Raw genomic sequence first — 69056 nt, forward strand, 5'->3', positions numbered from 1 at the left:
TGGGATCTGAGCCACGTCTGTGACCTTACACCACAGCTCACAGCAACACCAGATCCTTAACCCACTGAGCAAGGCCAGGGAGAGAACCTGCGTCCTCATGGATACTAGTTGGGTTCATTTCCACTGAGCCACAGTGGGAACTCCCCAAGGCCAGTTTTAAAATAGCTAATTACTCGATGAGCTGGTGAAGTTACTTTTCTTCACGCGGCTGTGATATCACACCTCACGCGCACTCTGAGGTCTGGGAAGCAGGCTCTGCGCAGCCCCTCTGTTGCCCCCCAGCTCCCTAAGCTCTGCTCCCGGCCCCACCAACGCCCGGGACCCCCGCCCATTCACACACCCTCTCCTGCCCGACAGGCATCTAGCCTCCTCCCCTGACAAGTATTACATGTTCCTCCAGGTGCGTCACCCATGTCGCCTCCTCCAGGAAGCCTGCTGAGCCTGCTCCACCACACCCAGCTCCATTATCTCCCACCATAGCCCCTGGCAGGACGTGTGATGCCACCACAGCTCCCCCTGGACCCCCATGTCCCCTGCAGCCCAGGGCTGGCCTGTCCCACTCACCCCAAGAACTCAGACCTGGCTCATGTCCTCAAGCAAGGGGTCCCCGTGGGGAGACCTGGTCAGGCGGCACCCAGGGACAAGATCCTGATGACCAAAGAGGCCCATGTGGAGGTCTGGGGCCCCCTTTAGACAGCGAACCCCAGCAGCGAGCTCACCACAGGCCACCGTGTGCTCAGGCAGTTGACTCGGCTGCCTCCAGGGCCACATCTGTCCCGTTTCGGGCACCGCCTCCCAAAGGCAAGGCCTCAGGGGCTGGTGTTGGGGTGAAGGGGGGCAGGGACAGGAGGCAGCTGTCCCCATGGCGACGGCGGCCCCTCCTGCTCCGGGGGTGTCACCAGGACTGGGGCCCAGGGCAGGGGGCTCACGGTTGCAAAGGCTCTTTTCCAGGAAACACACCCCAGTGTCAACGGCTGAGCCTCCGGGGGCTCAGATCTTAGCTTACATTCATGTTCGTCCCTTTGGAGACACGAATTTTCTTGGCCACCTTCAGTCTTGGGGAAGGGACCTGTCGGGGCCCTGCTTTGGCCGCTCTGGGCCCTTGTGGACTCGCCCCCCCCGCCCCCCCCCCCCGCCCAGTCTTGCCTCAGCTCCTGTCCCAGGACGCGACGTCGGGTCCTTCAGCTGCTGAGCCACAACGGGAACTCCAAAACGTCAAGCTTTTAAACAAAGGCAGGCTCCGGGCCTGGCCCAGGGCGCCAGGACCCTGGCTGGTGCTGCCCCGGATCCCACAGGACCCAGCAGGTGTGCGGACTGGAAGTTCAGGGGCTCCGAGCCTGCGGCGGGATCGCTGCCAGGAACAGACGTGGCTGCCTGGGCTTCCTGCGGAGGGAAAACAATATCCCAGCGAGGAAATCCCGGCTCCCAGGGAATTTCCCAGGCTGCGGGGGGGTGACTCCCGCCCCACGACGGGCGCGGGGCCAGGGCCTCCCGGGAGCCTCAGACCCTCTGCCCGGGGACTGTGGCTCCAGGGCCCCCGGAGACCGAGCTTCCCACACAGAGGGGAGGCTGAGAGCCTGACCGCTGAACCCAGAAGTGTGTTCTCACCCGCCGCCTGTGAGTAATTAGTTATGGAGCCTGACCCCCGGGAGGAAGAGAACAAAGACCACTTGCATCTGATTTCGCTTGAGGAAAAGTTCCACCGGCCCCCGATGCTGCGGAGGGAGGATGCCCCGGGGAGAAAAGCGAAAGCTGCTTCCAGATTTCTCCGCCTGGGAAAGTCCCTTCCGACGGCAGCGGCTGTGACTTCACGGGAGGGGAGGGTTGTTCCAGGTGTGGGCCTGACGGGAAGTAGATGTTCCCATCCAACCGGGACGTCTGAGGAGTGTTTCATAGAGGCACAATTTGCAAGAGGGTAGCCAGGCCTTCGGAAGCAAGGCAGGGGTGGGCGGTGTCCTGGGGGTGGCCCAGGAGAGGCTGTGTCCGCCCCCGGACCCGAGGGAGGGGAGGAGCAGGGACTGACCTTGTAGCCACCGGGGCAGGAAAGCCTGGGGAGGACAGGGCGCGGGCACACACACGCGCGCGCGTGCGCGCGCACACACACACACACACACACACACACGGCTGGGTGCCTGCTTAAAAGCTAGATTCCACACACAGACACACAGATACGCAGAGGTACACACACAGACACACCCACACACAGACACACACACACGGAGAGGAGTGATCTAAGTAGCAATCTAAACCCACAAACCTTCGCTCCCCTCAGCTTCGGGGGCTCAGGGAACCAGGAGGTACTCAGCGGTGGTTCTGACTCAGGGTTTATTCACCGCGAGGCTGCAGCCAGTTGAGCCAAGGCTGCCTCATCCGGAGGTGTGACCGGGGCTGCAGGTTCTGTTTTCTAGAACGTCTGTGTACGTGGCGGTGGGCAGGAGGTCCCTGTCCCCCACCGGTGGACCTCTCTGCAGGGCTGCCTGAGTGTCCTCACGCCGTAGCCGCTGGCTTCCCCAAGAGTGAGTGACCCAAGAGAGGACGACGGAAGCCACTGTGTCGTGTGTGACCTTGTCCTGGATGTCACTGACCCTCTCAGTCCCAGCGCCGGAGGGGATTCCAAAAGGGCATGAAGGTCTCCCGGCGTGGCTCAGTGGGTTAAGAACCCGACTAGCACCCATGAGGTTGCGGGTTCGATCCCTGGCCTCGCTCCGTGGGTTAAGGATCTGGCGTTGTCATGAGCTGTGGTGTAGGTTGCAGACGCGTCTCAGATCCCACGTTGCTGGGGCTGTGGTGTAGGCGGCGGCTACAGTTCCGATTGGACCCCTAGCCTGGGAACCTCCATATGCCGCAGGTGCAGCCCTAAAAAAAAAGAAAAAAACTGGGGGGGGAGGCATGAGGCCCAGGAGATGAGGACGGCTGGGTACCAGCTTAGAAGCTAGATTCCAGTTTGAACGAGACCGTTACCGGAGCTCGGGATCCAGTGGCCGAGGTTGAAAATGGCAGAGGTACTGAGTACCCCTGGTGGCCCCCAAACCTCCCTGCAGAGCTTAACGCATGAGAGTGCGACAGGGGGGCGTCCAGCAGGGTTGGGGGGCCCTGGGGGAGCCAGCCTGGAGGATGCGGGGCCAAGGGGAAGGGCGCCTCCAGCACCCCCAGCCCGCGCCCTGGGAGCTGAGCTCCCCGAGGGGGACAAGATGGCAAGCGGCCTGCGAGAGGGCGGCTGCCGGGGGACACGCAGCCTGCCCCCGGCGACCTGGAGTGACTGGGTATGAGTGGCGTCCGCTCAAGGCCCAGGAGGGCCCGTGAGGTGTGGCTCGCGCTGCCACCGGCCAACGCAAACCAACTCCGTGTTCAGACGGAGGCGAGCCTCGGGGCTTGAGCATGTCCGGAGGGAGCTCGCGGGGAGCGCTGGCCTTTCTGCTTTTCTGCAGCGACCTGTGACCCTGGCAGAGGTGTAAGACTACAGTGAGTGTGAAGCTGTCGTCTGCACTTGGCAAATAAAGAGGGAAGCCGGGAGGAGGGAGTTGGCGAGGGGACAAGGGCCACGTGCTGGGAGACGTGTGTGAGCCCCAGGTGGGAGCTCGGGGGGTCGGGGGCATCGGTAAGGCAGGATGTCCCCTCTTGTCCCTCAGGGAGCGGGGGCCTTGGACGTAGCTGGCCCCAGCTGATGGGGGAGCCCCAGGAAACACACAGCCTGCTGGAAGCCAGCTCCCGCCGGCCTCACTGCCCACTCCTGGAGCAGGCCGTTCTGCTACCCGCGGGGCAGACCTTCTCATTTACATTCTCACAAAGATCTAACCCCCTCTGTCCAGATTCTGGGACATGGCCATTTGAGACACCAACACAGCTCTCTTTTCTCTGCGGCTGACCCCAGGCAGTAGAAAGACACATACCCTGTCAGCCCGCCACAAGGGTTGGTTCTGGGATGCTCCATGGCCCAAGCCATGTCATAAGAACCCCCTCTGGGAGTTCCCGCTATGGCCCAGCAGGTTAAGAATCCAGCTAGTATCCATGACGTTGCGGGTTCAGCCCCTGGTCTTGCTCGGTGGGTTAAGGATCTGTGTTGCCGTGAGCTGTGGTGGAGGTTGAAGACTCGGCTTGGATCCCACGTTGCTTTGGCTATGGTGCAGGCCGGCAGCTATAGCTCTGATTCGACACCTAGCCTGAGGACTTCCATGTGCCATGAGTGCAGCCCTAAAACAAACAAACAGAAAAAGAACCCCCTCTGAGACTTATCTATAGAGTGGCTGGAATGTCAGTTTCTTCCGACTGGGCTGCTAATGTAAGATTGCCAAAGGCCACCTCCCGCCCCACCGTGGGGAGAGAATTGACTCCCAGAATGAAGTCAATCAAAGACAAGCAGAATCAAGACATGTAGAGAGAGGCAAAGCCTTGAGACCATCATTTGGGTTCCTGGATCCAGCCATGCCTGAAGCTGCTCCTGGGTTATGTGTTTAATGTAAGCTAATAAATTTCATTTTTTTTTTTTTTTTACTTACATTCATTTGAAGTGAGATTCTGGACCAAGAGAGTTCTACCTACAACAGAGAGACCAGGAATGCCAGGTTGACATACTGGGCACTCAAGGTAGGTGTGTGCAGAGGTACTGTGGATACAAGGGCAAAGGGAGGGCTAGTCTTGAAGGACACATGCAGCTACCCAGGCAAAGGCTGCAGAGCATCCCAGTGAGGGACCCCCATGGACATCAGAGAGGATGGAGGCAGGGGCTACACACAGTTGGAGATGGCCGTGAAGGGCCGGGTCCGGGCAGGGAGCAGCAGGGGAGGAGGCCAGGTGCCGCAAAGCCATGAGCTGGGGATTCCCTGGGTGGCAAAACCTGGATCCGCGAGGTTATTAAGCACACTCCCAGCAACCAAACAAAATCTGCAAATAGATTCTTGGCCTGTAACTTCTTGCAGCAGGGCGATTGAATGCCTGGACCACAGCACCTCTTCCTAAAATCCCTGTGTCCCTCCCATCCGATCCTGCCCAGCAAAAACGACACCGTCACGTCCTCCCCTCCCAAACCTTCCATTTAGCCACAAAGGACCTCTCCTCCCTCCCCTTCTGCCTCCCTGTCTCCCCGCCACCGCCCCCCGCACACTGCCTTGAATCAGGGGACCTATCAAAGCTCTTAGCCAGCACCCTCGCCTCCAGCCTGGGCTCCCCGACCCCAGGCCCCCGGGCTTCCCAGGTGCTCCCACGCAGGTGCACAGGCCCCAGCTGGGAAGGGCTGGCACCTGCAGCAGCGCTGGCGCCTTGACCGTCTTTGTCCTTTCCCACACGGGCGCCTGGTTTTCACCCCACGCTGGGCCCCACATCGTGTGGCTGCAGAGCCCCCACCCCTGCATCTCAACCCCGACCTCGCCTGGGCCTGGGGGACACCCCAAGGCACGGAGAGGGGGCTCCAGGCCTGAGCCACCCCCCTGCCCTGGTTCGGGGGCTGGTTCACACTCAGGGACACGTAGTGACAAGGGAAGGCCCAGCCTCAGAGCCCCGGGCAGGCTGGGAGGGGCTCTCGGAGGCACAGAGCCAGTCCAGGAGCTTGTCACAGCCCCTGAAAGCCATGCTGGTCCTCATTCAGGCTGGGTGTGGTGGTCGAATGGGCCCTGCCTGGACAAGCTAATCAGACGTCCTCAGCCCAAGGTCACAAGCCGAGTGCAGTCAGAGCAAGGAGGGAAGCCTCTCAGGGGCTCAAGGACCTGCAGGAGTCACCTGAACCCCTGCCCAGGGGGGAGGCACCTCCCTGGCAGCCCATCCATCCATACTGGGTCACGCCTCGGGAGAGACGGCGGGGAGCCACTCTGAGTTAGACAGAGGCTTCTGCCCCGCGTCAGAGCCCAGCTTGGACCTGGAAACCCAGAAGCTGCCAGACCTCCCGGGCAGGGCGGGGCCCTTGCTGCCCTGGGGCCAAGGCGGGGGCAGGGGGGCACCTCCGCCAGGCAGAGCTTCAGGGGGCCACAGCCTCACCTGCCAGCAGGACCTCGTCTGAAGGAATTCAGCGTCATGTGTGCTGGGGTCTCTGCCTTTGGCGCTGAGGTTTTTCCCAAAATAAGCAAAGAAAAGGTCGCCTTAGTTTCTCCGTGTCAACGTCAAGGATGAAGTGCCACCTGAAGGGGACCCTCATTGATGCAATAACTTCGAGGAGTGTGTGCAGAAAGCCAGTTCACCCCCAGGAAGCCTGGGACTCAGCTCTGCCCTGAGGCCAAGGCCGGCCCCACAGGGCAGGGAGACCCCCCCTCCCCACCACCGCCTGAAATCCCGCCCGCTGGTCCATCGGCAGGAGCCCCCGGCTGGCCGAGCAGGCTCTGCACCCCCGCATCATCAGCCGAGCATCCCCCCCCCCACAAGGACCTTCTTTGAGGCAGGTCTTTGTGATAATATTTGACAATAAACTAAGGCTCCGGGGAGCCCAGTTTACACTAAAGGTCCATTTCCCTCTGCCTGGCTGCACAGGACTCCACAGGGAAGGAGAACCCACATGGCGTGTTCCGGAGCTGAGGCGGTCGGGCCTCAGCATCACCTCCTCCAGGCTTCCTCGAGTCACGCGTGACACAGACCCGCAGCTCCACCCCCAGCCCCTCCAGGACGCTTTGCATTGTTGCAACCTTGCAGTGTGTTCCCCGTGACAACAGAGGTCGCGGACACAGGGACACATGCCCGCATGCAGCACACACACAGGCACACCCTCGCACACTTGCACAGGCGGGCAGCGTGGTGCACACGGCGCCCTCCTGTGTCATGGGGACGCCTGTTCTCAGCAGGCCCCACCTGGCCAGCAGCCGGCACGGGGGCCGTCAGCAGCTGGAGCTGTCCAGAGCCCCCGGAGCCCCAGAACCACAGTGTCCTGATGATGGGCACGCTGTTGGGGGCGGAGCAGGTGCTCTGCCGAGGGGGCACCCCTGGCGCAGCAGCAGAGGCCCCCGGGCCAGCCTCCAGGTCCAGCGGAAACGGGGCTCCTGAGCACAGCCCCCCCCCCCGTGCCCTTTTCCAGTGGCAGCCTGCTCTCCTGCTCGGCAGGGCGGGTGCTGCTCCCCTGGTGTCCTTCTCAGGGACAGGGGCCTCTCCCCCAAGGTCACCTCTCCCTGAGGTCACCTCTCCCACTGTGGTCACCTCAAGCCGCGTGCTCACTTCTCCTGTGGCGACTTTTACCCCTGTGGTCACCTCTCTCCATGGTTGCTTCTCCCTCTCAGGTCACCTCGCCCCTGATGTCACCTCTGCCTGAGGTCACCTCTCCCCTTGTGGCCTCTTCTCCCTCTGTGGTCACTTCCCCCCATGGCCACCTCTCCCTGTGGTCTCCTCTCCCCGTGGTCATTCTCCCCCTGCTCACCTTGGCCCCCGTGGCCCCTGCCCCACCGCAGTCATGCAGACCAACACGAGACACCCTCTCCTGGCAGGAGCTATCCCCCCAGCCCCCAGGGTCAGGAACACAGTCCCTGGGCTCCCGGGCACCTGACCGCGAGTCACACCGGCCAACACCAGCTGATTTGCTGGGTTTCGTCTGAGTCACTGAAGCATTCAAACCTCAGCTTCCTCCTCCGTGGCACCAGGACAAAACATTTGCTTTCAAGCCCGTCATAGTGACCAAGTCAGACTAAGTCGGAACGCGGGATTCTGTGCCCGCCTGTGCCCAGGTCTGCGCCCGTGTGTGCAAAGGCGTGCAAACGCAATCACAGAGCAGCCCACCACCCCGTCCTGTCCCTGACCTGCTCAGAAAAGGCCATTGAGAGTGAGCATCACACCCAGAGGAAGTAGGAATCGGGGGCCACCGGACGGGGTGAGGTTTGGGGGCAGAGCCCCAGGCCCTCTTCTGCTTTCTGCAGCTGAGCCCTGGGTCAGCTTCCTCCTCTGGGCGCTGGAAACACGAGTGGGCGTGAGGTCGAGTGATCGTGTGTGACAGCTGGGACATCATTGGCCCTGGTGCCGCCCTGCACGGGGGTCCTGCCCCTGCTCACCCCCAGGGCTGTGGTGCCTGCTGGCCAGACCCAGCACTGGTGGAGATGCAGGCGCTGTGCCCAAGGATCCCAGCTGGCAGTGGCTCGGCTGCAGCACCTCCCTGCTGGCTCCCGGCGGTCCTTCTCTGGGGCATCTCCAGTGGTGCCTGGCCCGTGGGCCCTGGCCGTGTCCCCGCCACCTCCTGAGCTCGGGGACAGCTCAGAAGGAGGTTTTCCTTACAGAGGGACAGCCGTGCCCCCTAAGAGCAGACAGGGCCCCTGAGGCACCTGGGCCATGATGCTGTCACACCCCTGTCAGCTCTGCCAGGGTCCCACCCCATGTGAACTGCGGGGCAGAGCTGGGGGTAGCCCAGCCCCTAGGCCTTCGTTGGCTGCTCTGGAGGAGCCCGTCCCTAAGCGGGGCCGGGAAGCCACGAGCAGTAGAGACGGGGGACCAGGGTACTGCTCCAAGACGCCCTGATGTGTTTCTACTCGTGTCTCGGGTTCTGGCAGCAAGCGGGCAGGGGGCCCAGTGCTCTTCCCAGGAGCCCTTGAGCTTCTAGAACCAAGACCAGCCCAGTGCCTGCTGCCCCCAAGGTGACTTTCTGCCCTCCGCTTGCCATGCCCCCCCGGGGAGGGAGGGCACTTCCCTCTGAGTTTTCATTTCCCTTTTTCCCAAGGAGGGCAGACCACCTGCCCAGCCCAGGACAGGCCCTCTGAGGGTGGCTGCAGCAGCTCCAGGCCCCGGGTTCAGGGCTCAGCACGGGCCTGGCACCCAAGGGCAGCAGTTGGTTTTGGGGACTTGTGCCATCCTTCCTAAATATAAGCAGGGAGGGTACTGCCTGGCCCAGAGGACAGGACTCAGATTGGCCCTCGCTGGCCCTCACCTGCCCTGGGTCTGCCCTGCTGGCAACTCCCTTGCGCCCTGAGCCCTGGGCCCTAGGAAAGGCTGCCCCAAGATCTCCCCAGGCCAGGGGAGGCCCCCTGAGCCATTTCCCAAATAAAGCCCAGGCCTCCCAGGCAGCCAGCCATGTTCACCCAGCAGCGGCACGGGGATGGGACGTGTCGTTCAGTCCAGGAGGAAGGTGTGTCCTGTGCACCCTGCTGGAGGCCAGGCTTTGGGCACATAGCCCGGGCACATCCCCACCCCCTGCCCCCCGCAAAGCCCATGCTGTGCCTGGCTGGGTCCTCACTCCTGGCTGAGACTAGGGCTGAAAGAGGCCGGTACTGCCAGGAGGAGGGGAGGCGGGCGGGGTGGGGGCAGCGGCTCTGCCTCCTGCTTTGCCCTCCGCCTTTGTCCACCCGGAAGGCCGGCGTGTCCCCCCAGGGGCCCCCGCTCGCGGCACAGTGTGCGTGTCGGGCAGAAACACGCATGTGCGGTGGGAGGGGGTCATTTCACCAGAGAGATGCTCCCCGGCCACGTGGGTCACGGAGCGCAGGGAGGGCGGGGCAGGCACCCCGGGAGGGCACCAGGAGACCCCGACACCCACGCTGGGGGTCTAGCGTCCTCCGGAGATGCCGGGCTTTGCCTGCGCTGGCCTCCGTATCCTCTCCCTGTGGCTGCTGAATCGAACGCCACAGCCAGGGGGTTAAGACGACACGATAGATTCTCTCACGGTCTGGAGGCTGGGGCTCGAGATCTAAAGGTCATGGGCCCGAGCCCTGCAGGTGCTGCTCCCACGCCCGCCACTGCCAAGGCCTGGCAAGGAGAGCCGTGACCCCACCACCCCTTGGCACTGGCCTCGGACATCAGCTCCACCTGGACCCCTGCCCAGCCCCACTCCGACCACGCACGGCTGGCCTGACGTCACCAGGTCCCGGGGAGGGTGGGGGGCTGTCTCCTGCAGGAGTGGCAATGCTGAGTGCACGCGGGGTCCTTTCTCTCTGCGAGACCCGCTTCGCACTCCATTCACAGGGGGCAGCCCCCGTGATGCATGCCTCCCCCTGACCCTCCTCCCCCACTCTTGCTCCAACCCTGCACCTGCGAACCACACACGCCTCTTGGCCCCCTCCCCACCCCCGAAGCTCCAAGCTCGGGCAGGGCGGCTGTGGTGGGCAGTGGCCAGAACCCCCTGCACCACTGCGGCAGGGCCAGGGAGCTGCAGGCACTTTGAATTCCCAGTAGCCAACGGCACGCTGTGCCCGTGAGAGGCACTAATCAGCGCCTGACTCAGACAGGCAAAGCCTATTGGGCTGTCAAGCCTATTTCAGGAAAATTAATTATACCCCACATGGAGAGGGAACTCGCCCATGAAATGTCTTAAATGCACCGGCCTGGAATGCCACAGCAGGGCCTGCCTGCAGCTCCCTGGCTGGGACAGGGGTGGGCGGAGCTGCCGTACCCCCAGGTGTTGCGGAGGCTCCCACACGGTGGGCAGCAGGGCTCTAGACCCTTCCACCTGGGGCCTTAGTCCCGCCATCCTTCACTGATGAGGGAACCCTGGCTGGTCCATGTCCGCCAGGGGTGGGGGTGGGGGTGGGGGGAGGGGCTCCGAGCCCCCGAGCCCCAGGGTGTCTCTTTGGATAGCATCTCACCCCATCCCCTTCGTTTCCCTACCTGTTTTTTGGGGTCTTCCGATTGTCCGATGGGAGGAGATGGGCAGCTGTTGTGTCCAGGGACCAGGCTGGGAGCCAGGCTCCGCTAACCAGAGCTGAACCACCAGTACCAAGTCTCTAGGCCCCACCGTCCTCGCCAGCAGAGTCCATAGACCAGCAGCCACCTGCAAAGGTCAGGGACAAGCTTCACAGTGATAATAAACACCCGCGGTGATAAATATGTCGCCTGGCGTCCCTGCACGGCATTGCCCATGCCGGCTCTCCCCCGTGCCTCAGACGCTGGGGACACGGGATGCTGTTGACCACGTGACAGCAGCAGAAGGGGGTGGGTTACAACCCAGCTGCATGGAGCCTGGCCGGGGAGTTGCCGCCTCCACCTATCACGGGCCCGCAGCCACAGGTCCAGTGCTGCAGGTGGAACCATGCTTGGAGCTCCCGGAAAAGCCCACCCCCTGGTCCCGCTAAGCCTTCATCTCTGAATCCAGCAGTGAAGGCTCGTGTCAGCATGGGGCCTCCGAACCTTTGTCACTATTGTTGATGCTATCATAAAAAGAAACCTTACGCAAAGACTCCAAAACACGGTAAAAGTGGCCGTGGGTCCACAGAACGACCAGCAGGAAGTGGACAGAGGGCACGTGTGCCACACCTCCTCCCACGTGGAGACAAAATGACACAATGAAACACAGTCAATGTGGAAGAAGACGGATGAAGAGGTCATGACGAGGAGCCAGGAAGGAAGAAACAAGCCCAAATGAAGGGGTGGCAGAGAGACACACTGGGCCACTGGTGACCGTAAACGCTCAGGGGCCCAAACACGCCAGCCGGAAGCAGCGACACTGGGCTGAATCGACATCCAGGACCCAGCTCCGTGCTGTCCACGGGAAGTCCACTTCAAAGACTGGCTGAAAGCGCAAAAACGGTGACAGATGTCTCATGCCACCACCGACCCAAACTACTAGAATGGCAGCATTGAAGCAGACCTCAGACCAAGGAAGATGAACGAGAAAATGAGGGACAGCTCATGGTGATGAAAGGGTCAATTCATCAGGACGTATCAATCCTAAAAGTGCCTCCACTCGGTGAGAGCGGCTCAGGGTCCATCGCTGAGAAATTCAGAGAACCGAAGAAAGAAGCAAATCCACACGCACAATCCATGCGAGCTCAGTGCTCCTCTGTTACTGCGGACAGAAAAGAAGACAGAAACTTGGCAGAATGGGGAAGACTTTGGCAGCATCATCGCCCACCTTGACCCAAGCAACGTTCATGGTGCATGCCAGCCAACAGAGCGGGACGCATGCTCTTCTCAAGGACGCGCAGCATATTCACTGAGATAAACCATGTGCTTGTCCGCCAAACAAGTCTCAGTGAAAAGGAAGGCGTTGCTGCAGAGCCTCCCGACCATAAAACATACCGAGAGCATGTGCAGAGAAACAAAGCCAGCTCGGCTGAAGGGGACAAATGCCCCGAAAGATCTAAACCTCCAAAGCTCGTGCGAAGATGAAGTGGAAAACCCGAACAGCTCTAAACTTATAAATGAAATTGAACCTGTAATTGAAAACCTTCCCACAAAGCAACCCCAGCCCCAAAATGCCTTGACCGATGAACTCCAGCCAACATTCAAGGAAGAAATAACACCAGTGCCACACAAATAAATAGATTGGATACAATTTCTAAAAATTGACAAGCTGACTCTAAAATTTATGGGGGGAGTTCCCACTGTGGCTCAGCAGCTCATGGACCCAACTAGTGTCCATGAGGATGAGGGTTTGATCCCTGGCCTTGCTCAGTGGGTTAAGGATCCAGTGTTGCCATGAGCCATAGCGTAGGTTGCCAGCACAGCTCGGATCCTACACTGCTGTGGCTGTGGCATAGGCTGGCAGCTACAGCTCCAAATCAGCGCCTAGCCTGGGAAATTCCATATGCCGTAGGTGTGGCGCTTAAAGGCAAAAAAAGAAAAAAAGAAAAAAAAATCTGCGGAAATGCAAAGGACCTAGAAAAGCAAAATTAGTGTAGACAAAGAAGGGGAAAAAAAATGAGACAACATTTCTCACTTTTATCAAGACTTAAGCTTTAATAATAGAAATAATTAAAGCAACAAGGTATGGCCGTTGGATAGATAGGTGGATCCACAGAACAGAGTCTAGAAATAGGTCCTTACATTGTAACAAATGTATCCAGTTAATTCAATGGAGCAAAGGAGAGTCTTTTCAATAAATGGCGTTGGAATAATTGACTACCCATAGAGAAAGAATATACCTCTCTGCTGTCCCGCACCACGGGGGAGTCATCCCAAAGTGGACCACAGATGTCAAAAGAGAAGCTGAAAGTATAAACCTCCAGAAGGAAACAAGGGCATCTTCTCAACACGGGTCCGCGGAGATTTCTTGGTTGACCATAAAAGATGAAGCGGTAAATTGGACTTCATAAAAATTAAAACCTTCAACTCCACTGTTCGAATGAGCGGCAAGTCACAGGTGGGGGAAGTTGTGTGGGTGCGTGTGTGTGTGTGTGAGCATGTGTCTATATCTATACACACATACGCCAAAGAAACTTTGATGCAGAGTATATAAAGACCTCTTACAGCTGCATAAGAATTCCGCCAACCCAATTAAAAATTGGCAGAGTCTTAAATAAACAGAATAGCTAACAAGCACATAAAAAGATGTTCAATATCACGCATCATCAGGGAAATGCAAAATAAATCAGAATAACGGACCTATTAGAATGGCTGAAATTTTAAGGATTGACACTACCAAGGGACGCGGAGCATTCAGGACGCTCCCACAGTGTAGGGGGGAGGGTATATGGTGCGGCCACTGGGGGTGGCAGTTTGGCAGCTCCTGACAAAGTTACTAGCTGCCAGACCATCCACCAGACATCCTGCCACCTGTCACCCCAAGGAAACAGAACCTGTCCATACAAAGACTCACGCAAACACCGAGGGCAGCATCATGTGAATAGCCCCAAACTGAGAGCCAGCAAGTGGCTGTGGACTGGGGAGTGGATAAGCATCTTCCGCCCCACCTGGGCCAGGGAACCCAACCTGGCACTGAGGGGCTGGTACCCACAGCACCCGGACAGGTGTGCCCGGAATCCTGCCGAGCAAAAGCCGCCAAATAGAGGACACCCTCTGGGACCCACTTGTGGGAACGTCTAGAAAATGCCAACTAGCCCACGGAGGCAGAGCAGCTGCCTGCAGCTAGGAGCACGGGAGGACCCACCCAGGGGCTCAGGATGCGGCAGGTGACAGAAGCATGCGTGCGGATTTTGGTGGGCACATAGGCTGTGCCTTGTCCAAGCTCACTGCACTGCATGACAGGTGCGTCTGATGGTGCGTCAATGACAGCTGCTTGGTTCTGGGGGCACCTTGTTTCTGGGGGTTCGTGTCCCCTGAGCTCCTTGCTGTTTTCAAACCTCAATCCAGGGGGACCCGGGCTGGTCACGTGACCCCTTGCTGCTGGAAGTGGACACAGTGATGAAGGAGGAAAGATAAGGTCCCCTCGGATGGAACCAAAGCCCCCCAAACCTGCTGGAGAAGGGTGGCTGGCCCGGGGCCCGTGAGCTTCACGCCAGCACACGGCTCCCCAGAGACGCGGAGACACGGGGGCAGAGCTCTGTCACCTGGGCCTCATGAGTGATGTTTCTATTTTTTATAGAAATCGCCTTCAAATAAGTGAAATGATGGCAATTAAAGAAGAATGAATCAGACCGAGACCCAGGCGTTCCCTGAGCAGAGGGATTGAACCTGTTCACTCTTTTCCCCCCCCTCCCCCTCTCCCTCCCCCCTCCTCGCTCTCCTCGGCCCCCCACCCCCACCCCAGCGCCTTTAGCCCCTGCCCAGATTCCAGGCCCTTCTGGTTTCCGTCCCTCCTCTCGCCACGGACAGACAGCCGCCCTCGGACCCAGGCCTGGAAACCGGCAGGTGGGCCCTTAAAGAAATCCCCACCCTGGATACCCTCTTCAGGGCCCCCTCCCAAGGTCAAAGGTCATGCCACAGGGCCTGTGCTCATCTGAAACTTCCTGCCATTGCTCCGGAAGGAAAACTAATGGGCCGCCTCTTCCTTCCACCCAAGCCAGCCGGTTCCTCTTAGGCCAGATTCAGTTCCTGCCTCGGAGGGAGAGGGACTCTCGCCTCCAGCCAGGACTGCCCTCGCTCTCATCCCTGCTGCCCGGCCGTCCACGCCCCAGCCCCGGCAGGGTCTGGGCCCACTCTGAGCGACCCCACTTCTGGACACCCAGAAAGCCTCCCCCTTAGAGCAGGGCGGTCTCTGGCGCACATGTCCCGTGGCCCAGCTGTGAAGGCGCCACCAGCTCCGTGCGGCAGAGGCTCACTGCCGGCACACAGGTGCCTTTAAGGGAGGCCTCCTCTCTCTGCAGAGGCAGCATTTTCAACACCAGCACGGAGATGGGGCTGAGCCTGAGCCACCCGGTCCACCCGCCCTTCCTCTCTGATGGACACATGCCTGCGGGCTGTGGCGACCCTACTGGGACCCCGCAGGGCACGCTGCATTCCCGGGCCCCCCCAGGGTGCCAAGCGCTGTGCAGAGGGGCTGCCAAGGTGGTTAGTGTTCACGTCCCTCTGATAAGGAGACAGCATCTGAAGGCCACTGGCCTTCTGTTTGTCTTGGGAAAAGGAAGGGTTTCAGGAGCAGATCCAGAAGCCCAGGACAGAGTTCTAATGCCCTGTGGGGTCTCTCCAAGGCCCCCTGAGTGGGACTGCAATCTCCAACCTGGGAATTCTAGAAAGTGCCATTTGATAACAACAACAACGGCAATAGTAATAATAATAATGAGGGCACATCACACCGCCGGTTGAGAGCTGGGGCTCACTCCACGGAGGGCTCGCTCAGGACCACCGCCGTGGGATGAGACACGTGGTGCCCGCAAGAAGCTGAACGTCTGGCTGGGGAGCCAAGATACACACATGCCAGGACGCCAACATGACACACACACAAAAGCCAAACGTATCGAAAGGTGTAGACACAGGGTTCTTGCTGGTTCACAAGACTCTCCACCCCAAAGTCAACTGGATTCTGGATTTCTCTTTAGTCTTCTGGATGGTAAAGCCGCAAAGCCTGAGTTTGGCAGCCAAGCCAGCTCCATCCCAGGTGAAGGAGTCAGAGGTGCCAGGGGTGCAGTGCCAGCTCCGTGGGCCACGCCTGAGGGAGGCCTGAGCAGGGGTCCCCTTGGGGTTGCCAATCTCCCCTGGAGGCACGTCTGACCCGCCCTCCTGTCAGAAGCCAGCCTCGCTGAGAACCACAGCTCCTGATTTAAGCTCCTCTGCTCAGCAGTGAGCCCCCGAACCTGCCTAGATGCCCCAGAAAATAAGGAGCTGTTTGCGGACCTCCTTCCCACGGCCACGAACCCCCTCGCCTCTCAGCCCTGGGGGCGGTCGGAAGGGCTTGGCATTTAAGCGGCACACACTGGTATTCCCAGAATGTGTGGAAACACCCTGAGTCGGTCTCTACAGCCGCCCCCTCATGGCGCTCATCTCTTGTCCCTGGAGGAAGCTGTGGTCCACCTCTCAGCATCACCTCCTGAAAGCATCTTTTTTTCTTTTCAGTTTGGATAAATACACATAAAATGTACCATCTTAGCCATGTTTGAGTGTACATGTCAGTGGCGTTGGGTACACTCACATTGTGCAAACTTCATCACTACCCGTCTCTAGAACTTTCCATCTTCTCCAAACTGAAACGCTGCCCCGACTCACACTCATCCTCCCTCCCCTCCCCCAGCCCCTGGTGCCCGCATTCCTGCTTTCTGTCTCTAGGGATCCGACTCCTCCAGGGACCTCATGTTGGTGGACCCACAGTATTTGTCCTTCTGTGACTGGCTGGCATCACTGGGCATAAGGTCCTCCAGGTCCATCCATGTCACAGCAGGTGTCAGAATGCCCTTCCTTTTTAAGGCTGAATAATACTCCATCACATGGCTGGACCATATTTTGTTTATCCGTCATCCACTGACGGACACGGTGGCTTCGACTCTTTGTTGTCAATATGCTGCTATGAATGTGGGGGTGTGCAATCATCTGTCTGAGGCCCTGCTTTCAGTTCCTTGGGGTCTCCACCCAGAAGTGGCACTGCTAGAGCACATGGTAGTTGTTCCACTTTCTGAGGAACTGAAATAGCGGTTTCCCACAAGGAACCTTCAAGTGTTCCGATCCCTGAATCCTTGCGAACACTTTTTTTTTTTTTTAATTTTTATTATGGTGGGTTTAGAATGTTCTGTCGATTTCTGCTGTGCAACCAAGTTTTACATTTATGCACACTCTCTTTTTCACATCACGTCCCATCACAAACGATGAGCTCTAATTCCCTGTGCTCTACAGCAGGATCTCATGGCTTATCCCTCCGACACTCACTTCTTTGGCTAATGACCATTCTAACGGGTGTGAAGAGGCTCGAGGATTTATTGCAGGGGGTCTAGTGCTTAGGAGTCAGCACTTTCATTGCTATGGCCTGGGTTCAAACCCTAGTCTGGGAACTGAGACCTCACCCCACGGCCAAAAAAAAAAATGTTTTTACAAAAAATATTTGCCAGGCCTCAAAATGAAGAGAATGCTTTGTTGTGTTAGCAGTCACCTCTGCCCTACTGCTAGAAGGTGGTGAGGACAGCTTTAAATGACCGGGAAGGGAGTTCCCTGGTGGCTCAGCGGGTTGGGAATCTGGCAGTCAATGCTGTGGCACAGGGTTAAACCCGGATGCCAGAACTTCTGCATGCTGCAGGGTGGCCAAAAGTGGTAATAATTTTTTTTTGAAGACCATAAACTAGTTTGCCCATGAGATTCTTCCAAAACCTTGATTTATAGGTGGATTTGGAGAACATTGCAGGGGAAAGAGTGACAGCTGAGTGGTGCCTGGGGAGGTGAGGCCAGCTGAAAACAAAGATGGGCTAAGACATCCAGTGGTGCCTGCCTTCCCTGGGGGAGGTCTGGGCGCCCGCGGGCCCCCTGCCCCAGCCAGGACCACCGAGCACCCCACTGCTCCTACCAGCTGAGGGCTTGTGCCTGTGGCTCGGCTGACCCCAGGAGCAGGTGTCATCCCACTCTCTCCTCTAAGACCTGCACCTCATGGAACCTGGGAGAAACAGCTCGGAAGGCAGGCGCTCCCACAGCAAAACACCCAGGGAAGAAGTCAAGGGTTTTCCCCCAGAAGTTTTATTTAAATATTAAATTAAAAAACATACGTCCACTAATCATTTGGCATACGTTTCTCATGTTAACATACGAAATAAAATAATTTCAGTTATGGTAAAAAAAAAAAAAAAAGGCAACCCAAACTATGTACATCTCAGATGGTGCGGTGCCTGGGGACAGGCCCCCGCGCTCAGTCTGCGGAACGGCGCTGCCCAGAAATCTATGGCACACGCGTGGCACACACCGGACGACACGGAACGCGACTGACGGTGACAGAGAAAACCGCGTGAGAGTAAAGTGCTTGTCACGGTTCTGAGGCCTTTGATCGATGGCGTTAGGACAGACGCGTCAAGGAGGGAGGCGGCCTCGAGGGGTCCACAGTGCCTCCGTCAAGGTGAAGGCTGAGGTCGGCGCCCCCGGGGCTCTGGGGCTCTCCCAGCCCACATCTTCCCTGCGAGTCTTGGGAGGCCTTGGGGACTTCTTGGTGGCCAGGCGCCAGGCTTGTCCTCTGTCCCAATCCTGGAAACAGCCATACAGCAGCAGCAGCAGAGCCAGGCAAACACGGCGTGGGGCAGCCTCCAGGCCCCTGGGGGCATGACAGTCTTTGGCTTCTACAGATGCCACCTTCCCGGGTCGGCGCCACCGGGGCCTAACACTGTGGGTGGCGAGAGCTGACGTCCGCTGAAGGCACCTGGTTGGTAGAGGGGCGGCGTGGACCGGCCACAGCGGCGGCAGCAGCCGTCCCTCGGTTCCACGGAGCCACCACCTGAGCTCACCTGCCAGGTGAGCTCACCTGTCTCCAGCTGCCCGGCCCCGTCTCCACGCGGACCTGGTGCCGGCACTTTGTCACGTTCCCAGAGAGGGAAATTCAAACCAGGAACACAACAGTGTAGCAAAAAATATAAAAAATAAGTAGTGTATGTTCGTCTATCTATATATACATGTACAGTGTTGGCTTTAAAAAGGAACAAAGCTTGAACAGCACTGACCTGACCTCTCATTTCATCTTCCTAAAACGAGAGCCCACCGAGCGCGGGGCCTGGACGAGGTGGGCCGGCGCCTCCCCCCACCCCCGCCCAGAACCGCCCCCTATATTGCACATAACCCCACCCAAGTCAGCTGTTCTTTCTGGACCCTGATAATGAAATGCATAAAAACTTAATTAGCAGCGGAAATTAGAGGTACAGGAGAAGAAACTTCCCCGGCTCCCACGAGGGTGCCCCGGGGCTGCGGGTAACAGGGGAGCTGCCGCCCCGCCCCGCCCCGCCCAGGCGCCTCTGGGACCCCTCCAAAGCATCCCCCGGAAAACCAAGCAGTTTATAGAACGTCTTCTCTAAAATAAGAAAAACTACTCTCTGGGCTCTGATCTCAGGGCAGAGATTCCAAGACCTTGGAGAGTATCTTCCCGTGAGCTGGATGGAGAGCTTTTCAAAAACTCGACATGTAAAGCAGAAAGTTCACAGTTTTCAAGTGAAGCGTAAATGTTTCAGGAAGTGGAGAACTGTTAACCAAAAAACCCCCACTCAACACACACACACACACACACACACGCGCGCGCGCGCACACACACCCCCCCACCGGGGACGCGCCCACTGGCTCCCATGGAGCGTGGCTCCCACCTTGGTTTCCTGGAGGCAAGCCCCGCGCCCCTCCCTGGGACCCCGACCGCGACCGGGGCGCTCACCCCACTGCCCCCCAACCCGTCCCGTCCACCCCCCAACGTCACGCCCCTGGATTATTATTTTTCTTCAGCAAAAGTTTCTAGTCCCTCCTTGGAGTCGCAGGTGCTCAGTGCAAGGTCAGAGTAAAACAAAAATAAACTAAAAAGCCAAAACACCAAACGTATTGCTTGTTTCGCTTCTGGAACGTTATTGGCTTTGAGTCCGGAGACGTCTTCACATACGCTGAAGTTATTGCTTGGAGAAGTCGGCTGCCCGGCTGGTCCCTCACTGCACCAGGACGAAGGTGCCCAGTGTTCCTGACGTCAGGTCCTCCATCTCACAGTCCCCCTGGGGCAGCCCCGTGGGCGCAAAGCTCGGGGGCAGCATGGTGAAGCAGGGCTGGGGGGCGGCCGCAGCGGGCACAGGGGCCGGGGGGCCGCTGATGCGCAGGTGGGTGTCCAGCAGCTGGGCGGCCGATGCCACCGGGGAGACCCCGGCCTGGAGCAGGTGGGGTGGCAGCAGCGGGCAGGTCCCCAGCCCCAGCTCCTTCTGCAGTCCGGACACGAGGAGGGCGCCGTCGCAGGGGCCGAGGACCAGGGGGCCCTGGGGTGGCGGCGGTGGCGCGTGCTGGCAGCTGGGTGGGGCCGCCGTGTGGTGCTGTAACTGGAGCAACCTGGCCGGACGGAGGAACAGGGAGAGCAGGTCAGCGCTGGCTGCCGCGCCCCTCCCGCGCCAGGCTCACACACTATCGGGTTTCCGCCCCGCGGGGGACGCCCGCTGGGCTGCTCGGAAGGCATGAGGCTGGGTGTGACGAAGCCCCTGAGCAATTCCTGACGTCTCCATCCCGGTCCCGACCCCGTCCCGCTGGCGGAGCCACTCAGAGCTGCCGACCAGACGTGACATTTCCACTGGAGGTCCCCTCCGTCCCCCTGCGGGCTGACGCGCCCCACCTGCGCCACCACCTCCGGCAGGAGCGCACAGAGCTCCCCCGAGGCTGGCTACATGGAGGGGGGGCGCTCAGGGGGCAGAGGCAGCCCCGCCCTGGCACCCTGCGCCCGTACCTCTGCTGGTGCAGCACCTCCTTCAGGAGACTCCTGCCCTCCCCGCCGCTGGCCACGCCGCCCGGCGGGCCTGTGCTCTGCGCAGGCAGCGGGAAGGCACTCGGGCCGCCCCGCGCCGTCCGGCCAGAGGAGGGCTGGCACACCTGGCGAGCCAGCCCCTTGATCTTGTTCAGCCCCAGAAACCCCTTGGCCCTCGTGTTCTTCCTCAGCTGCTGCCGAAAGGCTTTCAGGCCTGGGGAGAGGCAAACGGAGATGAATCCGGACCCGTCCCCACCCACGACCAACGGCCTGTCGCTGCTTCCAGACAGTGGGGGTGGCGTCGCGGGGCCGAGGGGCGTGAAGGTGGCAGGACGAGGGGCCCGCGTGCCCTCCCACAGGGTCAAGGGTGCGCTGTGGTCACTCCATCCATGGCCTCCCAAGAGCGCCCGTCCCAGCGGGGGCAGCATCCTCGGTCTAGGTTGGAGGAGCAGCTCCAACCCACACACCGGGCAGTGGGACCCTTCAGAAAAGGGCCCGACGGGGGCCTCAGGACCGAGGGGGTGGGGGCAGCACAGCCTGGGAGGGAGCGGGAGAGCCCGGGCACATAGGTGCGGGCTGTCTGCGTAGCGGCTGCCCCCCGAAGCCGCCCCTCCTCCAGGTCGGGAGCTGCTGCCTGGCAGCCGAGCGGCTTGTGGGCTTTTAGGACCAGCCACCCGAGGCCGTGAGGGTCTGTCCCAGAAGCCAGGACATCAAAATCTGGGCAACACCTCCAGCTACCCAGGAAGCACTGCTGCTCCACCAGGACCAGCTGGGGCCGGGGGACACCACCTGCCACTAAGGACAGAGCCATGGCCCAGGGCACACACAGCCTCTCCCGGGGCAGGTGGAAGCGGGCGTGAAAGAAGTTACCTTGAGTGAGCGAGGTGTCTGACGCCCTCCGGCCCTCCTGGAAGCTGACGGGGAGCAGGGCGGCACCTCCCAGGGCCCCCTGCGCCTGCAGCACAGGGGTGGCGGACTGGGCCCCCAGGAGCGGCGAGGCCAGTCTGAACGGGGAGCAGACGCCCAGCAGGCCCTGAGCAGCCAAGTGTCCACTGAGCCCAGCTGGGCCGTCGCCGGCAGAGGTCAGACAGCTGTCGGAGCTGGTGCCTTCAGAAGGACTGGCCACGGATGGGGAGACGACAATACCTATGGGACCGGCAGGCACTGGTGAGGCCTTTGCGCCCCCGAGGCCAGACACGCCCCCAGTGCCTGACACTGGCACTGCAAGCCCCAGTACCCAGGACTCTGGGGCTTCCAGCCTGCTGTGGCATCTCCCGGGCCCTCAGATGGCCCTTGACCCAGTGAGTGGCCCTCCCAGCCCTACCCTCAACTCCGGGGATGAAAGCCTGTGATGGCCACCGGGTCACCACAGTCCGGGGGCCTGAGGGCCAGCACCTCGCGGGGCGGCTACGGCTGACTGCTGGGGCTTAGATCCGGGACACAGAGGGGCCTGGGCTGAGGACATGCCCTCCCCGTTCCTGAGAGCCACTAGATCCCAGGCTGTCCCTGCTACTCAAGAGCCACCAAAGAGCCAGAGCATGAGCCCTGACTGTGGTCCACGTGGGCTCGGGCATTCTACAAATGCCAATGCCAGAGAACTGTCATCAGGAGAGGCTGCCCATCACAGCGGGACCACAAGCCCACCACTGGGCCACGTTCCTGTGCCACAGGGACACTTACATGGGGGGGCGCACGGGGAGAAGCAGGTGGAGACCTCGGCCAGCGTGTGCCTCCGGCCCGTGCTGCCGGGCGGGGGCTTCTGCACGTCCTGCTCCTCCTCCAGGCCCGGGCCCGGCCTGGCCTCCTCACTGATGGCCGTGTCCAGCAGGCTGCTGGGGGAGACGGAGCGGTGCCGGAATGCGCCGCTGCAGCTAGCGTCCACGGGGAAGAGCAAGGGCTGCAGGGCACAGACACAGACAGAGCGGTGACCCTGTGCTCCACGAGGCCCGGCGCAGGAAATGTCCCCACCCCAGGGAACCAGGAGAGCCCCCGCCCCCGGACACGGCCCAGCGAGGCACTCACACACCTGCAAGGAGCTGTGGAGGTCACAGTCCACTTCGGGCGACAGGAGAGACGGTCCCAAGGTCTGGGCCTGTGTGCACAGCAGGGACGAGCGGAAAGCAGCACCGGGCAGGCCTTCCTGGGGCACCTGGGGGCCGGCAGACGGGGACGGGGGCCATGAGGGCAGTGGCTCAGGGGACAGCGGCAGGCAGCGTGGAAGGACAGAGGAGCTGGCCTCCCTCTGACTACAGGCCTCAGCCACTAGCCACCAGGCCCAGGACCCGTGCGGCACCCCGTCCAAGGCCTCGCTATGTGGGGGGACCAGGAGGAGCCGAGAGGCAGCACCAGATAAGGAACAAGAGGCCACTGGGCAGAACCGCCACCTCCCCCGGCAGAGCCCTCGGCACCCTGGTCACCACGCAGCCTTGTCTGCGGCTCCCGGGAACCACTCACTGCCTAATGGGTGGGGGATGCGACCTAGGCCCCCTCCCAGGCGTGTCTGTGCAGGGGGTTCCTAACTTGGGGACATGTCCAAGGCAGAGCCGGGGGTGGGCACAGAAGGCGCTCCCCCCTCACCTCGAATGCACTGAGGTCGGTGCTCCTGGGCCGCTGCGGGGGCTGGCGTGTGGGGCCGGGGCGGGCGGGCGGCTGGGCCAGCCGGTGCTCCCTCAGCCGCTCCAGGAGGAGGTAATAGATGGCCGCGAAGTGGTTGTAGCTGCTGCTGTGCAGGGACTGGGGGCAGAGGGTGGGGTCAGGGAGGGTCGCGGGGGGCCGCTCCCAGGGTTGTCCTGGGGTGGCCAAGAAGGCCCTGCCGTGGGACGAGCGGCCCTGGCATCAGCCGGGCTCCCGTTTTAACTCGGCTGGCGAGCACCTGCTGGCCCGCCCCACCACCCCGGGAAGGGGCGCCCTCCCCGGCAGAGCAGCAGGCGGGCCCACCTCCACGGTCCTCTGCCGGTCCACGCCCAGCGCCTGCATGATGGCCAGCGCCTGCTCGTCGTAGTCGCCCAGGCTGGAGCTGTAGCTGAGCAGGGAGAAGGCCGGACAGGCCTGCGGCAGCAGGGAGGGGTCGGCCTGCATCCAGCGGTGCTGCCGGATCTGGGCCATGCTGATGCGCTTGGCAGGGTCCACCACCAGCATGCGGCGGATCAGCGTCTCACAGTCTGGGGATGAGGGAGGCGCGCTGAGTCCACGCGGGCGGGTTGCACATGCATCCCCACCGCCCGCCCGGGGCCCCGCGGGGGATGCAGCTCCCGGCACACGGCCAGCGGACAAGCGACCGCCCCTAAGAATGCCGAGGCCTGGGTGTCAGCTCAGACCTGCCGCCCAGGAGAGCCACCCACCAAGGGGTCGGGTCCCTGGGGGACACGGGCCTGAAGTCCAGCAGGCTGAGGACCACCTGCTATGGCCACGTGTGAGAGCGGGCAGCGGTCAAACACCTTCCAGAGGGGAAGAGACGCACGGGTGTGGAGCAGGTGAGGCCCGTAGACGCGCCCCGAGCGCTGGCGCTGGGCCCTCAGCAGGCACCCAGGCACCGCCCGCCCGAGAAGCAGGGCACCAAGGAAAGAGCCAGAGGGTGGGGCTTCCCCCATAGGCATCCAGCCAACGCCCCTCGGTGACAGGGCGCTGGCTCCCAGGCCCGACTCAGAAGACGGTCAAGCAGGCATTTCAGGAAATGAATTCCTGTTCCTCCCCCAAAGCGCGCGTCCCGGGTTACCCAACAGTCCCGGCAGCGCACCCGCCGGCTCTTACCTCGAGACATGAAGAAGGGGATGCGGAAGCGGCCCTCGAGCACCCGCTGCCGCAGCGCCGGCAGGCTGGGCCCGTCGAAGGGGAGGGAGCCGCAGACGAGGACGTACAGCACGACACCCAGGCTCTGAGGAGGACAGAGAGACGGGGGTCAGCGCCCGCACCTGCTGCTCCCGCCCGGCCCCCGCCCCACCCGGGCTGTGCGCGCAGGTCCTACCCAGATGTCCAGCTGGGGGCCTTCGTACTCCTTCCCCTCAAAGACTTCGGGGGCTGCGTAGGGGGGGCTCCCACACCACGTGGACAGGGGCTCTCCTGACTTGTAGAAGTTCCCAAATCCGAAATCTGAGAGACAAGGAAACAGGCGATGAAGTGCCGGAGGGCACGGCAGGGCCCCGGTTTCGCAGGCACCGGGCCCCTCCTGCAGGGCGAGGGCGCGCTCCTGGCCCCGCACCTGCCAGCTTGATGTCCATGTTGCTGTCCAGCAGCAGGTTCTCGGTCTTGAGGTCCCGGTGGACGATGTGGTGGCTGTGGCAGTACTCCACGGCCGACAGAATCTGCCAGAACTTCTTCCGGGCCTCACTCTCGCTCAGGTGCCCGTGCGACGTCAAGTAATCTGAGGAGGACACAACGAAGCTGGGACCCCAGACTCCCGGTCCTACCGAAGGCTGGGCAGACCCAACACGGGGCGACTCCGGGCCCGTTGGCACCATTTCTCTTCCACAGGCCTTAAACACCCGCGTGGCGGAGTTCCCGTGTGGCTCGGCGGGTTAAGGATCCGGCACCGTCCCTGCAGTGGCTCAGGTCAGTGCTGTGGTGCAGGCTGGATTCCTGGCCCGGGAACCTTCACATGCCGCGGGTGCGGCCAAACTTTTCCAACAAAAACAAAACTCAGCGTGGCTTACCGAACATTTCTCCGTTTTTCGCGAACTCGGTGACGATGTACAGCATGTCCTTAGTTTCCATGACCTGAAAACACAGAGACCTGCCATTGAACCGGACGCAAAGGGAACACACCCACGGCAGAAGTCGGCCCCTTGACCCCCGTCAACGTGTCACTTCTCCAGAGCGCGTGTGTTGTTTCAAAAGGAGAAAGAAGAGAAAAACTTCCGCGACAAGGAACGAACCGACCAAGGGGACCCGATTCAGAAAACGCTCTGCGCATTGGCGACGCGGTGTCCATTCACCCGTCCGCCCGGGCCCAGCTCTGCCCTCCAGGAACGTCTCCTCCACCGCATTTTTAACTCACTGGCCTCACGCCGAGTGAAGACTGCAGCCCGCAGAGGGACGACAGGTCGCCAGGGTTCTTCTAGAAGCCCAGCAGGCGACGGACTCGTCAAGCCCCCCCCCGCCAGCCTGGGCTGAATAACAGGTAACATGCCCCCCTGCCAGTCGCATGACTGACATTGCTCCCGAGGCCGTGGGAAGCCAGCCTTGCCAGGTAAGCTGCAGAGCCCTGCTCTGGGTACAGCCAAGCACCTGCCACGTGTCAACAGCCAGCGTCGAGGTCAAATACACCTCAAGGGTTCACGTACAGATGGAGACCGCGATGTGTTTTTTAAGAGTTAAAAACACACCTCATTAAGAAACAAGGTCGGATTCGAATCTTTGGGCCCGAAAGGAGTCAAGCAAACTCATTTCAAAATATTTCAGAGAGAAAACATCCTTACAGGCAAAGATCTCTTCAGGGTTCAAAACGCAGTTACTCCTTTAAAAGGCACTTGAAAGACAGCTGCTGAGAGCCATCCATCTAACAAGAACAGTGAACCCAGGGCGGCGGCGCGACAGTTTCAACCGCCCTTGCCCGCGACGTGTGTGGTACGGCCGGCGGCGTGGACGAGCATCCTCTTCCTCCGCTTAAAAATGAGCCGGATCAAGAATGGGGCGGCCACGTGTTTCCAGTTTTTAAAAAAAACGCACTTCAAGGGAAGCACTGAAGCGTCTCACCGAGGTTCTGGGGCCTGAGCCAGCTGGATGACAACTAGACACTGGGGTCAGAACCAGACCCGCAACAGTCCCGGCTCCCCCCTGTTTGAACCCTGTCTGCAAACACTTACAGCCGCGCAGGGGGCGATAAGGAAACTCACCCCCAGAAAAGACCTCCAACGTCCAGCCCGCGGGCAAGGCGTCTGGCATACGGGGCCACTCCAGCAAAGGGCCAGCGGAGGACAGGGGGGGCCGCTCGGCCCCGCCGCCCCCACCCCCGGCCAAGGCCAAGGCAGGCGGGCTTGAGCCCAGTCCTGCGGAAACGGGCCAGGGACGCTGCCCGGGCACGGCCATCAGGGACCGCGGAGGAAACAGCTTCTCTCGGCCTCACGACTCAGAAATGACAACAGAAACAAAACATGAGCCAGAGTGCACGTGACTCGAGCTGGGCCCTTAGCGACGCTGAGTAAACTGTCATTAGGGGAACACAAGCCCCGTGACTCTCCCACCTTCACGGGAACTGCGCACGGGGGCCTCTGGGCGCGGGGTTTGCATCACAAGCCTCTCTCCCACCACACCGTACACCGTGCCTTACGAGGGGCGCGCGTGTTGCACACACACCCCACGCACACACCACACACAAACACATACACATACCCCCACCGGCCCATCCATATTCACCGCGGACCCCAGGGGTTCGTGAGAACCAAAAGGAACTTATACCCAACACAACTGGGCGAGATCCTGAGCACCTGACAAGAACGTATCCTCCTGCAAGAAGATCTGAGTTCTTTCTGCAGAAGGGATCGGCTAAGGGAGAGACGGCTTTACTGTCCTAATTAAATCAGCATGTAGGTGCCAAAGATATCATTTATTAGTTTTGACGGGAGAACAAAAATAAAGTCACAAAGCAAAGCAAAAAACAGGGTGAGTGAGGCACGTTCCTAACGTGGATTAGGTGGCAAGATCCCTGCTCTCACCCCCGCCAAAGTATTTCATCGCTCCTTGTTCAACGGAAGAGCTGAAACAGGACGACGGCTTGCTGCTGCCTTTGCAGAAATAAGTTTCCAAAAACGGGTAAGAGCAGCCGATTTTAACGTTTAATAATTATCTGCTAAGGTGGAAGTGTCCAGTTTCACTCCAATTGGTCCTTCCACCCTCAAGGAAGGGCTGCCTTACAGAGATCTGCTCGTTTGTTTTCATAGTAAATGAACCTCCGCGGGTTTAAAACCGGAATGAACGACGACACTAAATAAAATTTTAATGAAGCAGATCTGAATTATGATCCGAAAGCAAGAAAATAATTGCCCAGCTTACAAAAATCAATCTCTCTCCCTTATACAAGCAACCCCGACTCCTACATACACCCAAGGAGAGACAGCCTTCCAGAACTGGAGGCTTAAGTTGATGAAAATTTAAAAATGATACACTTGCCAGAAGTAACAGTGACAGGCAAACTTGAGTCCTTACCTGATAAAGCTTTATGATATGAGGATGATTCAGAAGCTTCATGATCTGAACCTCACGATATATTTTCTCCAAATTGCTTGAATCTAATCGTGTTTTGTCGATTATTTTTATTGCAACCTAGAGTTTTTTAAAAGATAAAGGAAGTTTTGTCTTAAAAAAAACCTTCTCACTTAAGCTAATTTACACATTTCACTTTTTGTAGGTTAATTTCTAAAACACTTTGCCTTCCCAAAGGTCACATAAAGTTCAGGGAGGAAAATAACTGAAGTAATCATTAATATTACTTAAAAAGTCAAAGTTCAATAAATGCCTCGTCCTTGCTGGCTCCAGCTCTGGATCATTATTCTCTTTGCTGCCCCCAATATTCATACAAATTACGCATAATCATAACATAAAGCTTTTTTTCTCTTCATCAAACTAAGAACTGTCAGCATTCAGACCTCAGGACGAAGGACCCCACAGGCAGGGAGGGAATTCACCAGCTCCCGGCCCCAGGGGGCAGCGTCCACCCCAGGTCCCGCCGCCACACGCACCTGGGTTTTGGTGACTCGATGCCGGGCCAGCTTCACCACCGCGAAGTTGCCCTTGCCCAGGGTCCGCTCGATGTCGTAAAAGCCCACCCGGAGGGGCTTCTGCTGGCCCTGGCCGGAGCCCGCGGGGGCCGCGCTCAACTCCGACATGATCACCATGGCTCCGGGCCGCACCTGGGGGGGGAGCGCGCTCCGCTCAGCTCGGCGCTGGCCGACCGACCCCCGGAGCCCCCAGCCCGCGGGGCGCGCGGACGCGCCGCCGCTCGCCGCCACCCGCCCCCGCCGGCGATCAGCTCCACCGCGACCCCCGATCCTGGAGCCCCGCGGGACGTGCGCCCCGCTCCCAAGCCGGCCGGCCGCCCCGCTCGGGCTCCGGGTTCCAAGCCCCCCCTCGCCGAGGGTCGCGGACCCGCCCGCCGACCGTGGTCGGCTCCATCCCGAACCTCGAAGCCCGGCTCCCAGCCGCCGCACAACAAAGGGGAGGCCGGCGACGGCGCCCCGGCCCGCGCCCCCCGCGCGCGCACCTGCGGGGCCGCCGGAGCCCGCAGCTCCGAGCCCCGCGGCGGCCGCCCGCCCGGCGGGCTGCGCCTCACCTCCGACGCCCTCGGAGCGCCGAGGCCGGGACGCCGCTCGAACCGCGGCCCCTGCCGCCCGCTCGGCCACTTGCGCTGCCGGGCCGCCCGCTGCTCGGCCGCCCGCCGCCCGGGCCGCGCCGCATGTCAGCTCTGAGCCCGGCGCGGCGCTCTCCGGCCGCACGCGCCGCGCGCCCCGCCCGCCGGGCCCGCCCCCGCCACGCCCCCACGTCGCCGGCCCCGCCCACGGCGGCCCCGCCCACGCCGCCGCCGCCGCCGGATTGATACATCCCCATTGACGTCCTTTTGACGCCAGAGCGACGCGCGGCCGAGCGCCAGGAGGAGGGAGAGCGGGAGATCGGGCGGTTGCCAAGAGACTGGCGGCTCTGACGCGCGCGCTGACGAGGCCGTCGCCTTGGCGACCGCGGGGCGGTGACGTCAGGGGCGCCGGCCGCCCGAAGCCCGCCAGCCCGCGCCCGCGTTCCCGCCGGCGCGCGCCCCCTACCGGACATCGCGGGCGCAGCGGGCGGCTTAACCCTTCCATCCCCGGGCGCCACCCTCCCTCCTGCCCGCGCGTGCGGGGACCCTCCCAACAGGGTCGGTTCTAGCGCGGTGCCAAAACCCTCTGACGTGCAGCACAGTGGCGGCTGCGTCCTCCTGGACCCCCTACTCGAGGGTCACCATTAGCCCGATGGGGATCTCATGTGTGTCCCCCATTTTCTTTCGGAAATAATAGAGACAAGGCCTTGGAGCCTATTAGGGGAAGTACGGGGTGGGGCCTGGGAACCCTCACAGACTCGCAGATCTGGCACAGGGTGCAGGTGAGAGCAGGCCAGCTCCCACACCCCAAATTGGCTGCCCTCCAGAGGGTGGCAGCTGCGTACATGGAGGACCTGGGCAGCCCAACTCCAGTTAGGATTCCTAGTTGTTTAGCTAGTTAGAGACTTCAACAGGGGCCTCATGATCTGCATCTCTGCAAGCTCCCCGGGTGCATCAGAGTGTCGTGGGGGCTGTGACTGAGCCCCTGGGCTGGGGGCAGGGGAACGCTGTTCGTTGTCTGTCCTCCCGCCTTGCCTCGCCCCACCCCAGGCGGGCCAGGGGAGTGGCTCAGCCGCCTGCTCAGCTCATTCTCCGTCCAGCCTGTGGGTCAGAAGCCAGCTGATGACTGCAGGCAGTTCTCTGCTGTGAAGCTCCTCCCTTCGATGGAAGAACCCGCAGGCTGGAGAGAGGAGGAAAGTCCCCAAGGGCTGGCTTCTGGGATGGCCGGAGGACGGATGGGAAGGGACTCCACTCAAGGTCTTCCCGTTCTTGGGGCCGGAGATTTGCGAAACCCAGTCACAATACCCTCAATAAAGGTCGGCCCTTTGACGAGCGTCCAGGTGCTCTGCATACAGGTGGCAAAAGAGCCCTGTCCCTGGGAGGAGCAGCCCCTCCCAAGACGGCCGACAGACAGGGGCAGGAGCAAGAGCCTCATCCCTGGCGAGCCTGGACCCTGCAGGTCCCCTGGCCTCAGTTTCCTCTGCCTGCTGCCTGGTCCACCGCGCCATGTGCCCAGGGCTGCAGGGGTGGGGACTTTGCCCTCCAGACCCCGGTGCCCACAGCCTCGTCCCCACCCGGCAGCAGATGAGGGGTATCCAGCGGCATCACGGCTCACTTCACGTTCCTTCATCCTCACCAGAAAAGGAAATGTTTCCTGAGGGATGACAGAGAGTGTGGCCAACCGTATTTCCTAAATATTAGGGAGACAGCATCATGAGAGTTAAATTCTGCCTCCAGCTTAGAATCATATTCCCTCGTGTTAAATAAAAAGACCACTTAAGAGAAGGGGGTGGGAAACAAGCATCAGTCAGAGTGGGAGTTCCCATGTGGTTAATGAACCTGAGTAGTATCCATGAGTACACGGGTTCGATCCCTGGCCTCACTCAGTGAGTTAAGGATCCGGTGTTGCTGTGAGCTGTGGTGTAGGTCGCAGATGTGGCTCGGATCCCGCTTTGCTATGGCCGCAGTGTAGGCCAGCAGCTACAGCTCTGATTCGACCCCCAGCCTGGGAACCTCCATATACTGCAGGTGCCCTAAAAAGACAAAAGACAAAAAAAAAATGAATGAATCAAAGTGGGTACAAAACTTAGACACCTTCTTGGGAGGCTTCTGCGTGGCGTGGGCAGCTGCCCGGCCAGGGCACTGGTTGGTACTCCCACTGCTTCTCCTGGTGCCCGGTTGCCCTCCTGGCCAAATATTTCCCATCACCCTCTGCTTGGGCAGTTGCTTGTGGGTTGAACTTGTTCTGAATGGCCTTTCAAGGACACGAATAGTCCCCGAGGTTTCTTTAGTCTTTCAGAGGTGCCTTCATTTTCCGTCCCAGGTTTATCCACCCCGAGAAGCTGGAGGGCCATTTTGACTTCCTTCCTGCTGAACAGTGTACGGCTGCTCCCCTCCCCTTCTGGGGTCCCGGCACCCCGCTCGTCTGTCTCTTCCTAGGAGAAGATGACACCCGGGACCCGAGTGCACTGCCTATCGTCCTGCATTCCGTCGCTTCTCGGCTTTCCTTGGTTCGTCCAGGTGACACCCAGGAGACTGGCTCCTCCACCCACTCCGCCCCCCCCCCACCGCCCCAGATCTAGCCTGAGATGTTTGCAAACACCCGGCTGGCTGTTTTGGAAACATTTTGTCAGCGCCGAATAAAAACTGCCACCCAGGAGCCAAGGCTGCCTTCCCCAAGGCCCCTGGACGCAGGTGTGCTTGGCCCGGCTCGCAGCAGTTCCTGAGCCCCCACCATCTGACCCTTGGGTGGGGAGCCCGCAGGCAGGGCAGGGAGAAGCTGGTCTCAAAAAGGCTGTCACCCCCCACAGTGGGGCTCCTCCTGGCACCCCCATGAAGGTGCCACAGACAAGCCTCTGTTTCTAAGTGACTTTAGTTGCTGCTGGTATCCTTGGCCTCTGAAGGCTCTCATTCCTTCCGGAATGCTTGATTTCTTGTCAGATTTTTAGTCTTCTGTGCTTTGGACAAGGGATGAGGAGAAAAAACGTGTGTCCTTCTACAGATGTAAGCAAACAGCTTGAAGAGTGAGTTCTCCACGCACACGATGGGAGAGTCTCCCAGATTCTGCAAGAATGGTGCTCGGGGCGCGTGCGTGTGTGCGGGTCACTGCACTTTGGGAGGAACCCTGAGTCGGATTTCTCTTCCTTTTGGAATGTCTTAAGCCCGTCTTCGAACTGCCGTGTTTCTGGATGCCACCTTGCCTTTTCGAGATGGCCAGCCTGCGTCCCCCCTCAGCAAGAAGTGGGTCTCCTACCTTCCTGGGCTCCTGGCCGGGCACCCTAGGGGTGGACAAGTGAATAAATGTGGGGAGCGGGGCTGGGAAGCCGCACTGACACAGGCAGAGGGGCTCCAGCCTGTCCCCAGTAGGTGTCCTGGGCCTGCTCCCCTTCGTGAATGAAGGTGGGGGCGTGTTGGCACCTCTGTCCAGGTGGCTCCCCCGTGGTCCCCAACAGTAAGACGAGGTACTTTCCTTTCTTGGGTTCCTCCCCCGAGATGCCCAAGGCCCTTCTCCCGGCTTTGTTTCATCTGGTTTTGTGTGGTTTATTGAAGGCATCAGCCCAGTGACTTTCAGGTTTGAGAAAATAAGACCCACCACCCCCAGCAGCACTAGGGTGGCCCCGGTCCCGTCTGCTGCCCTCGTGTTTGCAGAGCCTGACACAGACACGCTGAGACCTGTGTGCACCGGGTCTGGGAGGTCCAGCCCCCGGCCTGGGGGCCGGCAGGTGGGAGGAAGCTCAGGGGCCGGGGTGAGCCAGCCAGCCAGCCACACAGCCAGGAGTATCAGCCTCCGATGGCTTCCGCTCCGATACCACCTCTCCCGTGACTGAGGGGCAGGGGCAGGTGCCTCATTCCAGGCCCCCACAGGCTGGGAGGGAAGGAGTCCTGGGGACATCGGGCCCACAGTGTGGGCCGGGGGACCTGGAGAGGTGGCCTGGGATGGCCGGGCAGGTTTCCAACCCCTTGGGTTTCTTGATCGCACCAGCAGGACCCCAAAGGACCCCAAAGCCCTAGACTTTCTCTTCCTGTAGCTGTTTTCCTGTCACCAGCAAGGAAGCAGGTGTGCTAATGGGGTGGCCGTGACGGATCTGGCGTCTGGGGGCCCACCAGGCCTTGGGGCATCTGTCTCCCTGAGCTGGGTTCCGAGGACAGTGGTCCTACGGTGGCTGGAGGTGAGGCCGCAGGTGAGGGTCCGCCAGGGCCCGTGTGAAGGCTACACACCTGCGGGGGGACTGGATGAGAAAAGCCGGTTTCCTGCGGGGGGACCCCGGGCCCCGAGGGCCCCCCTCCCCGGGGGCCAACCGCGATCCTCCGGTGGAAGGAAGCGGCAGCAGGAAATGCCTGCCTTTTCCCCGCTGTTTTAGGGCCGTTTGGGGCGGTCAGGGGAGGCAGAGCGGAGCCCCCAGGGAGGGCTGGCCCCGGCACACGGGGAGGAGGCCCAGGAGCCCGGTGTGGGGCCGTGGGGGCTCCTGCCGGGGCTGAGCAGAGCCCTCCCCTGCCTGTCCGCGGCCCCCCCAGCGTCCCACGGTCGCTTGCATCACTCTTCACTCATTCCACAAATAGGCGAACTTCTACTCTTTGCAAGAACGCGGCTGGGCCGCCGCTGAACATGCGTGAACTTTGTGACAGGCAGGCAGCTAGTGGGGACAGCAGGACAGGAGGGGCCGGGTCAGAGAGAGGTGAGACCTCCTGGCGGGCCAGGGCCCAGGGCGTCCCCCGCCGGCGTCCACCCAGCCTCGTGAGGCACCTGCTGTGTGCCATGCGCTGCTGAGGCCGTGGGAACAGTAGGAGGGCGACAAGACGCCTTCTCCAGAGGCGTCATCCAGCTAAGGGGACAGACAATGAAGACAGGCTGGTGGTTGGGATGCTTCCAGCAGGCAGCTGCTGGGCAGAAGATGAAACACAGGGATGGAACCGAGCGGCTCGGCAGGGGACGTGGCCTTCCACGGGGCTCCAGCCGTTTCCGCCGGAGAAGGCAGAGGGGGGGACCAGCTGGGGGCGGGGGTGGGCGTGTGTGGAGGAGACCCCGGCCGTCTCTGAGAGGGAACAGCGGGGTGGCAGAAGCACCAGCGCGGTCAAACCTCCCTTTACAAACAGCCGCCCAGAGGGGCTGGGACCTCTGTCTCTGGAGGCCCCCGGATGATGTGGCAAAGTGGGATCTGGCTTCGCGGGTTGGGGCATCGTCAGGCAAGGACCACGTGGGGGAAAGAGGGGAGGGTGGGGAGGAGTTTGGGATGAGAACTGGCAACAAGCCAGATCTCCAGTGTGGCTACCAAGCCGGGAGGAGGGAGCGGGGACAGGAACGGGGACAGGTCCTGATGGCCAGCCCGGACCCTGAGGACGAGGGGCAGGACCCCCTGTTTGGGAGCAGGTTCCTGGGTGAGCGGAGGGAGGGACAGGCCATGACAAGGACCAGGGCCCCAGATCTTTTTTTTTTTTTTTTTTTTCCGGCCATGTCCATAGCATGTGGAATTTCCTGGGCCAGGGATCGAACCCACGCCACAGCAGTGACAACACTGGATCCTTAACCCTCTGCACCACCTGGGAACTCCTGCAGCTTCTAGATGGTTCCCGGTGAGTTTCAGCATCATCAGGATGGAACCAGACAAATGCTCTCTGAGCACATCGCTCTTTTCTTATAAAGCACTTTGTTTTTTCTAAGCATAAAAATCAATAGAAAACCTCAGCAGAAAATTTAGAAAATAGAGAAATGAGTAAAGATGGCGTTCCCGTGGCGGCTCAGTGGGCGAAGAACCCAGCACCGTGTCCGCGAGGAGATGGGTTTGCTCCCTGGCCTCACTCCGCGGGGTGAGGATCCGGCGTTGCCGTGAGCTGTGGTGTTGGTCACAGACGCAGCTCAGATCCCGCGTGGCTGTGGCTGGGGTGTAGGCTGGCAGCTGCAGCTCTGATTCTACCCCGAGCCTGGGAGCCTCCATATGCGGCAGGTGGGGCCCCAGAAAGAGAACAAAGTAAGAAAGAAGTAAAGACAAACCCGAAAAGCCCTGGCAGTGCTGCGGGTGGTTGCCGTTTCCATCCAGTCCTTTCATAAAGCAGCGAGGAGGCCCTTCCGTGTATGAGGTTCATCCTGCCTTTTCACCAACCCAGCGTCAGAAGCATCCCGGCGGGTCGTTAGGCCGTCATCAGAGGCCCGCCCAGACCCGAAGGGTGGAAGCGCTGTCCCATCCCCTCCTTCTCCCCTCATGGTCCCCCTCCCCTTGCTGATGTTTTGGTCCCTCTGACAAGTCTTTGCTCACACATCCTGGGGGGCACTTGCTTGGAGATGATGTGGCTGGCTGAGAGGCCTCCGGGGTCAAGGTCGGATGCCTGGCCCAGCCTGCTCAGGACCACGCCGCCCCGGGAGGAAGACGGTTCCTGGAGATCAAGAGCAGAATCTCAGAAACCGAGGGGCTCCCGGGCGGCCCTGGGGACCTGCGGGCTCAGGCCAACCCTGCAGGGGTGCAGGCGGTGGAGAACAAGAGCCCTCATCCCCGGTTGCCAGGGTGACGCGGAAGCCTCTGATTACCCAGGAAGACTGAGCATCGGGCTTTTTTTGCTTCAGCCTGCAAAGGTGTTTTCATGCTTTCTGCCCTGGTTTCCATGGTTTGGGGTATTGTGTTGTTTAGAACGAAAACGCGTGGATCTGACGTCACAAAGAGGAGAAAACGCCACTGGCATCAACTAATAATAAAGACCATAAACTCGTCCCCAGACCAAGCAGCCACCTGGCAGATGGAGTGCGACAACTCATGAGCCAGGCAAAGGAGAGGACGTGGACGAAGTGCGACAAGGTGCGGTGGCTTTAGTAGGCCACTGTCCAGCAAGCATCTCCCGCTAAATGGGAGAGGATGAAAGTTGGGTGGGAAAAAGCCCACTCTGGGTGTACACACAGCCCAGTCCCCAACTCCTCAGAACAGGCGGGAGTTTGATGCCTCGACCAGGAAGAAGGTCCACGCAGCCCTGCCTCTAGGCCAGGCGTCTCTGGGTCACCCAAGGCCTGGGAGGAGGTTTCCAGACGCTTCTTCTCACAAATAAGCCACAGACCAGAAGTCAACAGGCCGGGTTTCCAGACCCAGCCCCTGGGATTGGAAGCACCAGAGCCTCCGATCCCCGAACCAGCCGGTTCCGCCCCCGTTTTCTCAGGACGTTGTCAAGTACACGAGGCTGCCTCGGGCCCCCTTCTGTCTCCCCTCGTTTGACAGCAGCCTTGAGATGGTGTGTGACGACACCAGGTCATGGTCCACCTGGGATCCCAAAGCTAAAGCACTGAGTGCATAGAGGAAGCGCCAAGGCTGGTTACCCAGGCCGCTTCAGCGTTGCTGGATTGGGACAGAGGGGCATCCAGGCGCCCCCACGCCCTGGGGAGAGCCCAGCCCCCGTCCAGGCCTGCAGAGACATGCGGGGCCCAGGCTGACCTGACACCCTCCTTGCCCATGGCAGCCCGCGGAGCTGCTCTGGGACTGGGCACTGGCCAGCATCGCGGCATCTGGTGGCAGGAGAGTTGGGCTCTGTTGACTCTGAAGCCAGCTCCAGCCCCGCTCCCGCTGCCTCTCTGGGACACCCAGGTGGCAGCATATTGCCTGGGCCTCAGTCTCTCATCCACTGCGTGTGGCCCTCTTCCCAGGACAAGCCGAGGGCCGGGCCTCGCCGCTATCTGTCTCTTTGCTGGTTTATGGACATAACTGCATCTGCCCCGGGGCGGAGCTAGAACGCACATCACAGAGACGCCCGCACCCTCGGGAAGAAGCCGACCTCCTGGGAGGAGGCCCGGGCAGGATGGGGCGGGGGGGGGGGGGGCATGTCCTTGGACCCTGGAATTCCCACTCTGGCCACATTCCCAGCTCTGGGGAGAAGCCCAGGCCAGGGCAGGGGCAGCCAGGTGTCCCCTGAACAGGGAGGTGGTGACAGGCGAGGCCAGCCCAGACCCGGGGCGTAGGGGCGCCACCCTGGTCCTAGGAGGCCCTCCCGCTGTCTCATCTCCGTTTTATTTTATCTTGGCCACGGGTACAGCGCCTTGAGGTGGGCTCTCCGCTCCCAGACCAGGGATTGCACATGGGCCGCAGCAGTGAACGTGCTGAGTCCTAACCACTAGACCACCAGGGAGCTCCCTTCACCCCTCTCAAAATACCCCTTCACACCCATTTGGATGTGCATTGTTTTAAACACACACACACACACACACACACCCCAGAACACAGCCAGAGTTGGTGAGGAGGCGGACTGACGAGGAGTCCTGCTCACTGTCGGTGGGAACCCAAAATGACGCAGCCGCTGCGGACAGTGGGGCCGCTTCTCAAAAGTTAAACCTAGAGGCTCCCTGTGACCCAGGACGTCTATGCGAGGGTGCGAGGGTGCAAACCCGAGAGAAGTGAGAGCGGGGACTAGAGCCGATGCCTGCGCTCCCGTGTGCAGCGCGGCTTCGTACAGCGGCCGAAAGGTTGGCGCGGCCCCAGTGTCCCTCAGTGATGACCCCGTGTGGCCCATCCACGCAAGGGGGTTCTCGTCATCCTTAAGGAGGAAGGAAATTCTGCCTCATGCGACAACCCGGCCGAAGCTGGGGGATATTCCCGCAAATGACGAAAGCCAAGCTCGAAAGGACAAATGTTCCATTGACTCTCCTTGCAGAGATTCCTGGCGTGTCCCGTTCACAGTCAGGGCGACTGTGGTTGTGGGGTGGGGTCAGGCGTTCGTGTTTGGTGGGGACAGAGTTTCCGTTTGGGGTGAAGTAGAAGTTCAGGAGGAGATGGTGGTGAAAGGTGGGCAGCGGGGGACTGGGGGACCCATGGCACCGTGCACTTAAAAATGGTTAAAAGGGGACACGTTATGTATGTGTATTTTACGCAAGGAAACAAACTCTTTTTTTTAAAGCCAGATCCAAGAGTCCAGCAAGGACCAGAAGCATTCCAGGCCCACCTCCAGAGCCCTCCAGCCTCGTCCTTACAAACCAGAGGCTCCTCTGGCACCGAGGCAGCCCGAGCTCTCTGGGTGGGTGCGGCCGCCTCCAGACCTGCAAGGCTGCTCCCTCCGGTCTGTGTGTCTGTGCCTGTGTGTCACGGGGGAGGGTGTGCGTGTGGCACGTGTGGCACGCTTATGTGTCTTGTGTTGGGAATCTGTGCAGGGCGTGTCTGTGTGTGTGTGTGGGTGTGTGGGCTCACAGTGGGCTCCTTGTTCCCTGTACCCCCTCCCCACCCCCAAGCCCCACCAGGAGCCTCACAGAGTGACCTGCGACCTGCGGGGTGACCCAGAGCAGGTCAGGCAGGCTCCTGGCCCCGGACCTCTCAGCCGGTGATCGTCTCCCAGTTCAAACATTCACAGATGGGGATAAACAGGGAAAGACACAGGGCGGTGGGGAGGGGCTCCCAGACCCCGAGGTCCCAGCACAGCAGAGCCCGGTCTGCCCAGCTCCCCAGGGCGCTTGCCTGTTCCTCTGGTTCTACCAGAGATGCTGGCCAGTGAGAGCATTTCTACCAAATTTAAGCTGTTCTACTGCTTGAACTCTGGGTAGGTTTTGTGGTCTCTGTAGGCCCTGTTATCACATCTTGGATTTCCAAAGATGTTTCTTCCATATTCGTTTCCATCAAAAATTAGTGCACATTAAGGAATCTGGAATTTTAAAACTTCTTTTCCTGATAACAATACGTAGATGACCATTACAAGAAATATGAATAAGACTCTATAGAGCCACTATGGAAAACAGTATGGAGCTTCCTCAGAAAACTAAGGATATAGTTGCCATATGATGCCGCAAAACCACTCCTGGGTGTCTATCCGGACAAAACTCTAATTCAAAACCTACATGTTGCTGAGGCTGTGGTGTAGGTCGCAGGTGCAGCTCCAATTAGACCCCTAGCCGGGGAACCTCCATATGCCACAGGTGCGGCCTTAAAAAGACAAACGACAAAACCTACCTGTGCCCCTATGTTCATTGCCGCCCTATTCACAATAGCCAAGACATGCACACAACCTCAATGTCCATCAGCAGATGAATGGATAAAGAAGATGTGGCATATACACCATGGAATACTACTCAGCCATAAAGAAGAATGAAATAACGCCATTCGCAGGAACATGGATGGAACTAGAGATTCTCATACTAAGTAAAGTAAGTCAGACAAAGACAAAATACCGGATGATATCGCTTATATGTGGAATTTAAAATACGGCACAAATGAACCTCACTGCAAAACAGAAACAGACTCACAGACTCAGAGAACAGACTTGTGGTTGCCAAGGGGGGAGGGGGTCAGGGTTGGGGTTAGCGGATGTGAGCTATTCCACACGGAATGGATAATGAACAAGCCTACCGTAGAGCAGAGAACTGTATTCAATGTCCTGTGATAAACCACAATGGAAAAAGAATATAAGAGAATGTATGTATGTGTAACGGAATCACTTTGCTGTACAGCAGAAATTCATACAACTTTGTAAGTCAGCTATACTTCAATTTAAAAAAAACTTCTTAAAAAAAAAGAACAAGGACTTCCCGTCATGGCGCAGAGGAAACGGATCTGACTAGGAACCATGAGGTTGCAGGTTTGATCCCTGGCCTCGCTCCGTGGGTTAAGGATCCGGCATTGCCGTAAGCTGTGGTGTAGGTCGAAGATGTGGCTCGGATCTGGCGTTGCTGTGGCTGTGGTGTAGGCCGGCGGCTATAGCTCCAAGTAGACCCCTAGCCTGGGAACCTCCATATGCCGCAGGTGCAGCCCTAAAAAAAAAAAAGAACAAGACTTACTAAGAAATAATAAACAGGGAGTTCCCACTGTGGTGCAACGGGATCAGTGGCATCTTGGGAGCCCTGGGACTCAAATTGATCCCTGGCCCAAACAGTGGGTTAAGGATCCGGCATTGCCACAGCTGCGCCTTAGGCTGCAACTGCGGCTCAGATCTGATCCCTGGCCAAGTACCTCCATATGCCTCGGGGCGGCCAAAAAAAGAAATAATGAACAATAGAGTTAAAATAACACATATCTCTACCACCCAGACACCACCGCTATTGTTACTTTGATGGCTTTTTTCTAGTTATATAAAAATATGTTGCAGTTCCTTAAAAAATAATTTTAGGCTATAACTTACATGAACACTCTTATGTCCCGTTTTTTAGAATTTGTATAAAGGGGATTTCCCTGGGCCATATGTTATTTAAAGACATTATTTTAACGTCTAATATTCCATTACGTCTCACATTTACGTCATATTTCAATTGACTTAACATTTCCCCTGTTTGCAGGCATTTATCTGTTTCGCGCGTTGTTCTAAAACGATGTTATTTTGAGCATCTTTTCCGAATCTCTTAATTCTCCACGTGAAATGTTTTCTTCGGCTAAAGCCTTAAAAATGGAGTTGCCGCATAAGCAAGAGAGCAGGTCGCGAGCCTCGGGCACACGTTGCCAAGCTGCTCAGATACTCCTGACTGTAAACAGTCCCAACCTTCAGGAAGTTTCATCTGGAAGGAATTTTGCTCCTTGCAGCCGTGGAAACCGTGTCTCAACAGATTCCCAGGGCTGCTGGCATAAAGGACCGCACACTCTGGTCCCCTCTCCCCAGGGCTGGGGGCCAGAGGCGGAGGTCAGGGTGTGGGCGGCTGGGGCTCCCCCACCCCCGGCTCTAGAGGAGGAGCCTGCCTGTGTCCCCAGCTCCTGGCGGCTCTCAGCAGGTCTAGACCCCTCGCTCCCATCCCGCCCCCACCGTCACGGGGCTTCTTCTTGGGGGGTTGCGTGCCTCGGATCAGGGGGTCACCTCCTCCAGGACGACCTCCTCTCTGCTGATTACATCGGCGACGACCCTGATGCCAAGTAAGGTGACCTTCTTCGGGGAGAGGGACTGGGACTTGTTGGGGGCGGGGGCACAGTTCGACCCGTAACAGCGTGCGTTCATTTTCACGTGGAATTCTTGAATGGTCTCAGACTTATTCTGCTTTCGTGTTTCTTGGCCTTTTGGGTTTCTGCTACGGGTCAGTTCTGTTTTCTGCTCGTGGGTCTTGGCCAGGACTCCTTGGTTAGGAATGCGACAGGAATGCAGCCCAAACGGCTGCAAGCGGAAAGTCCGCAGTGGACACACCTGAAGGGCTCGGGCCGCGCTGGGTCCAGGTCCTCGCCCGGCGGCCCGATGCTCTCTGCCGTCTCAGCCCCGCTCCCCCTGCGCCTTTGTTCTCGTGCAGCTCATCCCAGTTCCCAGCAGCGACGGCTGGCATCGCACCATTTCACAACCCCCAGGGAAAGCCTGTCTTTCCCCCCATAGTCCCAGCCAGGGGGCCCAAGGAGACCCTCTGTCGGCCGCGTGCATCCCGGCTCCACCTCTGGAGGTGAAGAGTCAAGCCTGCTTAGCTCAGGGACTGAGGGAGGTTCCTGGAGCTGCACCAGACGGAGGGGACACGGGCTCCGCCACGTGGGCAAAATCAAAGGCGTCGCCTCCAAGGGGGACCACTTTTCTTATTTCCTCTGCGAACTCTTTATATAGTGAGGACATTAGCCCTTTACGTCTTTCTTGCACACGGTCTTCTTATGTTTATCTTTGTGGGTTTTTTCCTGGAGGCTAAATGCTGCCTCTGGGTCATGTCTGCTATGCCACCCTTGCCATAGGCTATCCCTGTCTGATAATGTCCTATCAGAGGGTTTTGTCAGGCCACGTTCTCTGGTGTGACAATGCCACCAAGCAGAGGAGAAAAAAACCTGTGGCTAGTAGGTCACTAAGCGAGTTGGCATCTGAAATCTTATCTTCTCGAGTACAGACGTCACAGGTGCAGGCGGAGGCGGAGAACCGTCTCCACACCCGAGCGAAAGAACGGCCGAGCCCGTGGAGCCGCTGCGGTTGTGCAACAAAAGACGAAGGCCGCCAAGGGCCCCGCTCAGTCTCCGAAACGTGATAAGGAATGTGACTTTGAACTCATTAACCTGCCATCGGGTTATGACTACCGGCGACCAGAGCGGGTGCCCTGACGCTCCCAGAGGCTGCCCTGCCCGCGGCGGGGGAGGCACTCCCAGGTGGGCCCTGGGCCAGGTGGCACCCGAGGTCCAGCTCCCCAGCACCCACCCCCAAGGAGAGGCCCCGGGCCCACTCCCTTCTCCTTGCCAAGGTGTAGACCCCAAGCCCAGGAGGATATCCTGGTGACACTACTTTTCCCTCCACCACTGGGGTCCCAGGTCGCGATGTTATGTTTAAATTCAAGGGTGACAGCACCGGGAGGGTCCTGAGAAGGGGGCTGTAGGGCTTGGGCCCGGGGGGGACACAGCCAGCAGGACGGGCTGGCCCGCGGCCCAGAGAGCAGTGAGGGCTGTGGACAGTCACAGAGGCACCTGTGCCCCCACACAGGGGAGGCGTCCCTGGAGAGCGGGCAGGGTCCCTGCGGCCACCCCTCAGTGTGCAAGCTGGCTCTGGCCACAGGGGCCGAGCCCGTCCCTGTCCCCCTGGGCAGCCTACATTGTCCCCCAGCTGCAGGAAGGGGGCTGGGCCTGCGGGGCCCACAGGCAGACCCAGGCCCAGGGCTGACAGAGCAGCAGAGGGAGGTGACTTGGAGGGGCCATAGGAAGGGGGCCGCAGGGGACAGGGCATGAACAGTGGGGAGACCCCTCAACGAGCAGGCATTGTATTAGTCAGGGTCCTCCAGAGCAGCAGAACCAACGCGAGGCAGGCAGGGAAGCAGACAGATCCATTCTGAGGCCGTGGCCTCCGTCTGCAGGCTGGAGGCCTGGGAGAGCCGGAGTGTGAAGGCCTGAGAACCAGAAGCTCGAGCCCCTGTCTGGGCCCAAGGGCAGGAGGACAGGGACGGCCCAGCTCAGCATCGGCAAAGAGCCACGCCCCCTTTCTCCCCCTGCCCCCCGGGGTGGGCGTCTTCTTCCCCTGCAGCCCCTCCGGCTGGCCCTCTCTCCCTCCCCAGGCCTCAGAAAGAGGGGTGGGCTTGGCCATGGTCAGAAGCCGTCCAGGGCCAGCTGCCTGGGTGGGGGCCGGGACCATGGGCCGGGGGTCCATAGAGGGGGTCACACAGAGGCAGCCCCCAACCCCTCCTGCTGCCCCCCCAGGGCTGCTTTGGGGGGGGTACCAATTTCTGGGGGAGAAACGCAGGACAGGGCGGGGCTCGGCATTGGCGGGGAGTGGGGGCTCGCCCCCACAGGCCTGCACTCAGGGAGGGGCGCCAGGTGTCCCAGAGCAGCAAGGCGGGTGCTGGGTTTGTGAGGACAGTTCTGCCTTCTTGTCTTCAGTCCATACGCCTTAATTTCCTTCTTTGTGGACTTCAGATAACCTCACACATCAGGAAAATGCTTGCAGCCCTTCATGGTCGAGCCGGCAGAGATAGACCCAAGGCTTCCCCACGCCCCCCGCCCCGTCCCATGCTCGTGCAGCCATCGCCCGCCCTCCGCCACCTCCCCGCAGTCCCCAGCATGCCTCCCACCCCGGACCTCACTTCCCTACCCAGCCGCCTCCTGGCCGATGCGACAGAACTCGTGCCAGCGGACACGCAGCCGAACTCCGTGTAAACACGCCTGGTGCAGTTGGTACAGGAGGCTGCCCCTCGGGCCTGCTGGCCGTGCTCCCCGCCCGGAGCACCTTGGACCTGCAGCCAGTGAGGACAAGGTCAGCCAGCTTCCCCACAGGCAGGGGCTGGCCTGGCCTGCACAGTCCCCTGGCTGCAGGAAGGGGCGGGATGCGGCCCCCCCCCCGCAGGGAGGGGTCCTGGCCCCACAGGAGCAGAAGGCCATCGGCTGGCACAGAAGGCAGGCCCTCCCAGGCCCTGAGGCAGCCCCCACCCCAGCAGCCGAGGGAGGAGAGACCCCAGGAGGGAGCCCCTGGAGGCTTTAGCTGGCAGGCCAGGCCTGGGGAGCAGGTCCGAGGGGCCCAGGCTGGAGGTGGGGGTGAGCAGGAGACAGCAGGGAGGGGGTCAGGGCCAGAGGAGGGGCTAGAGCCCAGGCCTCCCGCAGTGGGATTCGAGGGGGCCCGAGAAAGCGTCCCCCCCGACCGAGTCCCTGGACCAAGCGTGTATGTGCGGCACCAACAGTGACTGTACAGCAGGCGCCAGGTTCCCTTTGTTTAATCTTCATAGTTTTATTAGATTTTGGAGAGCAGTCGCTTTGCAGTGCTGGGCAGCAAAGTGATTCGGTCACACGCAGACTCGTATCTGTTCCCTTCCAGGTTCCTTTCCCATGAAGTCCTCCCAGGCGACGGGTTCCCCGTGCTGCGCGGCAGGCCCTTGGCGGGGGTCTGTTTATTCAGAGAAGTGCATGTCTGTTAACCCCAAACTCCTCATCCCTCCCTCTCCTGCCCCTTATAAGTTTGTTTTCTGGGTCTGTGAGGTGCCAGTTTCTTTTAAATTGACCCTAAAAGTCACAGGATGGCAGAGGAGCCGCCACCCGGGGCCCACAGGGGTTCCCGCGCCTTCCCTCCTGCAGGATCACGCGGGAGCCGGCACACTTGGAAGACAGTCCCCAGAGCAAGGAGGGGACGTCAGGGGCTGGATGCCCAGCAGCCAGGAGGCAGCAGGCTGGGGGGACCCCGGGGAACACCCATCTGCGGGGCAGCGGCTGAAGCCCAGGGCCGGGTGCCAACTCCAGGGTCCTTTGTCCAGGTTCGAGCTAATGACCGCACGCTTGGCCACGATCGGACACCACAGAGCTTCCCACGGGCTGTGGGCCGGCGGCCCTGTGGGCTTGTGCAGTTCATGCTCATTTCACACAGAGACAGGCCTGGCTCTGACCTTGTCCCAGCCCTTCAGGGGCTCCCCACACCCTCCTGAGTGCCAGCCTTGAACCTGAGTCAGACAGCGAGTCCCTGGCTCCCGGGTGACGCCTGGCAAGGCGAGGGCAGACAATAGCTCACCTGCGTAGGTTCGGGGGCGGGGGGGGGGGCGGCCCTTCCGCCCATGCCCGAGGGTGTTCCCAGGGTGTGGACGGCTCCCTCCAAAACCCAAGAGCAAAGTCCAAGCCAAGGGGCTGAGGGCAGATGGGGAAGTGGGGAAGTACGGGCCAGAGCCGGCAGCCAGCTCTCACCCCTGGAGTCACCGCCACACAAACCACCTTCCCCCAAACCCTTGCCTCGGGTCTGCCTTTGGGGACCTCGAGTGGGGGCCAAGGGACCAGCTCTGAGCAGCTCGGGCTGAGGGTGCTGAGCCGGGCACGCAGAGTGGGCCGGGTGCTCCGCTCGCCTGGCTCAGCCGTGAAGACCGGGAGGGTTTACTCAGAGCCGGGCGGGCGGGGAGAGACGCTGTGAGTCCTTTAGGCACAGACGTCGTCACTGCGTCACAGCAAAGCCTCCTGACACCCTGGGACGTCACCCTGCATTCGCACCCTTCCTTTCTCGGAGCTGAGCCCAAGAATCCTCTCCTTATTTAGACGAGGTTGGAAATAAGTGCAGCGGCAGCTAACGGCTGATTAAATCGGTGAAAACGGGTGGAGGGAGGCCGCTGGAACACCCCTGGGAATGATGTTGTTACCTGCGGAGACGGTGGCCCTTATTGGCCACAGCCTTGACCTTGTGGGAGGCCCCCCCCCCCCAAGGGCGTCTCTACCCCAGAGTCCCCGGGTGCCCGCCTGAGCCTCTGCCTGGGGCCAGCAGGGCACCCTGGGAAAATCCCGCCAGGGCATGCCAGCCCCTCCCCCGGCATGACATCCGGAGGCTTCCCGGGGACACGCCTTCAGGAACTGCTGTGTTTAAAAACCAAATTGGAATAAAAGCCAAGTTCCTTAGGCATTATCTTCTCGGAGTCGTGGTTCCCAGAAGGCTGCCCTAAGCTGTGGGGTTTTGGTTGTGAGCGCAGCATAACCGAGCCCATCCTGCCTGATATGTCCTCGACTAAAAATGGGGTGACGCGCTGGCCCCCCGGTCCTGGGAGCACCGCCAGGCCCAAGGAGGACATCGCTGTGACCTAATAACCGGCTGTGGTGGCCGCGGGGTCCGAGACGGCATCACGAGTGCCACAGGCCAGTGGCTCACACGGCAGCACCTGCCCGCCGTCATGAGGACACAGCCGCTGGATGCGCAGGTGTGAGGATGCCGCCCCCCTCGCTGTCCGCTCGGGGCCGTCCCTCTAGGTCCTAAACTCCTCTTGGCACCAGGACACCTGTCAGATTCGAGCAGGTCCCACCCCGTGACCTCATTCAACCTTCCTCGCCTTGTTCAAGGCTGTGTCCCCAGGTATAGCCACATTCTGTGGCGCCGGGAGCCAGGTCTCCAATACATGAATTCAGGGGACACGTAGCCCGCGACAGTGACATACAGGTGGGCTTCAGTAGGGCAGCTGCTGGAAACGGATTCATCTGTCAGCTTGAAAATCGTGTTATGTCTTGTTTTGGGTGTTTTGTTTTGTTTTGTTTTGTTGGCCATAGACACAGCGTGGCTTCCAGGGCCAGGGATTGAATCTGTGCCACTGCAGCTACAACACTGGATCCTTAACCTGCTGTGCCACCAGGGAACTCCGTGTTATACCTTGTTGTAAGCGAGGGGAGTCACAGGAGGAACCAGCGCTCAGCTCCCGGCCCCTCAGGGTCTCATCACGCGTGTGGCCCCAACCGCCTGGCTGTGGGTCTGTGTCCCACACCCCATGCGCTGGCCACGTCCCTATAGCTGGTCAGTCATCGCTCTTGCCTGTGGGGCAGAGGATGAGGCTGGAACCCCAAGAGGGGCATGGAGCCTGCACCCAGGCCCCTGGAAACACTGCAGGGAAAGTGCTCTGCCTCTCTGCAAGGCCTGCGGGGATGGCTGCACAGCCACATCCCCTGGCACACGTGTGCCAATGGGGTGCCGCCAGGCCGCTGGCAGCTGGAGCCGAGCCTGTTCTGCAAGCCTGTCTCCATGTCCAGATGAAAGACAAGTACACCCGCAGCCGTGGACCAGGCAGCACAGGGGTCCTCACGCCTCACGACCCAGACCTGCCCCTGAAAACGGAACCCCCATTCGGCACCAGTTCTTGGGCCCCATTGTGGTGGGGACGCAGCATGAACTCAGGGCACTCTTGGTGGCATTTGTCAGCCCCCTGGGGTTTCCTCCACCTGCATCCCCACAGCTGCACAGGAGAGCAGCACCTGGGCGGGGGGCGGTCCAGGCCAAGGTTGACTCAAGGGCTCTGCTCAGCTTGGCCCACTGGGCTCCAGGCCAGGCCCAGCCGCTGGAGAGTTCCCAGGCCCCTTCCGGCCCTGGCCTCTCTGTTCCTGAGCTCTCAGAAGGGCCCCCTCCCCAGGCCTGCAAGCAGGAGCCAGAGCGGGGCCTGGCAGCCAGACCAAAGACAGGAAGGCCAACAGACAGCAGGCCGGCTGGATCCCTGCTTCTGGGGCTGCCCAGTGGGACCGGAGGCCCCGAGGCAGGTTCAAACTGTCCCTTGTGTCCCAGGTAGGTTGCTGTGAGGCCGGACGCACCCCATCAAAATCTTCCTCATCAAAGGTGCACCCAGAGCCCTGGGGACAGGGCCGAGCCAGACAGTCCCTAAGTGTTATGTGGGCATGAGGGACAGGGGTGGAGACCTCCCCAGATGTGAAGGCCTGGGGTCAGTGGCAGCTCAGAAGTGTGACTCTGTCTGGCCCCCGAGCAGGACAAGCAGAGAACCAGCCTCCTGACTCCGGTTCACAAACAAAATTCTACCAAGAGAATTTGAGCATCTGATTGGATTTTATCAAGGATTTGGGGGTCTGTGGGCAGCGTCTCATCTAGTAAACAAGGGCTCCAGGGGTGGTACAGGTGGGAGGTTCCCACAGGCAGAAGGAGGACAGGGCAACAGATATTAAGAAAAGAAAAGAAAGGAGAGTTTCCAGCCAGGCGCCAGCTGCCGAAACTGTGCCAGCTGCCCACCCAACCTGCTGCCCACCCAGGCTGCTGCCCCGCCTGGTCCCTTCCCTCCGGCCGGAACCACCACAAACTCCCGCCCACGTATCCCCCCCTCCAAGACCCACAACTGCCCGGTGCTTCCCCCTGTGCGGAGGGCAGTGCCCCTCCTCTGGGGGTCCATGAGGAGGGCAGGCAGCTCCTGATCTGCCAGTGTCACCACACCAGAGACTAATGAACCTTCATGTAAAGACACTCCCAGGAGTTCCCTGGTGCCGCGGCGGGTTAAAGGTCCTGCATTGTCTCTGCTGTGGCACAGGTTTGATCCCTGGCCCAGGAACTTTCTCATGCCCCAGGTGTGGCCAAAAAAACCCACACAAAACACACAACTCCCTGCACAGGCCTGGCGACTTCCAAGCCCCAGGGAGAGCCTTCCCGTCCACGGACAGACCTGCTCAGCCCCCAGCCCCGCAGTTCCCTGCAGGTGGGGATCCGGTGCCCTTGCTGGCTCCTCGTGGCTCTGGTTCCACTGCCCACAGCCCATCTCGTTGTGGGGAGGTTCAGCCGTGGAGCAGCCGCTGATGCAAAGCCAGGGCTCTCGAGGGGGCCGCTTGGGGGGTATCCTCAGAGAGGAGCCGGCCCTGGGGAGGGCTGCCCACCCCCCTGGGGCCACCCCTTGGAGCACCCCTAGATAGTACAGAGGGGAGGGGAGCCCCGGCCCTGCCCTGGAACCAGCAAGACTCGGCAGCATCTTTTTGCCAGCCCGCATTTTGTGTTTGAGGTCAGAACCCGGTTTGGGGCTGGGTCTCCCCATTTCAAACTCCCTGCAGGCTTTGCATCCCGCCTCTGCTTCTATTCCAGCACATTCCGGTGGAACGGCTGCCGGAGCCACACCGCCCACGCCTCCTTTGCCTGTGATCCTGTAATCCCTTCGGGACGGGCGGCCCCGGGACCCGGCGGGCCTGCCAGGCGTGAGCATCCTCGCCTGTCATCCTCCCGCCCCCTCCGCCCCCGGCCGCTGTGACTCAGCCTCATAACCCCAAGCGCTGTCCTCTGAGGCTGACTCGGGTCTCGGCTGGTGTGGAATCCAGCTCCTGCGTCTGCAGAGTCCGTGTGGTGGTCCCGGCTCCCCGCCTCCCTGACCTCTCCCCGGCCAGGGCCAAACGGGGCTGCAGGAATGCCCGGGGCTGCAGAGGAGCCAGCGCCACCCCAGCTGGGTGGCTCCCCCCGCCCACATTGCTCAACGCCCCAGGGACCAAACCCAGGATGTGCCCGAACAGGGGAGGCTGACCCATGGACGTGACAAGGGACCTGGCCTCCCCTCACCCGAGGAGGCTGCACCTGGGACAGACAGTGCAACCCCTCGGGTCAGAGCTCCTCGGGGCGGGACAGGATGGATAGAGAAGCAGACCCGGGGGGGGGGGCAGTCTCGGGGTTTCCCAGCATCCTCAGGAGCGAAGACAGTCCTGCCGTGGAGCGGAGGCTCAGGCAGCGGGGGTCAAGGTTCTTAGCCAGAGTCACGTGGGTCACAGCCATGCCGGCAGTGAACTCCTGACCCCAGCAGAGGCGAGGTCACCCCCCGAGCCAGGGGCCAGTCAGTGTCTGAGCAAACAGACACCAGAGGAAGTGGAGCTGGAAACGGGCCGACACAGACCGCACTCTGCCCTGCAGGCCTCCCAGGACGTCCTGGCAGGACACGGCGACATGTGGCGGGTTGGGCTTCTGGTCAGCAGATCTGACCTCAAAGGGCGGCAGCTCCCTTTCTGGTCAGAGGCCCCAGGATCAGACCTGGGACCCGGGAGGGTAGGGGAGCAGGTGACCCCGAGTGCGTGTCCCACGCCAGGCTCTGGCCCTGCTGCTGGGCACCCCCTCTTCCTCCCGGAGACGCCAGCCCCTGCAGCGTGGGGGGCTCTGGGCAAAGCCTGGTCACGTGGGTCAGCTGGTTCTGCATTTCGATCTTGACTCAGACCCAGGTGGCAGCCAGCTCGGGGGTCCTGCAGCCAGGGACCACCGCTGTCTGTTACTGAGAGAGCATGCCCGCCCCCATCCTCATGAGTGAGGCCGGGGATCGAACGTGCATCCTCACGGGTACTAGTCAGCTTCATTAACCACCGAGCCATGACGGGAAATCCCAGCACAGACCTTCATTTAAAAAATACCTTATTGGAGTTCCCGCTGTGGTACAGCAGGTTAAGGACCTGGCATATTCTCTGCGGTGGCGCAGATGCCTGCTGAGACGCAGGTTCAGTCCCTGGTCTGGGAACTTCCTCGTGCCATGGGGTGCGACTGTGAAAAGAAAAAAAAGACCTCATTGCTAAAAAATGCTAGCCACAACCCGAGCCTTCAGCAAGTCGTCGTCTTTCGGCAATAGTCACGCCAAAGACCATGGACCCGCCTAACGAATATCACACTAATGAAAATGTTTGAACTGCTGTGAGAATTAACAAAATGTGACCCAGGAGCTCCCGTCGTGGCTCAGTGGTTAATGAATCTGACTAGGAACCATGAGGTTGCAGGTTCGATCCCTGGCCTTGCTCAGTGGGTTAAGGATCCGGCGTTGCCGTGAGCTGTGGTGTGGGTTGCAGATACGGCTCGGATCCTGAGTTGCTGTGGGTGGTGTAGGCTGGCGGCTACGGCTCCGATTCGACCCCCTAGCCTGGGAACCTCCATATGCTGCGAGTGTGGCCCTAAAAATGGCAAAAAGACCAAAAAAAAAGTGACCCCAAGATGTGAGGTGAGCAGATGTCGTTGGAAAATGGTGCCAGTAGACCCGCTCGACTCAGGGTTGCCACAAACCTCTGATGTGCTGTTGTCGCTGTTTTAAAGCGACCTCTATGAAGCCCGAAAAGCAGCACAAGGTGTGGCTGGGTTGCGTTTCTAAGATGACCCATGTGGTTGCAAGTAACCACGGGTCACTCTGGATCTGCTGTATATTATTCCCCCGGGGACAACTACACGATGCCACGTGGCATCACCGGCAATGACCTGAGGGTCTGGAATATTCTTCTGTGCATGTCCTGGTCTGCGTGTGGCTTCTCCAGGCCACCACCTCTCTCCTGCTTCCATTTTTCAACCAACTGGGCAGAGCCGGGGCTGCGGACAAGGAATGGGGGTGTGGGGCCTGGCAGAGCCCACCTGGGGACGACAGGTGTCCAGTCCCCTGAGGTTATCGATTGGTTGCTTTTTGTTTGTTTGTTTGTTTCTCAGGGCTGTACCTGCGGCATGTGGAGGTTCCCAGGCTAGGGCTCTAATTGGAGCTGTAGCCACAGGCCTACACCACAGCCACAGCAATGCCAGATTCGAGCTGCCTCTGTGACCTACACCACAGCTCAGGGCAACACCAGATCCTTCACCCACGGAGCGAGGCCAGGGATCGAACCCTCAACCTCACGGTTCCTGGTTGGATTTGTTTCTGCTGAGCCACAACGGGGAACGCCTCGATCAGCTTCTTGACCGGCGTAGCTGTGTTCCCAAGACGGTGGACCCTTCCAGGCAGAGCAAACCTCTGCCTTGAGAGCCCCTCCCTTTCCCGTCTCTCTGAGCGTAGGCAGGTGGGGTCAGAGGGCACGAGCCGCAGTGGGGCTGGCGGAGGCCAGGAAGTCCACCTCCCTTGAGGCTCTGAAACGGGCCTGGGCGCTCGGAGGCGAAGGCCTGTTGCCTTCTCTCCTGCCGACTCGGGGAGGCCCCACTATTGCCTGTCAGCGCGCTGCGGGTGGATGCTTTTGCAAAATACAGTGACAAGGGGCAAGATGAAACTGGAAGCAGAGAAGCAAAGTATACTCGCTGTTGTGCTCAGAGGCGCGGGGCCACGGGTCACCCAGCTATCGGCGTCTTGATGTTGGGGTTCGTCTTGCTGGGGGGCAGGGACGTGTGGTTCCCAGGCGGGCCCAGTGACACAGCTGTGCCACCCGAGGGGTCAGACGTCCCCGCTCACGGCCCAGCCTCCTACGTGAAGAAGAAAACAAGCGCCAGCTCTGGCTCCCAGAGGCCGTGGGCGCCCCGCGCCCTGCGCTGCGGCGGCTCCTCGGGGTGGGGCGCTGGGGAGGCGGTGCACGCAGGGCCTGGCCCGCCGCACCCGACATCGGGAGCCAGGTCCAGACCACAGATGCCCCTGCTGGGGGCGTGTCATTTGGCGGGATGAGTTTCTGAAGTCGCACACTGGAGTGGGTAGAAGAGCCCCGAATTCGTGTCGACTCAGAGGTCAGAGCGTGGTCTGACTGGGAACTAACTCTGCGGGGGCGGGGGGGCGGTCCCGGGGGAATGGAGTGGGCGCCAACCCAGTGCCCGGTGCTCTCCCAAGAGGAGGGGCATCTGGACACAGGAGAGGCCACGTGACAGCGCAGGCAGCGGTGCAGCCACACCCCGGCAAACACCCGAGACCCCCAGCAGCAGCAGGAGCCAGAGGAGGCAAGAAGGCCCCTCCCTGCAGCTGCTGGAGGGAGCGCAGCCCTGGACACCCCGGCCTCAGACCTCAGGCCCTGCAGTGGGCAAAGGTAGTTTCTCCTGTTTTTGGTTGGTTGGTTTGGTTTTTGTTTTTGCTTCTTAGGGCCACCCCTGTGGCACACCTAGTTCCCAGACTAGGGGTCGAATCAGAGCGACAGCCGTGGGATCCAAGCCGCGTCTGCAACCTACACCACAGCACATGGCAACACCAGATCCTTAACCGACCGAGAGAGGCCAGGGATTGAACTCAAATCCTCATGGATACCAGCTGGGCTCCCGCTGAGCCACGACGGGACTCCCAGTTCCTCCTGTTTGAAGCGTGCAGTTGTGGTACCCGCTACAGCAGCCCCAGGAGGCTGATACACAAACGCTCGGCTGTCAGGGGATGCCACGTCCACGGAGGCGGGAGCTGCCGCATCTCCCGGGCTCGTCAGGAGCCCTTCTTGCCGCAGTCACCACTCACTGGAGCTGATGGGGGGTGGCTGCCACCTATGGGGAGCCCATCCTGTCCACAAAGTGTCCCCCAAACACCCGGCCACTCCAGCACCCTGCCTGGCAGGCGTGGCACGGGGCCTGCCACCGTCTCTCGGCCACCATTATCCCTGGAAAGAGGGGTTGGGGGCCGCACCCGGGGTTTGGCCCCTCACTGCCCGGGCCTTGCAGTGACACCGTTCCCCAGGCCAGCCTCCTGGCACTGAAGGAAAACTCTGGAAGAACATGCCACCAGACTCCTCTCATGCCTGATGGGTGTCCTATGATTTCCAGCAAAACCACATTCCTACAGACCCATCAGGCAGCCCAGAATTAAAGACCGATGATGGCAGGTGGTGTCCCTGGGACTCCTCGTACTGCGGCAGGGAGGTGCCTGGAGACCCCACTCGGAACAGGCCGCCAGGACCCAGTATGCCACTGCTGGGAACCCAGCGGAAACCAGTGATGCCCAGAACATGTGGGTGCAGGAAGGCTGGGCGTCGTCTTTGTCCTCCAGTCTTACTCAGAAATGGGGACCGCCCCCATGTCCCCCCACCTCCCAAGGAGGAAACACCTGGCGTCTGTCATCGGCCACACAGCCCTGGGAGGAAAGAACCAACCTCTGCTGGCCGGGGCTGCCCGAGGACGTGGCGCTGAGCGACGGCGCGCCTGCACGTCTGAAGGTCAAGAACAGGAGAATGGGGTCCGGCAGAGGTTAGAGGTCAGAAGAGTGGGTATCCCAGGGTGGTGACGGGGAGGGGAAGGGGGCACGAGGGGGAGCTCTTGACGTCGCCCCACACGGACGGTGGTTACACGGTGTGGACTCGTGAAGACGCGTGAGCTGGACCCCGAGGACCCTGCCCCTCTCGTGGGAGGCAGGCCACCCCTGGATGCCCAAGGGCTCGTACACATCCTTCTAGGAGCCTGCTTCTGCCTGGAGGGCCGCAGGCGTGGAGCTGGGAGCACAGCCCAGGACCCGCCGGGGGCCTGCCGGTCTCACCCCCATTCTCCCTGGGAGCCTCAGGTGAACAAGCTGGCCTCAGGCTGACGGAGACCTGGTGGCCTCGCGGCTGAGACCCCACCCAGGTCCTCACCTCTGAGACACCTGCAAAACTGGAGAGACGGGAAACTTCACTTATGAGGCCACACCGAGCATTTATCCAGGGCCAGTAAGGCGTGCACACACAGGGCCACCTGACACCTGCACAAAGCCCAAGAAGAGGGGATCTGGGTGGGCGAACACGGCACAGGCGAAGCTTCGTCTGCCATAGAACAGTCTGGGGGTCTCCCTGCATTAACCGTCGCAGTGTGGTGTCCGGATCCAGACCCCCAGAGCTAGGGCCGCGCTGCCCCGGCCAAGCGCCTTCTGGGAGCGGGGCGAGGCCGGCCCAGGCTCACCTTCCCCGCAGGGGACGCCTTTCTAGATCAGGGCTTTCCGAGCAGCCTGGCTCCTTGGTGGTCAGGCGTGGCCTGGTCGTGCCGGACTGGTCATCAGCTCTGGGTTCAGTCACCTGCCACGTCTCGCTGTCCCCCGGGAGCCGTCGCTGGTGGAAGCGCCGTTCCCGCCACAGCGGGACAGACAAGGGTAAGGCGTCCTGGGGGTCAGGACCACCACAGCCAGAGCTGGGTCCCAGGGAGGAGCTGGGAAGGGCCCCGAAGGCAGCGAGGCCCCCAGGTCGGGTCTCCCTAGGCGCCGCCTCCAACCCCTGCTGCCGAGGGCAGATTCAGCCACGCTGCAGGACGGCCAGCGCCCGCCACCCTGTGCTTCCCGCTCAGGAAAAAAACCCTCTGTCCCAGAACGGGCTGTGTTTTCTTAGAATCCACCGGAATTTTTCAGCCCCAAGTTTAGACTTAGCCTCAAGAGGCACGAAAACCACAGGAGAAGAGCAGTGGGTAAATCTAACGCCACACACCCCCCTAACAGCCCCGCCTGCCTTCTGAGTGTGTCCTAACAGGAAAATCCCAAAACTCCTTTCTCAAAGTAAAAAAAGAAAGCCTAAGCTTTTGAAGATGAGTTTTACATGGACAAGTCTTGAAACTGAAACAGCAAATGAACGGAATTTGTTCCTGATTCTAAAAGACACACGTTCCCCTGAGCCCCTGGTGGTCCAGGGCAGTGACCGGCGGGCGAGAACCAGGATGCTCGGGGCAGGGGGGCCTGGGGGCTTGAGAGCCACGGGCGCAATGGGGCGGAGGGGGCCGGGGAGGGGGTCTGCACGCCGCCTCCGCCCGCCCTCCCTGTGCAGTTTGAGGCCTGACTCCTGGGTCACAAGGCCACCCCAATTTCCTCTGCAAACAAGTGCCCTCCCCGGCAGCCAGCTTACCGCGCCCAGGCCCTGCTGGCCCCCTCACACCCTTCTCTTCATTCCTGGGGTTTGGTGGGTTCCCGGGTCGTCGAAGGCATTCATGAACCCACTTCTCAGACGGGGACACGGAGGCTCTTGCTGAATCCCAGGTCATGTGGCAATGTAGGGGCCCCCTCTGCGCCCACCTCCTACGACCCCCCAAGTCCTTCCCACACCCACCTCTACAACGCCCCTCCCTGCCCCACCCCCGTGTCCCCGTCCCCGGCTCCCTGGCCATCCTCACACCCACCCCCCAGCAGTCCGCAACAAGCTTCTGAGTGAAGACCCGTGTTTAAATAAGAAATGGTCCTTGGACGGCCTGGGTCCCTTTAAGAGCCTGAATCAAGAGAGGAGAGGAACCCCCGTGGAGACAGATGACGGGTCGAGGTTTGTGTTCTGCAGCTACACCCTCGTCTCCTCTCCTGGGCCTTGGGCGCCCGGCTGCATGCAGCCCGGGTCCCCTGCGCACACAAGACAGGGGAGGGGGCACTAGCCACGCCTGAGGTGAAGGTCACAGCCGTGCCTCCCCTTCACCAAGCGGCCCGTGGGCACCCAGGCCAGGCCCAGCCCGTGACCGAGCATTTCCCAGGCCCATGGCAGCAGGAGCAGCGGGGGCACAACCGCCCAGACCCCTGTGTGCTCGCGGAAAGGCGCGTGACCCTCCCCCCAGGCTTTCCTGAGAGCCAGCTAGTGTGGGGAGGGGTCTTCGCTTTAGAAAACACGGAGCTGGGAGTTTCCCTCGTGGCTCAGTGCTAATGAACCCGACTGGTAACCGGACTGGGGTTCAAACCCTGGTGGGTTAAGGATCTACTGTTGCCTTGAGCTGTGGTGTAGGTTGCAGATGCGGTTCGGATCCGGCGTTGCTGTGGCTGTGGTGGAGGCCGGCAGCTGCAGCTCCCACTCAACCCCTAGCCTGGGAACCTCCACATGCTGCGGGTGCAGCCTTAAAAAAATAAGACCAGAAAAAAAAGAAACACAGGCTCCTTTTAGGGGAGCCTCACTTGAGGAATGAATGTGAGTGCGGGGCTCCCCGTGGTGTCCAAGGAGCCGCCCTGCCTCACAGCCACCCCTGGGGTCCGCAGGCCCCAAGAGCCTCTGTCCCTGCAGCCAGAGCCCCCTGCATGCGAGGACACCGGGGGCTCCACAGGGGCTCCAGTGACCCCGCCGGTGTCCCACATTGCCCCTCATGTTCACCGGTGGTCTAGGGGAGCCCCACCAGCTTTCAGACATCACACCCCCAGTTCTGCCCAGCTGTGTGGCCTCGAGCAAGTGGTCATGCCTCTGTGCTCTCTGTGAAACGGGCAGAGGGAAGCCAGCTCTGGTTAAAGAGTCAGCAGTGAAATCTCGAAGCCGAGGGGATGCCTGAGAAAGGGGCGGGCGGAGGTAGAGACGCGGCCCAGTCGTCTCCTCGCAGGAGTTGAGACCGACCGGCCGGGGCCCGGCTCAGCGTGACCCTCTCCTGGGTCTTGGCATGAGCCCTCCTCCATCTCAGCATGAGCCCTGCTCTGTCCCAGCACGACCCCCTCCTCGGCTCCGGGAACCCCTCCCCGCCCTGCCCCCCACCCCATCTGACTGGGGCCGCTTCGCATCGCACACCCCTCTTCCTCTTGTCCTCATGTCACCTGGCAGGGTGACCACAGGAGAAGTGGAGCACACAGGACAGGGCGAGATGAGAACATTGAGGAGGTGAGGGCCAGGCCCAGAGGGTGGAGAAGCAGGGCAGGAAAAGGGGTTGGGGGGGCAGGGAGTGGAGGGAGCAGCCAGCGGAGTTGACCCTGGACCTTGGCACTGTGCTCCCCCCAGGGCCCAGGCTCTCAAGACAACGGATGGCAGCCCTAGAGCAGCCCGCGGGGTCTCCTGCTGACCGGCCCCTCAGAGCAAGGGGACGCTGCCCAGAGCCCTGGCAAGGGTCGTCTGGGACCCTCTGCCACAAGCCTCCTCTCTGGGGGCCCAGATCCGGAAGCCAGTGCCGAGTGGAGGGTCTCGGGGGCAGTGGGCAGAGAGACCCCACACTCAACCACTCGAGGGGCCTCACAAGACTGCAGAGGAATGAGCCCAGCCTCCAGGCTGGGGACGTGGGGGGCTTCCCACCCGCCCAGAGCACGCCCCACCGCCCCATGACCACCCTCTCTGCCCAGGGAGCGTCCTCTGGTGGCGCTGGGACTTGGGGTGAGGAGGCGAAGGACCGTGTGGAAAGGGCCTGGAGCTTGAACCTGTGAACTAGGCGGGCTGACCAGGGAGGCCTGGGCGCAGACCGTGGGTGTAGGGGCTGGACCCAGATCCGTGAGCCCTCTGAGTGCAGCCGCCAGGGTAGGCGGAGTTGATGCCAACGGGGCAGTTCAGGAAGCCGGCCTGGCTGCGGTGCCACAGGACGGATGCAATTTGCTGTCTTCTTTTTGCAGCAGATATTGGAAGATGGAAATCGATGGGGCAGGAAAGCCAAGGTTCGCTGAGCGTTCAAGGACCAGCTGGACCCTGCGCTGGACTCTGGGCTGGGGTCCCTCCAAGCCCCCTAAGAGGGGTTCCACCGCTGGGCCCATTTTAAAGATGAGCCACAGAGAGGTTGAGTCATTTGCTCCAAGGTCACAGAGACACCGCGGAAGAAGCTGGAGGGTGGGACTGGGGGAGCACCCCCCCCCCGGAGGGGGGGCTGAGACCCCCAAGTGGCTGCTCCTAGATGAGGCTGGGGTCCCCAGAGTCGAGGTGCCTGGGAGCTGTGCTCAGGACCAGCCAACAGCTTGGGGCACACGGGACAGGGCCAGCCCCACCCCCTGCCGTGGTTGGGAGGCTCTCAAGTTGGAGGGGGGCCCACCACCCCTCAGGGAGCCTTGGAGCAGGAACAGCTGCCCCACCCCTGCCCTGAGGCCAGCCCCAGACGAGGAGCAAAGCCAGGGGAACCTTCTGACTTGGCTCCTGCTGATTCCATGGGCCCGCCCTCCCTTCTCAAGTTCCAAGCCCAGAGCAGATCACACGCCTCCTCATGACGGGAGAGGGCACACATGGAGAGGGAGCTGAGAGGCTCTGGGGACAGCGGGGGGGGCACACGAGCCTCCCCAGGGGCCTGGACCAACCCGATCTTGTCTTCAGGTCATTGCAACCGAATTCCCTGGATTTTTGCTGTCCTCTGCTTCCCACAGGGCGCTGCTCACAGGTGGGCAGGGGTCCAGCTCCTGCAGCCACTGCCCTCCCCTCCACCTGGCCACCCCTCCCACTGCCGGGCAGCAGGAGAAGGGAAGAGGTGGCAGCCCCAGCCAGGGGCATGTCACCACAGGGCCTCCTCCCAAAGATAGGTGGTCACTCCCAGAAGCAGCCACCTGTGCACGATGGCAGCTGAGACCCTGGGTGGGGCAGATGGGCAGCGGCAGACTGCGGTGCTGGGTGGGTCCCCACCTGGGCGGGTCGCCACCCTCTGTTGTGCCCACGGCAACTTTTTTTTTAATTAAAATATAGTTGATTTACAATGTTGTGCCAATTTCTGGTGTACAGCAAAATGACTCAGTCATACACATATATACACACACCTTCTTTTTTTAATATTATCTTCCATCATGGTCTATCCCAGCAGATTAGATCTAGTTCCCTGTCCTGAGCAGTAGGACCTTTTTGGAGAGGGTGTGGAGAAAAGGGAACCCTCCTACACTGCTGGAGGGAATATAAATGGACACAACCACTGTGGAAAACAGTATGGAGGTTCCTCAAAAACCTAAAAATAGAGCTACCATATGATCCAGCAATCCCACTCTTGGGCATATATCCAGACAAAACTCGAATTCGAAAAGATACATGCACCCCTACCTATGTTCACTGCAGCCCTATTCACAGCAGCCAAGACATGGAAACCACCTCCATGCCCGTCGACAGATGCATGGATTCAGAAGACATGGTGCATATGCATAATGGAATACTACTCAGCCATCAAAAAGAAAGACATGGTGCCATTTGTGGCAACAAAGATGCAGCTAGAAACTCTCGTACTAACTGAAGTAAGTCAGAAAGAGAAAGATAAATACCATGTGGTATCAGTTATACGTGGAACTTAAAATATGGCACAAATGAACCACTGTGACCTCTACGTCATTGCAAGTGCGGCTGTGCCCTCATCAGAAGTCCTGCCTTCAGCTGAAGCGCAAGTAGCAAGTGGAATGGGCTGGACACCAGAAAGCCCTGGTCCGGCCACAACCCTCCGCGGCTCTGCTCTGGGCCGCCAGCCAGCCCAGCCTCTGCTCCCCAGTGTGGGCAGAGCCAGAGGACACAGGATCAAACCGCCGCAGCCCGGCTGGAAAGAGGCCAAGAAAGACCCTCCCTCCTGCCACCTGGGGGTGAGAAGACAGAGATTCAGGGGGGAGTGAGCTGCAGCCTCGGCTCTGCACTGTGTCCACTTCCCAGGGCTCCTCGGACAGGCGTCACTTCCTTCCTCTAACCAACAGTCACCAAGATGCCATCCCCCCAGGATCCAGGGAACCACCTGCCACACGCATGCACATGCCACGCACACTCATGCCACATGCATGCAACACACGTGCAATTCACTCCCCCAAGACACACGTGCTCACACATCACACAAACACACACCAGCCAGCACGCACTCGGGCAAGGCACACCAGCATGATGAGAACTGTGTGGTATTCTTACGGGTTGTCCTATTGGGGCCTCAGACGAAGGCCACCTGCGGGATCAGAGCTGACTAACCCAACTGACCTCATGGGGGGGCGCTCTTTTTGCAGCTGCCTCTGGAGGAAATGCAGATCCCGGAGAAGCCACAGACCCTGGAGAAGCCGCAGGCCCTGGAGAAGCTGCTGGCTCTGGAGAAGCTGCTGGCTTGCGCAGTTTCCTCATCTGCCCTGGGAGACCGAGGCCTCTTTGGATCCTGAGAAGTGAACCATCCCAGACACAAGGCCACCACCCGAGGAAAATCCAGACTGGCTAGTACAGGTTCAAGTGCAAAAGAAGAAAAACAGTGAAGCAGCCCTGATGGGGTCGCCTCCTTGCCTGGCTCTGGACTCTCACACGCTGTGTCATTTAAAAGGTATCAGGCCGGCTACACACGTATGATTCCAAATCCATGACCCTCTGGAAAAGGCAAGAGAGTAAAAAGATTGGTTTGCCAGGACCTGGTGGGGGGACGAATATGCGGGGCCCAGGGGCTTTTTCAGGCAGAGAAGGTTCTGTGTGAGTATGTCCTGGGCACGTATGTCAACCTACATTTGTCAGCCTGTAGAAATCCGCCCCGAGGCGTGAGCCCCGATGCCGACAGTGGAGCTGAGTTGGTAACAACGCACCCAACGTGATAACGGGGCCGGGGAGTCTGTGCTCAGCAGTTTCTCTGGATGGGGAAAACTGCTCTTTAGAAAATTGTTTATGAGAGGTCACGGGTGGCTCAGCAGGGGGAGGGTTGGCGTCGTCACTGCCGTGGCTCAGGCTGATGCTACTGCGCTAGTTCGATCCCTAGCCTGGGATTTCTGCTCCCGGTGGGCGTGGCCAAAAAATACACGGTCTGTGGCTGTAAAGAGGAGAATCAGGCTGAGACGTGGCCGTTTTGAACACGTCCAGCCTGGGTGGGTCACCCGCAGTCTCGCTGAGGCCCCTGTGCCCCGGCAGATGTGGCCCACACAGGCCACCTCGGGACACCCTGAGGGGCCTGGGCAGCCTGCCCGGCGAGGCCTATGAGCTCAGGTATGTGCTGACAAATCGCTTAGCTTCGCGGTGCCAGGCACATGACCAGTGGGAGCGGGGATGACAGCAGGTGCCTGCCTCTGCAGCGCGGTGCTGGGGGCCCCCCTGGGGTGCCTCCTCCAGGGCGTCACTAGCCAGGGAGGACTGTGAGCGCTGCGGTGGGGGCACTGGGCCCACCCCGCCTGCCCCTGGAGCTGGATGCCCATGGCATCCGTGACCGTGGCCCTGAGGCCAGTGTCGCCTCCCCGCAGCAGCCTCAGGGCCTGGAGCCAGCAGGGCGGTGGCAACACTCTGCTCTTGACAACAGCTGCTGGGAGCAGCAGCCCCTCTTTCTCTTCCGAGGCCCATTTTTCTGAGCAAGTGCATTCTGCTGGGCACACGCATACCTAACCCTTTCTCTCCAGAGCCTCCTTTCCCCAGCTTTTCTCAATCCAGCGGAGGGGCCTTGCTAAACCCTCTGGGGGCTGTTTCTCCATCTGGCCAGCGCGGTGGGAGGCGGGACCTTTCACGATGGGGGCGGGGTGGGTGGGGGGAATTAACTCGAGGGTCTCAGGCTCGGCTTTGCCCCCCTCCTGGATCCCCAGCGGGGGACACAGGTGCCTCCTCTACCCTGGAATTGTTTTCCTGGATGCCCTGGAGCAGCCCAGCCTCCACTGCACACAGCCTGAGGCCCGGGGAGGGAAGGGCTTGCCTGAGGTCCTGCTGGTGACACGGGCCGAGAGGGGGCTGTGCCACCTGCTGTCCTTGAGGGGCCCGCCTCCTCGTGACCCAGCTTCTGCGGCTCCTGGTAACCGATGCAGCTCATCTCTTATCTTAGCCCGTTTTTGAAAAAGACAAATAAATGATAACCTGGTGTGAATGTGGATAAGTTCATAATACACACGAACGTCGCACTGGCATGTGGCACATCAGAAACAAGCACGCCTCGGTGAGGTCCCGACAGAAAATGTTGGAGACGCGTAGCGGGCAAAGGCGGCGAGGGTCGGAGGAGGAGCTGAGGGGCACTTGTCACGAGGGCCTGAATCCCCTGCTCAAGCCTGCGCCAGAGAGCACCCAGCCTCACGGGTTCCTGGTGGGGACTGGCCGGCGTGGGCGCCATCACCACGTTGAAATCCGGGTACGCCTCTGGTTACTGGAGGCTGGGGACAGAGGGACAGGTAAATGCCACTCTGGGGGTGGGGCCAGCAAATCCACAGCACAGGTCACTCTACTGGACCAACGACTGACCGGATGTCTTCGATCAGTGAGTAAATTGGGGAGGGGGAGGGGAGGGAGGACATGGTGGGGGAGGGGAGGGGGGAGGGGAGGCTAAATGTTCCAAAGAGCCTTCAGTGTCCTACCAAGCTGTGGCCCTGGTCCAAAGAAACCAACTCTAAAAAGTGGGTTTCTGTGCAGCTACCTAGTGAAGCACTTTTCTGATGAACTGAGGTCCGGGAAGAGAAGGGCTGAGGGGAGGCTGGGTGATTACCCACCAATCCTGGCCCTGGTCCTCTTCGGTCTAGTGTTCTCTGAAAAGAATCATCACAAATGGTTTACAACGTACGACCCCACATTAACAACAGCCAAAGCCTGTCCTCCCGGGAGACTCAACTCTCTGCAGCCCCCCAGCCCTAAACCAGGGTCAAAACAGCGACCCAGGAACCCAGGAGGAGAACCTGCTGACTCGGCCGTGAGACTTGCTTTCTATCTCGTCTTTCCACAGTGGTGAAAATGCCTCTATTTTCTACCGTATATAATATTTTAGTACGCTGGCCCATGGCACATGCAAACATAAATGCAGACGCATATAACGGGAGAGCGTTCAAATTCGCTTTGTTGTTAAGGAGTGGGGAGTCGCTGTTTTAGTTCCTGCTGCTCCGAAAACCTGCTACAGGCTGGGGGCTTGCTTGTTTATTATTTATTTAATGTTCAGGGCCACCCCCACAGCAGATGGACGTGCCCAGGCTAGGGGTTGAATCAGAGCCGCAGCTGCCAGCCTGCACCACAGCCACAGCAACGCCAGATCCTTAACCCTCTGAGCGAGGCCAGGGATCGAACCCGAGTCCTCATGGATAGTAGGCAGGCTCTTAACCTGCCGAGCCTCAACAGGAGCTCTCCGGGTGGGGGGCTTAGACAAAATGAACACTGATGTCTCGCAGTCTGGAGTCTGGAGTCCAAGATCAAGGCCGTGGCAGATCTGGCATCTTCTTGGGTCCTCCTGTGGCCAAGAGAGGCAAGCGCTCCATGAAGCATCTTTAAAGGGCATGGGTCCCCTTCATGGGGGCCCCGCCCTCCTGACTTAATCACCCCAAAATTCCCCCTCTTGATGCCACCCCCCGCTGGGGCGGGTGGAGATTTCAGCATAAGAGTGAGGGGAACACAAACCTTCAGTCCAGAACAATCGCCAACCTTGGAGACCACCCTCTGGAGAGCGCGTGGGGCCCGACTGGCACCAAATGCCGTCCCTCACTGGCCAAGGCCGTCCTGCCTGGTGAGCTCCCACCCCACGCAGCCTGGGCCGCGGCTGAGCAGCTGTGTCGTGCCCTCTGCCACCGCCGTCACCCTGGTGTTCGCCACAAGTCAGTCTCCCTGGGGCTGCTGGTGCCCCTGGGGCCCAGATGCCGTGTCCCCAGAGGGACAGAAACGCCAGGCTGCATTTCCAGTCACATCTTTGAGAACCCCCCCAACAGCGAGCGGGGACGGAAGCCACGGACACCCTCCCCCGACCCCAAGAGGGTTCCCCAGGGGCGACAGAGTGGCCCCAACAAAGCCGTCCCAACCTGCGCCCCCCGCCACCCGCAGACCCCGTCCTCCCCGCCGGCCGCAGGCAATGTGGACATTTCTGCAAACGTGCTCCCTCGGCTGCCCGGGCCTCCTCCACGTTCTCAGGACTAAACACTACAAACATTCCAGGAACGCCAGGACTCACAGACGTCACTCAAGGGCACTTTCTTTGATGTCATCAGATCGCAAATCGCAAAGTCCACGCATGTTCAGTCTTTGGACATGGCCAAACTCTGGAGGAGCACGGATGGGTCGGTTCCGTCGTTCCCACGCTGGGAGGGACTGAGCCCGGGGGGTGGAAGCGCAGCAGCGTTTGTATTCAGTGCACAGGCTGGGGCCCCCTCCCCAGCATGGTGAGACCCTGCATTGACTTTCCATCCAGTTCCAGGGTTGAGGTTTGGGTTAATTTAATTCATTTCTGGCAAGAGCACAGGGCTACACGTTAGAGAAACCCGGAGAAACAGCTCCTCCTCTGACGCTGGAAGCAAAGCAAACACAGCCGCACCTTATGGGGACGCTGCCAACAGCAGGCCAGCCTGGCAAGGGGGCGTCAGGCCGGCTCAGAACAGGAATGCAGCCCGTAGGCTTCAAGCACTGTGGAAAATGTCCTTAAATCTGCTGGTTCCACTCCTGGCTCAGAAAGAAAACTGGAGGCCTAGCTGACACTCTGGGGGTCCAGAACATTCCAGAATGCTGGTCTCACTGCTCAGGGCCGGCAACACACCACGCGGACCACATCCTGACCTCGGGACAGCCCGGAAAAGTAACTGGCCCTTTCTTCCCAAATCCCTTGCATTAAAAAAATAATAATACTAAAATTAAGACTTCTAGGGCCCTCCCTCTTCACTCTCAAAACACACCCTGAATTCAGGGCCGAACCCCCAGCTTGCAGGCCTGGGGAGCCCCCTTCGCCTGAACATGGCAAGTGGAGCAGGTGGCTGAGGTCTGCACCCCCGCCTGTGGGAATGGAGAGAGGGGCTGAGCTCCGGGGGCCCCCGGCCCGGCATCAGCTCGTGTGCACACGCACATCTCATGCACACACCCCTCACACGCACACACACCCATCACACACACACCCATCCGCTCATGCCCTAGGTCCCCCAGCCTGCCTGAGACCCGCAAACCCATCTCTAGGCACCTGCACCCCTGTTCCCACCATCAGACAGATGATGAGCCTACAGCTCCAAAGACCCCCCCCAGCCCACGTGGCTCTGCACTCCAAGCCACACCCACCTCCCACCCCGCCCAGCCCCTCACGTTGCCTGCACCTCCTGAGACAAGTGGGCACGGGCGTCACCGGCAGCCACAGAGGCTTCCCGTTAGCAGGCCCCGCCTCCTGCTTCCCTGGACCCTCCTGTGGGGTCCTCCCGCCCTCTCCCTCCACAGGGCTCAGGGCCAGGGGGGGCTTTCCCGGCCATCACTGCACCACCACGGCCCCTCCCCAAGCCCCCACGCTGAAGCCTCCCTCCACAGACCACATCCCCTCCCGGTGACGCCCCACCGATGCTGGGCACCCACCCACCCCTAAGGCCTGGCACCTGCTCCTATCTCTGGCCAACCAGCGCCTTCTGGAGCCCAGGCCCACGTTCCTTCCACGGACCCCTCTCCCTGCCGTCCCCCCGCCCCCCCATTTCCCAGCATAGACAGGTCAGGAAGGCCTTGGGGGTGGACGGAAAAGGTGGCCCCAGTGCAGACGGCTTTCGGGAAAGCTGGCTGTTAGGTGACATTTCTTCTTTGTACACGTAAGCAATCCGTTCTGAAGCGTCCAAAGTGCTGCAGACAGCAGAGTCCGGTGTCACCGCCGCAGCAGCCACGCCAGGCCCCACGCCCCTCTCTCCCGACCCTTCACTTGCAAACGGGGAAAGCGGCTGGGACGGCAGGGCCTTCGCGCCACCGCGGCCTGAAACCCAGCTCGCGCCGCCGGTTCCGCGTCCCCCCGTGACACCGGGCACCTGCGGATCCCAGGGGACAGAACTGAGCACACCCCTGCTGCACTTTGTTCTCAACGTGGGTTTTTTTCCCGTAAGAAAGTAAAGGAAACAGGCTTTCCTCCCATTGTGCTGGCTGTTGGTGTTCCTCCGAATTTTGCTCTGCCAAGAGGAAAGTTCGAGGCTTCGCCCCAGATCAAGGCCCCCCAGCCTCAGGGGCTTCCCACGGGTGTCACGGCCTCACCACCAACTGGAGAACGTGAGCTCTGGTGGGGGAGGGACCCGTGTGGCTCAGCCAGGACCGCTCCGCCCTCCGCGAGCAGCAGAGCGTGCTCTGGTGACATCCTGCTGTGCCACAGCCATGCCACCCCCGCCCCCGCCACAGCCTTGCCTGGCCTGCCACCCCCAGGCCCAGCCCCAGGACCCTCTTCTGCAGCCCGCCGGCCACGCCAGCCATGAACCACCCTCCTCCCTGTAGAGGGGGTCAGATCTGCTGCCCGGTCCTTCTTGGAGGCCGTCAGCATTTTTCTGCCCGTATCTCTACACACGTCCCCCCACCCCCAGCTGAAGAAGGGTATCTGGACAGCTCTGCGGGATGCGGGTTTCTGGGTCAAGCCCGGGGTCTGCTTCTTAGCCTTGTCTGGAGCTCAGCTTCCGAAACCCTAGCATCACCCCCGCCATCTGTTTAGTGTCCACGACGACAAAAACATCCTCAGGGCTCCCAAGAGGTGAGCTTGCTGCAGCGTGGCGCTCACGGGCCGGGGTCTTGGACCCAGGCTCCCGTGGGCCCCCACGTGCCAGGCAGTGCATGGAGCCACGTGGACATGCTCCAGCTTCCTGGAACTTCTCTTGCATGGGAAGACGTGGGCTGGAGTGGAAGGGACTTACATAACCACGGATCCCTAGGCAATTGGAAGGTAAGCCGGAACACGCACAAATCTGGGACAGCCAGATCACAGGGGTGGCTGCCAGGACCTGCCATGGCACTGCCCCTAGATGTGGGGCAGAACATGGGCTTGGCCAAACCCCACAACCATCCCCCAGCACAGGGTGGAGCCCACAGCAGGGGATCAGCTGCAGGGAGCCTGCGGCCCCGAGCTCCCAGCCCATGAGGTGCAGAGCCGGAGCACAGCGGGACACACATGGTTGTCTCCAGGAGCTGCGGCTGGTCACGCCGCTGCCCTCCGTCCTCTGTGGGACCCTGGGAGAGGGCCAGAGAGACCCCACAGAGTGTCCAGGGGCTTCTGTGGTCAGGGAGGCAGCTTTGCGTCAGGAATCAAGCCCCTCGGGGCTGTGGCCCCACCTGCAGAGCTGCCTGCGGAGCTGGTCACTGGCAGGGTCCACTGCGGCAGCCCCCCGCCGCCCCCGCACCTCTCCAGGCAGCCCAGAAACTCACTAGGGTCACCCACTGACCACCCTCTCGATGGCTATTTACCAGTAAGACGGGGAAGAGAAACTTCTAGATGTAATAATTTGAGATACGAAAGACATGGTTTTCCTTGATTTGATTAATTATATTTATTAGCAGTCCTGTTGTGGCTCAGTGGGCTACGAATGAACCCGACTAGTATTCAAGAGGACATGGGTTCAATCCCTGGCCTGGCTCAGTGGGTTAAGGATCCGGCATTGCTGTGAGCTGGGGTGTAGGTCGCAGGTGTGGCTCGGATCCTGCGTTGCTGTGGCTGTGGTGTAGGCTGTCAGCTATAGCTCTGATTTAAACCCTAGCCTGGGAACTTCCACATGCCGCATTGGCTTTAAAAGAAACACAAAACCAAAACAAAAAAAAGACTATATTTCTTGCCGTTAATAGGAATGGAGGTTTTCAAATGCAGGTTAAACTGATTCTCTGAAGAATACAGTGACAACCTTAACACACCAAAAAAAAAAAAAAAAAAAGGAGTTCCCATCGTGGCTCAGCTGTCAGCCGACTAGCATCCACGAGGACCCGGGTTCGATCCCTGGCTTCTCTCAGTGGGTTAAAGGTCTGGCTTTGCCGTGAGCTATGGTGTAGTTTGGCATTGCTGTGGCTGTAGTGCAGGCTGGCAGCTGCAGCTCTGATTCAATTCCTAGCCTGGAAACCTCCCTAAAAAGCCTGAAAATACTGTGCCAGCGGCACCCGTTAGAATGACTCTGTACCGTCCACGGAGGGCTTCTGCTCCTGGCGTAGGAGACGGCCTGGTACGGCTCAGGGGCTCACCCCGGCGGACGCAGGAGCATGGCCCTGGGAGGGCTCCATCCCTCTGCACAGAGGGAGAGACGAGGGTCCTTGTGGGCCGAAGCCGGGGGAGAATTTCTGCAGAGGACGACCTGGCGGAACGGATTCCTGAGTCTGTATCAGTCTGGTCTCATCCTGGGCTCCCAGCTGAACCCTGCTCTGGACTGATCCCCGGCCCCAAAGACCTTGAGAGCGGGACGGAGGCCACAGCCCACAGCAGGTGAGACGGAACTTGTGGTCTTCACCCAACCAGACTCATTGCTTGCTTTAAAAAAATGGAAAAGAAAAATCAACACTTTCCACATACTAAGTGAAATTAGAGAAAGACAAACTTCATATGATACCACTAATATGTGGAATCTTAAAAAGGATATAAATGAACGCATTTGCAGAACAGAAACAGACTCACAGACTTTGAAAAACTTACGGTTGTCACAGGGGACAGGTGGAGGCAGGGGAGGGATGCACTGGGGGCGTGGGGCTGGCACTGAGGTCTATGGGCTGACTGGCCAACGGGCACCTGCTGTCCAGCACAGGGACCTCGCCCCAATATTCTGTGATCATCTATGTCGGCAAAGAATCTGAGAGAGAATGGATGTGTGTGCGGAGAACGGAATCACTTTGCTGTACAGCAGAAATTACCGCGACAGGGCACATCGACTCTACTTCATTAAAACTTGAAGAAAATTTTTCCAGAAGATTTCATAAAGACCCAGGGTCGACCCAACGTGATCCTGATACGGTCCAGACACAATCCAAAGTGACATGACACACAAGGAACAACAAAATTAGCAAGAGAAAGGCAATTGCTAGATGCCCCCACGATGAGCCAGTTGCTAGAATTCTCCGACAAAGACGATGAAGCAGCTGTTGCGAGCATGCGCCACGTGGTGAAGGAAACTGCGTCTGAAATGAAGGGAGGGAGAGAAATTCTCGACAAAGAAACAAACTACAAAAGAGGAAGGAATCGAAACTTTAGAGCTAAAAGAAGAAAACATCTTAAAATTTACAAAATCATTGGATGGACTTTGAGAAAAGGAATTTTCACGTAGTGAGGTGTGGGGAAGTCATTATTCGGGCTTCTACGTGAGTTACTTTGTATTTTGTGGTAACTGCAGCAGCCTGCCTGTGGCCTCTCAGCACACTGTGCATCTGCTTTACTTAGTAGAGGAAAGGGTGCGTTGACCAGAAGAGAAGGATGTCCAGGTTAAAAATAAAGACTAGGCGTGCCCATTGCGGCTTAGCAGGTTAAGAACCCAACTAGTATCCATGAGGACTCAGGTTCGATCCCTGGCCTTGCTCAGTGGGTTAAGGATCTGGCATTGTTGCACGCTGCGGCATAGCACACAGATGTGGCTTGTATCTGGTGTTGCTGTGGCCGTGGCATCGGCTGGCCACTACAGCTCCGATTCGATCCCTAGCTTGGGAGCCTCCATATGCCATGGATGCGGCCCTGAAAAAACAAAAAATAAATAAAAAATGAAGATTAAACCCCACCTTTCCTAGGACACCAGTGCTTGTATTCCTTCCATGATAAGACTCGCTTCGCAGGTACCAAGGCCATGCTGACTGGCTCCATGTGTGCTGATCGGGTCTCCTTCCCCGTTTCCTTAACCTTGAAAATGTCACCTTGACTTATTGAATATTCTTTCTTCTGACAAGATATAAAACTGTGCAGTTTCTCAGAGCAATCTGGGACGTGGGTTCCTAGGCGAGTCCTCAGTTTGGCGCAAATAGAATCCTCTTCTGTTCTTATTATTGATTGTCGATTGATTATTTTCATTGACAACTTAAGGGCGAGATGGCAGCCACAGGAAAGCGTCAGTGAACTTAT

General features: G+C 60.1%; 1 protein-coding gene and 3 long non-coding RNA genes across 4 annotated transcripts; 2 read left to right on the forward strand and 2 right to left on the reverse strand.

Annotated features, from left to right (window-relative positions):
* Positions 1 to 4495: 4495 nt before the first annotated feature.
* Positions 4496 to 7388, reverse strand: LOC125136613 (uncharacterized). The gene is made up of 3 exons (XR_007137225.1): positions 7328 to 7388; positions 5968 to 6031; positions 4496 to 4535 (listed from the first exon to the last, which is right to left on the reverse strand). It is a non-coding gene; the product is annotated as an uncharacterized LOC125136613 (long non-coding RNA).
* A 10231-nt stretch (positions 7389 to 17619) lies between these two features.
* SIK1 (salt inducible kinase 1) lies at positions 17620 to 28765 on the reverse strand. The gene is made up of 14 exons (XM_047797443.1): positions 28632 to 28765; positions 28042 to 28212; positions 27509 to 27625; positions 25018 to 25081; positions 24567 to 24728; positions 24333 to 24457; positions 24119 to 24242; positions 23306 to 23529; positions 22946 to 23101; positions 22395 to 22517; positions 22049 to 22265; positions 21239 to 21514; positions 20351 to 20582; positions 17620 to 19962 (listed from the first exon to the last, which is right to left on the reverse strand). Exons 2-14 carry the CDS (start codon positions 28195 to 28197, stop codon positions 19575 to 19577), a joined length of 2364 nt encoding a protein of 787 aa, XP_047653399.1. The 5' UTR covers positions 28198 to 28212; positions 28632 to 28765; the 3' UTR covers positions 17620 to 19574.
* An 11320-nt stretch (positions 28766 to 40085) lies between these two features.
* On the forward strand, positions 40086 to 45321 carry LOC125136621 (uncharacterized). The gene is made up of 3 exons (XR_007137226.1): positions 40086 to 40435; positions 41371 to 43211; positions 43767 to 45321. It is a non-coding gene; the product is annotated as an uncharacterized LOC125136621 (long non-coding RNA).
* A 9191-nt stretch (positions 45322 to 54512) lies between these two features.
* On the forward strand, positions 54513 to 58104 carry LOC125136630 (uncharacterized). The gene is made up of 2 exons (XR_007137227.1): positions 54513 to 55030; positions 57046 to 58104. It is a non-coding gene; the product is annotated as an uncharacterized LOC125136630 (long non-coding RNA).
* The last annotated feature ends 10952 nt before the right edge of the window (positions 58105 to 69056 follow it).

This window comes from Phacochoerus africanus, chromosome 1 (assembly GCF_016906955.1).
Source record: "Phacochoerus africanus isolate WHEZ1 chromosome 1, ROS_Pafr_v1, whole genome shotgun sequence".
Lineage (NCBI taxonomy): Eukaryota > Metazoa > Chordata > Mammalia > Artiodactyla > Suidae > Phacochoerus > Phacochoerus africanus.

Excerpts from the sequence above, each read along its gene's own strand:
- SIK1 (XM_047797443.1), bottom strand. The coding sequence starts at position 28,197 with ATGGTGATCATGTCGGAGTTGAGCGCGGCCCCCGCGGGCTCCGGCCAG. Across the intron at positions 24,243-24,332 it reads GCCCCCAGCTGGACATCTGG|AGCCTGGGTGTCGTGCTGTA; the intron begins GTAGGACCTGCG and ends TGTCCTCCTCAG. Across the intron at positions 23,530-24,118 it reads CCCCTTCTTCATGTCTCGAG|ACTGTGAGACGCTGATCCGC; the intron begins GTAAGAGCCGGC and ends CCTCATCCCCAG.